Source organism: Ictidomys tridecemlineatus, chromosome 14 (assembly GCF_052094955.1).
Source record: "Ictidomys tridecemlineatus isolate mIctTri1 chromosome 14, mIctTri1.hap1, whole genome shotgun sequence".
Lineage (NCBI taxonomy): Eukaryota > Metazoa > Chordata > Mammalia > Rodentia > Sciuridae > Ictidomys > Ictidomys tridecemlineatus.
The window spans coordinates 24725172-24797260 of record NC_135490.1 but is presented as its reverse complement, the minus strand read 5'-3'; the positions used below and the strand labels follow the sequence as shown (position 1 = coordinate 24797260).

At 35.3% G+C, this 72089-nt stretch overlaps 1 long non-coding RNA gene across 1 annotated transcript; it reads right to left on the bottom strand.

Moving 5' to 3' along the window:
• Nucleotides 1-15458: 15458 nt before the first annotated feature.
• Nucleotides 15459-68367, bottom strand: LOC144370581 (uncharacterized). Its single transcript, XR_013430495.1, has 4 exons — nucleotides 68269-68367; nucleotides 54204-54318; nucleotides 18963-19046; nucleotides 15459-15535 (listed from the first exon to the last, which is right to left on the bottom strand). It is a non-coding gene; the product is annotated as an uncharacterized LOC144370581 (long non-coding RNA).
• Nucleotides 68368-72089: the final 3722 nt, after the last annotated feature.

Here is a 72089-nt window from a genome sequence, read left to right as displayed (position 1 = left end):
GAATCTTCACCTTATTTTTAGCAGCTTAGTCTGATTTTCCTTTGTCAGAAAATACCCTAGTTTTAAGATAAAGGCAATCAATCAGGATAAGTGTTAGTTACCTTAAAAGCTTCCCTTCGTCCTCTTTTTTATTTCCCTTCCACTGTGCTTTCTGAGGTCGAGAGAATATTGTATCTGGGTGCTCTGAGATCAGAAATACTTATTTTTGAACTGATGTCAAATTTCTCTTTTACACAAAATTCAGAAGGTGAATTTTTCTTCTAATTCTTAGTAATTTAATATCATCTCAATAATAAATAAACTTTCATCATAATAGAAAATCCACTGACGGCTTGCAGCAAAGGTGTTTCATCAAAAGAAAAAGTAAAGACTACATGGAAAACAACTTCTCTTTTATCCTCAGAGGCTGACAATAAGGTTTGTTTTAAAGTCATTTGTAAATGTAGTCTCATAGAATTCTCATAGCAGAAATTATGGTTTAAGAGGGTAATGTTTCTTCTTGAAACCAGATTTTAATAATAATGATGATGATGTTGATGATGATGATGATGATGATATCTGGCCTAATGAGAAAAGAAATATAATCTCTGGGAGAGCAAAGAGGTGGCCATGCTGGGGATTGTCTCAGCAACACCCAAAACCTGGCCCAGGAGCTAGAATGTCCCCACCTCCCCAGAAATTTAGATGCAACTCTGGGGAAGGGAGCAACTCTAAATTTACAAAAATTATATTTCCTCATCCTGACAGGGAGGAAGAAGTATATCAATAGAAGTGTATTTTTATTAGAGAAAAATAAAGTTATGATCCTTACTACCTGGGTGTGAAGACTAACATTAATAGCAACATGTTTGCTGGTTAAATTATAAACATATATGTATTGCATCAAAGAATACTTCTCCAGTATGCCCTTCTGACAATAAGGTTGATAGCTGCGAGTAGAGTGAACAGGATTCCTGTTCTGGAGGAACTAATGGCATATTTAACATTCTTTCAAAAGTTTAAAAATTGACAGGGATTGGCTGGTCAATAGAAGATGTGTCAAAACAATGCACAGGAAGACAGGAGCATGAAGGTGCCATGATGAGTAACTTGGGCTTTGTCCTCATCTTTCCTAATCTGTCTACTAAAGCAAAATACCTTAGACTGGGTAATTTTTCTAACAACAGAAATTTATTTCTTATAGTTCTAGAAATTGGAAGGTCCAAGATGGGGACATCAGCAGATTCAGTGTTGGTGAGGACCCATTCATCGAGATGGCACCTTCTCCCTCTGTCCTCACTTGGTGGAAAGAGTAAACAACTGTGGTATATATACACAATGGAATATTACTCAGCATTAAATGAGAATAAAATTATGGCATTTGCAGGTAATTGGATGGAGTTGGAGAATATCATGCTAAGCGAACTAAGCCAATTCCAAAAACCAAAGGTCAAAATGTTCTCTCTGATAAGTGATTGCTGATTCATAATGCAGGGAGGGGGCATGAAGGTAGAAAAGATAGTAGAATAAGAAGGACATCATTACCTTAGGTATATGTATGATTGGCACAAATGGTGTGACTCTACGTCATGTACAACCAGAGAGATGAAAAGTCATGCTCCATTTGTGTACAATGAAACAAAATGCGTTCTGCTGTCATAACTAATTAGAACAAATAAAATTTTAAAAATAAATTTAAAAAAAGAGTGAACATGCTCCCTCAAGCCTCTTTACAAGGGCACTAATCCCTGCATAAGAGCTTCACCATCATGAACTAATCACGTTCCCAAATACTATAACATACTATCAAATACCACTCTTAATTCTATCACATTGGGGTTTAGGTGCCAACTTGTGAATTTGGGAGGGACAAAAATATTTTCCCAAAATATAGGCTTCTTAAATTTTTCTTAAAAGACTCTCAAGAACTGGGGTCTTCAAATATTAATAGCATAAATTTTTGTGCAGATCAAAACAGAGTTGTTCTATGAAGTGGAGGTGCTTACATTCCCCCCAACTCTTCTGAGGTGCCTGGAGAGAGGTGCTGGGGCTCCACAGAGCACCACTGGGGAAACTCACTGATTTTGTCCATCTAACTCACTTTCTGTTGGAGAAAAGTGAGGCATAGAGATGAGAGATGATTTATCAAAGTCTTCCATCCTTAACTCAACCACATACGGGTCCTGTGCTTAGTGCTCACTGATATCCTCCATTAATTCTCTACTTCTCCTATAAAAAGATTGGGCATTTTCCCTTGCAGGAAAAATATCAAAAATACTGGGTGTTTTGGAAAGAGAAGAGAAACAAATCCCAGTCCTCCTTAGCTACTTAAATAAAAGCAGGGTTGGCAGGAAAATATATAAATGAAAAATGCCAAAACCCTAACTTCAAATTAAGCCTTTGGTTCCAAGAGGCCCTCAACCTGACTCTTAAAAAGAATTGCTAGTAAAACCACAAACTATGGTTCTATTTTGCCAGACCGGCGATTGCAGCAGTAGGAGCAATAAAATAGAGGTGGTACAAAGGAAAGGAGAATTAATATGAAAACCCAACAGCCTGGTTCTAGATAATTGGGAGTTGGCCATAAACACCTGAGCTGTCACACGGCAACTTTGGCCCTAGGATGAAAATATTATATTGGCAAATTGTTTCATTTTAGGAAAATTATATCTATTTTCAACAACTTGAGGTTTGTTTCCCCAAATGATTTTCAGGCTAGTAAAAGAATGTGAATAATGATAAGGCTCAGTACAGAGTACACAATTTCTACTTGGCACAGAACTTTGTACTCGTGGCATTGAATACATATTTTTTTTAAAGATTGAGTTATTCTTGTGAAAAACCTTGTACTACATCTCTTACCCCAATGAAATTCCATAGTACACATGTTTTCTTCCTTAAAATAAAACTGCTGTTAAAGGGCAGTCACATATTTAAACCACACTAAACTCTTTCCTAACATCGAGCTGTGAGCCCTTGACATTCACAAAGCCATGTTGCCAAACTCTTCTCTAATGCTCAAATTGTGGGGCACTATTTGATGGTAAAGCAAACTTAGATCTGGCTTGCAAATGTGTTTTGTTGAACCTTTAGAGAGCTGACATTAAAAGTGGGGGAAATTCGTGTAAATGTATTCATTTCTAGATTCTCTTGAAAATTAGAAGACATGGCATAACAGACCCCACATTCCTACCATCAGCTGAAGCTCTGTAAGGATCTATACTTAAATGGGCACAAGTTTGCCATGGTCTTCCATCAGATCACTCTGCTCTATGGCAGTTGCTCCCATGGACCAGCTAAGCATTTGAGTTTATGAGCCCAGCATCCGAATATATAATTATTCGCTTAAAATGTGTAATAGTTATGAATAGCAAAGATCCACTCACAGCTATTGACTACATACAAGTTCATGCACACACCTTGACTACATAAAGTGAAATTCAAATTTGTGTTTTGGAGAAATCATTTACAAGTTATTTTACATGGATGGCCCTCCTACATTCAAAACTGCACATCTTAAATTTGTGAATGGTAAGAATCTTCTGTATACTCTAAAATTTTCTTGAAGACAGATGGTTTTTAAAGATAGATTTTAGAAACGTATCTAATGAAAGTGAAAATTTTTATTAAATTCTATTAGAAACACCATGTTCTATGGTAGCAGGTCTCAAAGTCTGGCTTCCCCAGCAGCAGAAGCCTTACCTGAACATTTCTCAGAAATGCTAATTCTCAAGCAGCACCTTAGACCTGCTGTATCAGAAACTATTGATGGAACAATCAGTGTTTCAACAAGCCTTGCAGGTGATTCTGTTGAACACCAAAGCTTTAGTAACCCTGTTCTGGAGCTTTTCTGCTAGCACTCCCTATGTGGAGATAATGATCTCTCACCCTCAGGGTCAGGACAGAGCCTGGAACGTTCAAAGCCCCCAAGCCACAGTCTCCAGCTTCAAACCACCTCATCCCAGGTTGGTCCCTTCTGTGTTCCCAGCCTGTATCTAGTAGCAGCAAGCAGGATGAGTATTATCCAGTGCTTCCTATCCTTCCTCAAGGCTTAGGACTTGGCCAAATAGGTGTTCTGCTACCTGTCCATTCATTTCATAGCCAGCAACAATACAACCAGGGGCTAAGGGCTGCCAAAGAAGTTCATACCACACCAGCACAAGTACAATGGCACACTTAAACATTTATCACAGGTGAGAGCTGGAGAAGTTGGGTAAGGATGGCAAGGCAGGGGCTGCTGGTATGATCAAATACTGATAGAGGTCCCAACTCTTAAGCTACACATAGTTTGAATTTCTGTGCCCATAGGAAGCCGATGGTCCATTTAGTGTTGTGTCCAAGCTAGCTGCAAGAGGAATACTCCAACAGTGCATATGCATTCCCAAAGTTAGAGCTTAATTAATTTCAAATACCCGATATGAAAATATTCTATTAGGTTTGGAATATATGTAAATCAGCATAAGAAACTTTTAGTGAAAAGAAAATTATAAAATACTCTAAAATATCATTTCATAAAAATAAAATAAAATATCATTTCATGCAAATCAAAACTACATTGAGATTTCATCAGACTGGCAATTATCAAGAATACAAGTAATAGTAATAATAAATGCTGGTGAGGATATGGGGGAAAGTGTGCACTCATATATTGTTAGCTGGATTGAAAATGAGTTAAACCACTCTGGAGATTCCTAAAAAAAAAAAAAAAAAAAACACTAGGAATGAAATCATCAGACGACCCAGCTATTCCACTCCTCAGTATTTATCCAAAAGAATGAAAATAAGCATACTATGATGATATAGCTAAATCAATGCTTATAGCAGTGCAATGCACTATAGCCAAGTAACACAAGCAGTCCAGATGCTTGTCAGTAGCTGAATGGATTAAGAAAAGGTGGTATATATACATAGTAGAGTTTTACTCAGCCATAAAGAAGAATGAAACTATGGCATTTTCTGGCAAAAGGAGAACATCATGCTAAGTGAAATAAGCCAGACTCAGAAAATCAAGAATTGAATGTTTTCTCTTATAGGGAAAAGCTAGAGCAAAATAAAAGGGAAAGGGGCAATCAAATATCATAAAGATATAGGTTAAGATCAGTGGAGAAGAAGGAGATTGTGAGGGAGGGAGGAGAGACAAGAAAGGGGGAAAATGCAGAATAAATTTAACAAAGTCATGTTATGGGTCAAAACAAATTAATCGCAAAATTATTTTGAATCAAATTTTTCATCCATGAGAAATATTTAAAAATTGAAAATGTTTTTATCTATAAGTACTGGTCAAAATTTTCATGCAGTCATTTCATTAACTTTGATAAACTAAAGCAAATTCAACTTTCTCATTAAAACTTCTGAATATTTTTTACTTGAATGGGCTTTATAAATTCAGTATTTAATAATATCTTTCCTTAAATTATTTTTACTTTTCTTATAATTATGCAAAGAAAAATATTAACTTTTCACTGATATCCATATATATATATATACCCAAATTCCATGTGATATATCCAGAATGTCATGCAAATATTATTTCTGTGATATTTTGTGCTATGTCATGGAATTAGCACATTACTTGAAGTTTCAAATCAAATTGAAGATGCATCCATTGGCTCAAGGTATGTAGACTTATGGGTGAGTCTCTGACAAAGGATTGTGTTCCAAATAGAGCTGTGTTCTCTTTGGTCTTGAATCTGTGCTCCATAAATTTGAAGAACTGTTGAAATTCCCATAAATTAAACATTCCATAATACTGTTTCTTTTACTTTCAGATCACTTGCTGAAAAAAAATATATAGGAAATACCTCCTCCCAGACAATGTTATGCACACATTGGGATTGGGAGGATTGAGAAGCAGAGTAGAGATAGAGACCCACTATGCAGAAAATTGCACCTACATACTAGGATGAAATTTCAGGGGCTTCTTGGACTTACAGGACATCTGCACTCTGTCCACTTAGCCACACTGTCTCCTGACAGGTGAGTAGAGATAATCATAATATTTAACCCTTTCTTTTCCTCTCCCACTGTTTCTGAATAAAGTTTGGAGTGACAATACCTCACCCACGATAGGAGAGAACGCCTTTCACATGCAGTCTCTCTCATTTCTCACCATATCCTTGAGTGGGGTACAAAAGGTATCATTAACCCAGGTTATTTTACAGAATCCTGAACTCAAGAGTACAGCTATTATTCCTCTACTTTTTGAATACCAAAAAGTCAACTTCATAACAGACTTCTTTGCATTATCCCGCAAATACTCTGGGCTTTACATTTTAATTATATATTATTTTTACCTAGACCATGAATCTTTTATAACTTTCTGAACATTTTGATTTATTTATTCCAGAATGTAATTTAGGATTATTACTTGTTTATTTATTCTTACCTATCCTGTAGGATCTTAATTATATATTTTTTTCTTAACTGTAACTTGACAGAGTAATAGATACAACAGAAGAAAACAAATTCAACAGTTTGTTGGGTATTGTTCAAAATACAACATCAATCTCAGACATTAACAGCTTTCACTTTTGGCATATAATCACAACAACCACATTGGAAAGGGACGCTTGATTGTTTCAAAGACAATTTGTTTTATGACGTTCTCCCTCCTCGTCCATGGGGGAGACACACATTTTAAGGTAAGTAGTCTTTTTCTCTTTATCTGAGACACCATAGTTTCAAAAGGTCTGACAAAGCCAGGATTGATTAACTGTGTTTCTAAATAATTAGCTTTTCTTGAAATAACAATCAACCTTCTTTTTTAAAAAATCATTGCGATTAAAGTATCCATTCAGTAAGATGTGTATACATTGCTGATGGTAATTTTATGGAAATGATGGTAGCCTATGTCATCCGGCTACCACATATAAATGCAGAGATTTCTGGAAGCAGTAGTTTACTGATATTTTCTCAGGGAACCCCTTCTCCTTTCTGCTTCCTCAACCTTCCACACTCAGGAAACTTAGGATCACTTCAAGGGATTTAAATTGATCCTTCAAAAGGATATTTACATTTTGAGGGAATTATTTAACATTAAACACTCTTCAACATTCAGGGGAACAATAATTTAGTATTGGATTTCAGGCCCTGCCAGGCAGCTTTAGAGACCTTTATCAGACCATGTCTATGTTTCCTACTTATAGTTTCAAACTTCTTGGAATACATTCTGGGACCCTCCCAACATAAGTGACATAATGAAAGGAAAAGCACAGGATTTCACAAAGGAAAACCCTCTTCCCTTCCTTCCTTCAAACTATAAAATCCTCACCCTTGTGGGATCAATGCATTCCCAATGTTAGACTAGACAGCCCATTCAAAGTGTGATTTTTAGTTATTTCTCTCACCCTCATCTTTTTGGGCAACAAGGTGCCGTACCCAAAGTGACTTTCTATAATCCTTCTGAACACTCATGCTTCAGGGCTTATTTGCTTTGTGACTTAAACCCGTTTCTTCACATCTCTGTGCCTCAGTGTCTGAATCTGTAATTTGGTGATGATAGTAACTACCTCCTAGGCAGGGTAGAGGACTGAGTCCTCTCTGTTAATGGCCCTCAGCAGCTGTTATCTGGCTTTGTTTTAATAATCACCTGCTGTGTCTGCTGCTGCTGTCCTATCAACTGAACTTGGCAACAAACTCCCTGGAAGGAAGACCCTGAGGTCACCGTGGACAAGATCACACTGGCCTCTCCTTGATGGACCACGGTCCACAGCCACCGCCCTCAGGAAGGCTTGCCAGCTTTTCCTGCCACCTTCTCCAATACTATCCTGAGTGACACTCCACCATGGATGCCATGGCATTACCATCACAGCTGCCAGCTTCAGGGCTCTCTCCCAAAGAGGCAATGACCTCTGTCCCTGACTGCTTTGAAAAGAAAGGAAAAAATTTAAACCTGCATGCAGGACACACACCTGGATTCCATTATCTCTTACAGTTTTCCAGCCTGAGGAGCCAAGGAAGCCCAGAATCTCTGAGTCACAGCCTTTCCTCTTCATGGAAGAATCCAGAGAGGCGCTCTCCGCAGGAGAAGAGGCTAAGGCACTGAGGTCAACTCAGAAGCCCTGGGCAGCCTTGCCCGCACTTCCTGGGGCAGAGGGAATGCAACTGCACTATAGCACACCTGCAGGTACCTTTTCAATTTGCAAATGCGTGTCCATGCACCAGGCTCAGCCTTAGTACCACCTCAGCTGGGGCAGAATCCTCTTGGCGCCATTGTCAATCACAGATCATTTTAAAACCTTTCCTTGCTGTGAGCAGGTCCGGATTTCAAGCCTGGCAGGGATGCACAGGCAACCAACTCTGAATGTGCAAGTGGTACAGTCGAGTTTGAAATTGATTCTGTAATTTGCTTAGCAGATGTACCTTTTTTATTACAGTTTACCTTAGCTCACATTAAAAATAATTTGCTTGGCTTGAAACATGCTGAAAAGAGATATGAAATCTGGCATCATGGTCTCCCTTTTCCATCCTCAAACTTGACCTCAAACTTTTTGGTTCCTCAAACAAAACACATTTTCTCTAACCTCTGAGTCTTTGCAAATGCTGCTCCTTCTCTGGGAGAATCTTCTCAGCTTTCAGTCACCCTTGACAGATCCTATCTTCTTTGGATTTCAGATTAATTACCATCCACCATGCCCCCTCCTCATCTGCCTGAGTTTCTGGTCACGTGAAAGGGTTTACCATGGATGGTAATGAGGGTGGGCAATAGTGGAGGTGCAGGATGGAGACAGTGCCACTCTTATGCCTAGTGTTTACCATCACCTGCAAATAGTAAGCACTCAAAAAACATATTTGAGTAAATGAATCCATGCATGAATGAGAAGACACTTTTAAGATAATATTTACCTTATTTATTCATTTATTTTATTTACTTTTGCAGTGCTGGGGATCAGGGACATTTGCTTTGAAACGTACACAATGATACAATAATAGAAGGTAGATTATCTCTCCCCACAAGCTTTATTGTACATACTTATCTATACATTTGACACCAGTTACTGGGAACTAGAGTGCCCTGTGGCAATGTTGAAAATGTTTTTATTACCTAATAAAATCATTCACTAGCCTCATGGATATTGATAAATTTTTCTATAGCAACACAACTCAATTATCTTTGTTTAAATGGAGGCTTTACCTATTAAATGCTCTATAGAACTATAATGGGTAGATACCATATCTGTCCAGATTGGAGAGGGTCACCTTAATTTATAGGCAAGAGTTTCTCATGAAACTTCTTTCCCAGGGTACCATCAGTCTCAGAGAACAGCATATTTAATACATTTCACTGGGTGGCAGGGATAGAAAGGCATGACTGAAGTTTTATAAGAGCAAATTTTGGACTCAAAGACCTTCACCCAGAAAAGTAGACTTTCTCCTGTACTTCTGACTGATAGTACAATAATAGGCAAACAATAAGGCTTTTTTTTTTCTATTCCATATATGCTGACTGAATCCTGAGTCTGTGAAGAACTATGAAATGCCAACCAGAAAAACAACCCAAAATAAATTTAACAACAAGCATAGGTCTGCAGGGAAAGTCCTTTGTAATGTTTTCCAGGGCACTACACTTTTGAACATTACATACAGGAAAATATTATATGGAAGAAACCTCACTTTATGAGCCTTTAGATGAGGTCTTTTCTATTTTAACGAATGTCATATATGAGGAAATGTTCTACATAGCAAAGTTTCACTGAATGGTATTATTGGAATAAACTGCAGTTACTTTGGACTTTCAACTTTAATCTTGTGCAAAATATATTTCTAAAAACCTTTTGGCAAGACATTCAAGGTTTATTTCCTTCTTGGTGTGGATTTTAACTCAAAAGGCTCAGCAAGCTCACATTTGTTGTATTCTTCAGGTTAATTAAAGGTAAAGAAATTGGCAAAATATTAAATGAATGGTAAGGATATTTCCATTCAGTTTTTCTTAAGCACTGAAAAAGAGGGTGAGCATGAATTTGCTCAGTTTTAAATTATCCTGAGCATTTAAAAACCACCTGGATGGGTTCAAGAAGTAATGTGAGGCTGAGAAAAATATGAATTAATGAAGAACACATTTTGGTGATAGGCCTATAAATAAAGATCGGTTCTACTCTTAGAGTTGGCACCCACTGATTGAATCGTGCTAATGCAAGCAGACACAGATTTCTAAAGTCCTTTTATGTAAAATGTGGTTAGTTCCTGCCTTCTTTGCTATGCTAATGAATGCCAAGAAGAGTGTTAGCTGTATTTTAACTTTTTGTCTACAATACTGGATACATGCTGGGAAAGTTCCCATGGAATACCGCTTACTGCATGTACTGAAAAGTCCAAGTTCACACAATCTATCACATATTAAAAAAAAAATGATTTGGTTTCCCACACTCAAGCTAATAGGCCTTTGTTATTTTTTTACAACTTTGACATATGAAATATGTAATAACTGCTTAAATATAATAGCCTAGCCTTTGTTACAATCAATCGTTCAATTGAATAGGTCTGGATGGCTGATCCACCCTGGAAGGTAAAAAGTTTCTCCTCCCTGGAAGCGAAGGGGAAAAGCCAAACCCAAATTTCTTTTGGATTTTCAACAGGGTAAGCCCATGCACATGGGTCCATTTTAAAGCAAAATATTTTCAGTCAAGAAAATATTTTGACAGCAACAAATTAGGAAGAAGATACTAAGCATTTGGAGTGCAGACCAATATCCCCACTTCCTAGAATCAGCAACCAGAGACATATTTGAAATGCAGCATTAGGAAAGTAAAAACTAAACAGAAGACTGGCACATGGCTTCACCTATTGTCATTTTATCTCATCCCATCTCAACCCACAAAGAAGGGAGGCCAACCCCTCATACAAGATAGTCTGGAACAAGGTTACAAAAAGAAGCACCTGTGTCTAAATGGTGACATTTTACACTAGCCAACAGACTGAAATATTTAATGTACTCTATTCGCCTACCTTGACTAATGCATCAAACTTCAAAGTTTGTAAATATGTGGAAAGCTATGGTTAGTGTATAATTGAAGGTTGACAAAATATCAAAGAAAACTGAACTTCAACTTTTTTGTACATATCTGGGTGCTCTGTTGATGGTCCAGCAATGTATGAGTACTAAAACACAGAAATAATGTAATTGATTTAAAAATGTATGTTTATCTCATAAAATTTGCATGCACTGACTACTTATGCTGCTACAATCCAGGTTTCCATAGAGTTGTATTCCAGTGGCAGACAAATCAGATATTCTTTGAATATTTTCAAATATTTGAGTATTTTAAATTCAAAAATTTGAATATTGATGATCTTCAAGTTTTTAAATAGATTTTGGTTAATTTTAATTTGGAAAAACTTTGCTCTGTGCAGCAATAACAACTGTCAGTAATATTTTTAAACTGTCCATAACACTTTGAAGCAATATTTAGATTCCAAAATAAAATATGAAATTAAAAAACTACATTCAAATATTATATTGGGAATGCTAGTGATAAGTATTACCATCAAAGTATTATGGAACAGTTTAATTATAAGCTATAACTCTCTATCACTTTTATGGATTTTCAAAGTATCTTAAGCAATATCTGCAGCCAGCCACATGGTATCTCTTAGATTCCTTTTTTCTACAATTTTTAATATTACAAAGAAAACCAAAAACAAGAATATCTTGCTCAATTTGTTCTCATCTCTCTTCATTTGAACCGTAACTTGCTTTCCAATGGCTAGATAATAGTCATTCTTAATTAACTTTTGGAAATATTTGTGCATGAAGCTTTTTCCTGCATAGTCAAAATTTTTTTAATACTTAATTTCCTTTCATTTTAATGAAAGTCACATTTGTTACATATTTCACATGCAATTTCTTGCAACTTACAAAAATTATCTTAAGTTTATTTTTTTAATTATTTGAATCTTTTTAAAAATAAAGTAGCCAAAATTTATTTTTTTAAGGATGGTCATTATCCTCTGTTAGGACTTTATTGGTAGCAAGCAATATGAATAACACACACTCAAGATTAAATGCACAATTCATTTTCTATGAGTACTTCTCAATATGACTTTTCTAATCATTGAACTGAATATTTTTTAAATTGTGCTTTATGCCCCCATTTTATTATTGAATAAGTAATGATTAAATTTGAATTTTCCAAGAGAGAAGTCATATTTTTCACTATTTTTCAATCATGTTCAACCATTCTATTAAAAATTTGAAAATTGTTTTTGCTGTATCTACAAGCTTTTCATTTTTCTATAAATATTAGTGCACCAATAATCCTCACTGTGCTTTGCTAAATATGAAACACAAAATATCATCTTTCAATATTCTATATATAAAACAATATTTTATATTTTGTTATATATAACAATGTTTTATATTTTGTTCTGTATTTACTTGTTTGAAAAACATGAATTTTTTTGTCACTCGGTCTTTTTTTCTCAGTCCTAGTATTTGCTAATTTTTTGTGCATATGAGATTTTTTTGTTCTTTTAATCAAGAATGTGTTTCCAGTTAAAAATATCTTCATTTGCCAAAACTAATCACGAACATTGGTTGAGAAATATGTAACAACAGTAACAAGAAACTCTGTCTTTGAACTTAGAATGGAATAGCTTGTTTCACAATTTAAAAGAATTGAAGTTTAAAATAAAATATAAATTTTCTGCCATGTTTATCCAATGGAAAATTGTAATTGTTGATTTGAATGGAATTATGTTTTGCTAGAAATAGTCTCACTTATGTCAGGATATGACAGCCATTTTCCAGAATCATTATCCAATAAACAGAAGAAAGTTCCAGAAGTTTTGGCTTTCTGGTCCAATTTTCAGATTTTATGAATGTAGTTTTCTTCAACCTCTAATGAGGAGGCCAAAGTTATATCTGCTGTCTCTGAATTGATATGAATGATTTCCCCCTTTCATTTTCATTGTTCTAAACAGTGGTTACTGCTTCATTTGATGAAAAATTTGACATTGAGGATTTTGTCTGATCTGTTCTACTTGTGACTTTGATCAGAATAATTTCCTAGCTCCTTTTCATCAAATCTTTAAAAAAAAAAAGAATCTGTAAAATCCTGCTTGCAAGTTTTATATGGGTTGTTCTCTAAAAGTCTGTTTAGTTACCCAGCTTCTAGTTATTTAAATTTGAAGCACTAATTTGAACATTTCTTTTTGCTTCTTAGCTTTTACCACTTCCATATTTCATATTTTTATAATTATTTTAAATTGAATACCTTTTTAAAATTTATTTATTATTTTTTAATTTATTTTGTACTAGGAATTGAACTCAGAGGTGCTCAACCACTGAGCTACCTCCTCAATTCTTTTTTATTTTGAGATAGAGTCTCTCTAAGTTGCAGACTTGCAATCCTTCTGTCTCAGCTTTCCAAGTTGCTGGGATTACAGGTGTATGCTGCTGCACTCAGCTCAAATTAAACACATTCTTAATGATCTAAAGCAGGCTCAGTGAATTTGATCTATAAAAGGCCAGTAATTATTTTTAGCTTTGAGGGCAAACCAGTGTCTGGGGCAATTATCAACTCTGATGTTACATAAAGACAGTCATAGATAATTCATAAAAATATGAGCAGTCATATTTCCTGATAAAACTTTAAATAAACAAAGGGCAGAACAGGATTGACTAACAGAAAAATTTGCTGAGTCCTGTTCCAAAGAATTAAGAAATAAAACATTGGTTTCCAAGGGTAAAAAAAAAATTCTAAGTGTAAATATAAATTGAGCATCACAATCTGAAAATCTGAAACCCAAAATGCCCCAAAATCTGAAATGTCTTGAGTGCCAACATGGTACCTAAGTGGAAAATTCCACAATTGATATTATATATCACAGTGATCATGCAGGCACACTAAATATATTGTATAAAATTACTTGCAGACATGTATAAAGTGTATATGAAACGTAAATTTCTCACTTAAAGTTGGATTTCATTCCCAAGATATCTTATAATGCAAATGCAAATTTCCAAAACCTGAAAAAATCCCAAACCTGAAGCATTTCTGATATGAAGAATTTTAGAAAAAGAATGTTCAACTTGCAATTTAAAATTACTTTTCATGTTTGTTGTTCTTAAATATTCTAAAATATATTAAAATTTTAAAACCAAATAAAATAATCAATTTTAAATTTTATATGAAAATGTACAAACTGAAATTTAAATTTAAATTTTGAAAATAGAATACATCTCACTAAACATTTTTATAAAAATGAAACCCTTCACAATCAAGTATTTGATTTCCATCTAGCTCTAATGTAAAGGATTAATGTTATGTTTGATATGTTTCATCTATACCTACATATATGTAAATTTTAAAATAACATGAATTATTTAACAATGAAAATGCTATTCGACACCAAGTACAACTTTGGGCACATCTCATTAAATTACAACTCCAGAGCCAGAATGCAAGTCAGCTTGGGCTTCTCTAACGAAATACCAAAGGCTACAGAGCTTCTAGATGAAGATCCAAAGGGTTTGGCATCTTGTGAGGTTTCTCTTCCTGCCTTGCAGATGGCCACCTTCATAATATGTCCTCACATGGCTTTTCATCTGAGTGGAGAGAGAGAGAATGTAAGAATGTGTCCTCCAGTGTCTTTTTATAAGCATAATCCTATCAGATTAGAGTCTCAATATTATGACCTCATTTAACCTTAATGACTTTCTTATAAGCATTATCTCTAAATACAGTCACAATGGGAGATAGGGCTTCAACATATGAATTTGGGGAGATAAAATTTGGCTCATAACTAGGAGAAAAACCAAGAATGTAGACACATAGCACTACTGGTAAATAATATTTCAATATTTAAGAACCTATTGTATCCCTGATACCAAACAGAAAGAATTTGGTGGGCTAATTTATGTTTTCTCTCCTAAACATTTTTGTCCCACAGCTCCAAAGTACTGTCTCTGACATTGGTAATGGCATGATCTCCAAACTTCCATGGATATGGGGTAGAAATGTGGAGAAGCATTTCCCTTGAACTGAATGGAGGATCCTGTTTTTATGATATAAAGGATTCTCCAAACAGCAAGACCAGGTCAGAGACCCCTCTGGCCCTTTCCAAGGCAACTGTTTCTTAAAACATTGTACAGGTGAATGCAGAAAGGTCAAACAACCTGTTTAACCTTGAAAAATGTTTGAGCCAAGATATGGGCTGGGTTGCACTTTTCATAACACACTTGAATCTAATGTATGAAATATGATATGTCAAGAGCTTTGTAATGAACAACCAATTAAAAAACCATATTCAATGTTCATGACCGGATAACAGATCCTTATATAGATCAGTATTAAATTCACTTAAGGAAGGATAGAAGTTTTGAATTTCATTGTGAGGTAACTTAAATAGTGATACTCAACAGATTAAGGATTCAGTAATAATATATTGAAAGAATGCAGAAATTCATTTAACTATTTTTGAATTTATAAGTATAAAAAATTATATGGGCTGGGGCTGTAGCTCAGCGGTAGCGCACTTGCCTGGCATGTGTGGGGCACAGGGTTCGATCCTCAGCACCACATACAAATAAATAAAGACATTGTGTATCCATCTCCAACTGAAAAAAATTTTTTAGAAATAAAATAAATATAAAAAATTATAGAGTAGCCGCCACTTCATAATTGAGTAAACCAAAAAATAGGTCAATTATGGCCCAGTGTAGTACTTTATATTTATTGATTATATATATGACATAACAACTATTTCAATACAGTAGTAGCCTTTGGTTATTAGGCCTTAGATGTCAAAATTATTAATCTATGAAATACTGGTCTTTATAAGTGGGGCCATGAAGCCTCCTAGGAAAAACTTCACCTTGTCAGTTTCCCTGTCGAGTCTCTAAAATCACCATGGTCTTCAGAGGACAGAAGAATTCTGCTTGAGAGCTATGGAATACATCAAAGCTTTGGCTAAGACTCAGAAAATCAAGAGTTGAATGTTTCCCTCCTATGTGGAAGCTAGAGCAAAGGAACACAGGCAGGGGTCGGGTACCCTAAAGATACTGGTAGGATCAGCGGAGTATAAGGATAATGTGAGGGAAGAAGGAGAGATAAGAAAGGGAAGGAAATGAAGAACAAATTGAGAAAAATGACTCTATATGCTCATATAAACATATCACCATAAATTCCAGCTTTATGCATCTATATACAGCACCAATTAAAAACAAATAAATAAATGAGTGAAAGGAAGACCAGTAGGGGAAAGAGAACAGTGGGAGGCAGGAGGGGAAGAAAAGAGGAGGCACTGAGGACTAAAATGGAGTGAATTAAATTCCATGCATGCAAGATTTTGTCAAAATGAACTCAACTATTATGTATAACTATCATGCACTAATTAAAGCCAAAAAAACTACTTTTAAATGCATTGTAATATAACTTAACAGCTAATGCAACTGCTTAACAAAGTGAATAAGATAATTAAGTAGACTTGGCTCTTCTGAATATTCTCTGAAGAAAAATTATTTGGAAAAAAAAGAAAGATATATATTTGGAAAAATTTGGCTCCTTGATAGCTCCATATATCGAGTGGCTATCGCCATGGGGTTGCCAACAGCAGCAACACAATTTCTATAGAGAGGGTAGGATGGACAGGAGGGCAGGGGTGGAGGGTCATGGTACCATGAGCGATATCCTGACCTGTGAGCACCAGAAGCCATTTGAATGTCACATATTGAGCCTATTTTGTCACTTATATGATTTTATTATCATTAACAAGAAAGTTAATGATGCATCAATCATGAAATTGTCCTGGATCTCTGATGAGCTACCCATTTCCTTTTTGGAACCAAGAAAATATAAATTCATGTAAAGACAAATTCTTTTACTCACTTATCAGTATTGAAAAATAGTTAAAAAGTAAAGAATTTCAAGTAAGGCACAGCTTTAAAAGCTTAAATGCTTATAAAAGTAATAGAAAAAATTATAAGAGAGGAGTTGCTTTGTGGTACAAGTGTGAACAACAATTTAATGGGAAAGTATAGTCCTTGCAAAGCTGAGTCATAAGTAAAAATCAAGAGAAGAAAAGAGCCTTCCAAATCACCAAGCAAAAATTATTATCATTTGCAAAGAGAAAATCAAAGATGTTACCAATAATGAGCTGTTAAGATATTTGGTTTCTCCATACATCTCATCTATTCGGTTTCTCTATACATCTACATGAATCTACATGGATTATACCCTGAGACAGGTAACTGCAGCAACAAAAATTACAAATATCTTGGATTGTGGTTGAGATAGCTTGGGAGCTAATCATATTTCTTTTGCAATGGTTTGTTCTTTCAGGTTCAAAAAATTTAGGACAAACACAAGTCGATTCTCTATTTATGATGCAATTGAATTGGCCTTATAAATGAAAAGACTCATTTCACAAATTCTAGAGTTTTACTGTGTCTGCATTGCCATAGAAAACACATGTGTGCATGTGCACACACACACAAAGACACACACACACACACACACACACACACACAAAACATACTGAGGCAAGAAAGGAAAACATGTGTCTGTTTGACTTATTTGTCCATATTAGACTCTCAAAAGGATAAGTGTATCTAGATGCACTTAAAATTTATTAATATCTTAACTTGGGGTTTTGTGGTTATTATTATTGTTTAAAGACTTATTGGAGTAGTTTTAGGTTTAGAGAAAAATTGATAGGTCAATAAAGATTCCCTGCTCCCACACATGCTCAGCCTCCTCTATTGTCAACATCCCCACCTCCAGAGAATTGCATTTGTTACCACTAATGAACCTACATGGACACTTCAATCACTCAAATTCCATAGTTTACATTAGGTTTCACTTTGGTGCTGTACATTCTATGAATTTTGACAAAAGTATACTGATATGTATCCACAATAATGGTGTTATACAGAGTATTTATGCTATCCTAAAAATTCTCTGTGTACCACACTTCATCCCTCCTGTCTCCAACCCCTGGCAATTTCTGATTTTATGTTCTCTTTATGGTTTTTTTTTTCTTTTCCAGAAAGTCATATAGTTAGGATCACACAGTGTATGTAGCATTTTCAGATTGGTTTCCTTCACTTAGTAATATGCATTTAAGATTCCTCTATGTTTTTTCATGACTTAATAGTTTTTTTTCTTCTTAGCATAAAATAATTTATTGTCTGGATGTGCCACAGTTTATTTACCCATTCACCTGCTGAAGGACATCCTGGTTGCTTCTAGGCTTTGGCAGTTATGAATAAAACTACCATAAGCATGCATGGGCAAGTTTCTATGTGAACACACATTTTTAGTTCATTTGAATAAATATCAGAAAATTACTGGATTATATGGTAAACATATGTTTAGTTTTATTAAGAAAAAAATTGCCAATCAGTCTTCCAAAGTGACTGTAGGTAGCATTTTGCATTCCTACCAACAATGAATGAGAGTTCCTGTTGCTCCACATCCTTGCCAGCATTTGATGTTGTCAGTATCTAGACTGTGACCATTATAAAAGATGTGAGGCAGTATCTCACTGTTAAACTTGACATTTTTTCAATGCATTTGAGTTTTAAAACTATAATGTATGGCACTTAGATTATCATATACTGGGGAGAAATCTTTAAACAGGGTTTTGTCTAATGAAAAGGATATTATCCATTTTTAAATTATCTTTTAAATCCTCTAAAATATACTCTGAAAGTGTTTTGAATTGAGTCTGTTAAAACTTTTCTATCTTAGAAACAAAATTTGAATAGGATCTTGCTTTTTCTACTCAAATAACATGTGCAGGGGAAAAAACACTTTAGAAGAATACTATTTTTTAATTTTGAGGTTATAGTATAGCTTAGCACAAAAACTCTGAACTGTATAGAAATAGCTGGGTTCTAGTTATACTTTTCTATGTATGCATTTCCTCTTCTGGGAAATTAGGAAGTTCAATTTTTGGTACTAATATTCAGGAGTGTTTTAAGTAATCCAAGGAAGAATCTGAGATACTGTAAGGGAAAAGAGTATGAGGACTCTGATACCTACCTTCTTTCCACCAGAGCAACTTCAATTGGCTTTACATATTGGGTACCCACCTTCTTATCAAATGTTATTAGAAGAAATAACTCCCTGGAAAAAAAAAGACTTCAATTACTTGACTAGATGAACACTAAGATCCTCTAAAAGAGAGTGTTCTACTCTATAAGTGGCTAAATTGCTTTTTTAAGCTATAGACTTATGAATAAATCATCCAGATTCAAACCAGCTGTGAATCATTTAGGTTTCTCAGTTGCAGACCACAGAACCCACTCTGGCTAATTTAAATAGAAAAGAAATTGATTTTTTAAAAGTGGCTCACAAACTTTCTGGGAAAGGTAAAAAGTAAAACCTAAAGGCCATGAAGCCAGACACAAGCCCCCAACCCATGTAGAACTGTTCCACAGAAAATCCACTGCCAACCACACAAGGCACAAACACTCCACTGGAACTAGGCATGGCCACTGAGACATCTACTACCATGGCCTTTAACACACACACACACACACACACACACACACACACACACACACACACACACACGTTCCTCCTGGTACATGTTTCCAGAGACTATTGCCTTCTGAACAAGAGTATTTGTGAGTGCGTCTGATTGATGCCCTGGCTGTAAAGAAGGATTGGAAATAAAATATCAGTCACCTTTTTGAGGAGGCAAGAATCCCAAGGCAGAAAGTTGCCCCCCAAATGTAGGAAGCATATTCAAAAGTTACTAAGCAACAGAAGCAATTCTTTGTTTCTCTTTTTAGTCAAGAAATTTTTGTTAATGTCTACAATGTACCTGGTACTCTACTCTTCTACATGCTAAGACAAAATGATATATAAAACAATCCATGTCCCTCTTTCATAGATTTTTCCTTCTAAAGTGGCAGACAGGTGACAAGCAAGTGAATCAATAAAAGGTCAATATATCTGATGCTGTCGTTTAAAGTAAAATAAAAAAGCAGGGTGAAGAGGAAAGGGAGCCATGTAGACAGAGAAGACAGGGATGAACTACTAAGACTGTACTGCAGCAAAAGCCTCAGGTGGTGTGTGAAACAAGCCATGCAGATATTTCAGGAAAGAGAATTTCAAGCAGAGAGACCACCAAAGGCAATAACCAAAGATGGGGCACACATACTCCTTGATCATATAGTCACAGTTGCTTTGAGAGGATGAGCAAAATCTAGAGTCAAGCAATGTGTTTGTTCATATTTCCAAGAGATTAAATATTTTTCCAAAATTAGGATTCTCATGTTGTGACTGTACGAACACTCTGTCATTGTTCATACCAACTTGGTCTAAAGAGTTAACAAGATCAGCATTTGTACAAAGCATCAAATGACCTTCTACCTTCTGTGGAATATGTAGATATAAGTTCTACCTGGACTTACATGTTCTTATGTGGAGCTTCATGTGTTCAGTGTACATAACACTTCCACTACCTTATAAATGTTACCTGCTTACTCTACCAGATAGAATGTTCTATAGGAGTTTGTGAAAATTACCACCTGAAATTAGATGAAATCAGAGAAGGAAAGGATATTTAGTAAGAAAAATGTGGAACAAACACACCATGTACAGGGAAACAGTGACAAAGGAACTCAAATGTCTAAGGACTTACTCTCTCCCACATTCATCTCTTCTTTGCATCCATCCCCAGCCCCGCCTCTCTCTCACACACACACACTCTATATTGGCTTCAGTTTTTCTAGTGGAAAATGGCAGCCAACAGCCCTATGTCTCATATCTCATAGTACAGGAGTCTAAAAAGACAAAATTCTCATAATTTCAATATTCGAATTTCTAAAGATGTTCTCTGTTATATAAAGATGTATCTAAACTTTGTCCCCAGTTCCTAGTACAGAGCTTTAAAACCCTCAGAATTTCCTTGATGATAAGACTATCTTTGTTATGCTAACATGGTAGGTCCCTGGTTAGCTGCTGAATGGAAGATGATCACTAGAAAGACAAAGTATGTAACTAGGGGGATTGGAATTTTCAGCCACTGAATTTCCAAGGAGGGGATGTGGGCTGCAGATTGAATACAGTCAGGTGGCCAGTGATTTAGTCCATCATAGGTATATAATAGTATCCCAACAAAAACTTCCAACACCAGGGCTCAGAAGAATTTTCTGGTTGATGTAAAAGTTGATATGCATGCTGACTTTTGGGAGAGATTGGAAGCTTCAAACTAGAATACTCTAGACCTCGATAAATACAGTGAAATTTAAATTGTAAATTTTTAAAAAATTTTACTGCACTTTCCTAAGTTCTGTGTAATAAATTGATAAACTTGAGAGGGTTGTAGGAACCTCTAAATATCAATCAATCAGAAGCATAAGTGGCCCAGGTACCCACTTGCAATTGTTGTTTGAACTGAGAGCAATTTTGTGTGTGACTGAGCTCTTAAGCCTGAGGAAGCTGTTTATTCCAGTTAGTTAATATCAGAAATGAATTTCAGTCCATCCAGTTGGGATGGAGACAGAATAGACTATGACTAGCCTAATCTGATCAATGATAAGGCCAAATAGCGGGATAATAAGATGAGCCCCTCTTCCATCTTCTCCCCACCCTGAACCAGTCGAGTGTCACATTTTAAACATGGCTGTACCTATGGCAACCATGTGAATTTAGAGGGAAGAGAAGGCAGTTCCTAGAAGAGAGAAGTTGGGCAGACAATGTCCTGGTACTCTATTCTCACTACTCAAAACTTCACTGGCTGACCATGTATGTTATACATTTCACTCTTAAATCTAGACAGATCTACAGATGGCTCTGCTGATACCATAAATTCATGTTGTCGTTCAATCTATGTGGCTGGAAAGTACAAGTAAGGCTGAATTTTTAAATGTTAAAACATTTCAAAATGACAAAAATAGTTTTCAGTGGCTAAAACATATTAAAATTGAGAGTTTATAAATAGTAACTCCATCTTATAAACAACCGGCTCTGGATTCCACACATCTAGAAAATTATTCAGTGTTTTTCTCAAGTATATATTTTCTTTGGCACAATAGATAAGCACCCTCCTAAACACAGCCCTGAAAATAAATGTAAGGTCTATTCTGGCATACATGTGCAAAAGAGAGGAGTAGTTTTGCATGCGGTATAGTGGTAAGCTATAATATGGCTACGAAGAACTACAGCCTTGTAGAGCTAAAAGAGTAAAGGTGAACACAGTCTATTTTCACTAGCAAGCTTCACACAAGAAAGAGAGCTCTGTCATTCTGCTCTGTTTCTTACTGTCTGCTGAAGTTTCCTCAAGCCCTGTGAATGTGTTCTCTGTCTTGGAACACACCAATGCAGTACTTGATATGTCAGTTCTTGGCCTCTATATTATAGTTGCCTGGGAATTCATCTGTCTTCTCCTGCAGACTATATAAGAATTGAGAACACAGACTATCTCCTATTGTTTTTAGCCCTCCACACCAACACAGTGCCTAGAACCCAGCAAGAGCAAAAAAATGTCTGTTATATTTGCATTGCTTGATAGTCTTTAGTGAGTGGCCTGAACTCTCAGGGTTGGTTTGCTCATGAGTGAAACAAAAGTAATTATAATCCTTACTTCACTGGGTTGTTATGAGGATTAAATGCCCCATAAATGCTGCTGTTGATAACCGAGGCCCAGTCAACAATCATAATTCACTGATTAGAAGCCATCAGACCCAAAGCAAGTTATTTATAGGTGGAGAAATCACAGGAGAATATTTCACAAGAGGTACAAGTCACGGTTCTCAAAATAAGCAGCACATGAAGCTTCACTGTACAGAGAGCTACCCACTTTCCTGTCTTCTCCATAGCCCTTGCACCCTGGATATTATGAGGCTTTTGAATGCATATCAACTCATGTGGTATATTCACATTTTCACATTTGCTACTTGATATTTGTTTTTAACAATTCATCAACACAATTTATTAAGAGTCAAATAATGTAGCTTTTGCTTATTTTGTGCTATACATATTTAGTGACTGTATAATACTTTGTAATTCTGAAATAAAGAATCCTCATGGGATATATATGTAGAGATATATATGTATATATATCGATATTGATAGATATAGATATCCAGATATATACATAAATATGTGTATATATAAATATTTTATCAAACCACTTTTCTCTTTAGTTTGATATCAGACACATTTAAATGTGTAACATGCAAACTCTATACTATTTCATTTCTTCTATACTGAGATGTTAGGCAATAAAATAAACCTATCATGAGAAAAAAACCATTAACAAATAATTCTTTTGTCCTAGAAGTGACTGTTTTCTTATTTTTTATTTTTTATTCAACTAAATCATTTTTAACCAACATAAAATCATAAAAATTATACATATTAATGAGGTAACATGATGCTTCAATATATGAACACACTGTATAATGTTTTAATCAGGAAAAAATCATTTAAAAAATTTTTTTAGTTATTGTTGGAACTTTATTTTATTCATTTATTTATTTGAGGTCTACCCTTAAATCAAGAACCACAGTATCCCACCCATACCATAATTTGAGGAAATAATTTGACCTTACAATTTAAAACACACACACACACACACACACACACACACACACACACACACACTCTCACTCACTCACCTGCAGTGAAGAGCAAGCATACATACAGTTGCAGCAGGCAAATAAAATCTCTTTTTAACCAAAAGAAAATAAATACTTCAGAATGAACCCTTGAGCTACCAGCATAAGAGTTCTGGGAACATTCCTACTAATGAGGGTGACAAGTGGGGCGCAGTGGCAAGTGCCTCTACTCCCAGCTTCTCAGATGATGAGGTGGGAAGACCACGGAGCTCAGGAATTCTCAGTCTAGCCTGAGCAGCGTACCAAGACCTGAGCTCAAAAATAATAATAATTAATTTAATTTTTAAAAGAGAATGGCAGTTATAAAACAAGTATTTATACTTTAAAAAAACTGAATAAAGGAAATACCAAAATATTCTCTAAAGTCACACTCACCTAAAATATATATCTTTAGTTAGCAAAGGTAATACCATTCTTTTGAAATTTTTTGGTGGAGAAGGAGAGAAAAGCTCGCTAGCATTTCAATAAAGGTTAAATAGAGGTCTTAAAATACAGGTTTTTAACCCTTGCCAACTGCCAAATTAATTTTACATAGAAATTGAATTTATTTGAACTATTAATTCCATAATTAGAACTTATATTGGTTTGAAACCATTTTTAGAAGCTTATTAATTCAAGATGATTTTTTCCAAAAAGCCTTCAATCAAAAATACTATTCCAAATTGCCCAGAGTGTGTTTAAAAAGTGGACTTACTTCTTTGCTACCAGGAAAGCAACAAAAGCAGGTTTTTTTTGAAACATGTTGGTTATACTTTTATGCTTTAACACACACAAAAGTGAGTTTGTTACCTAAATCACACATTCCATCCTTAATTGAGATTAGAATCCTAAATCTTTACTCCAAACAAGTTCTTAGAATATCATAAACAAGAATCTACTTATTTCTGACACAAAGTAAAATGTCACAATTTACTGCTGGTGATCCCAACTCTGGCATCTCACTAGTGGTATGCTAAGCATGTCGCTTCTTGAATTATTGCCAGCTAACATTAACTTTGTGATATATGAATATCGCCAGGGAAATTCAGAACCCTTCAGCCACTTATGCATCACGTTAATATTCCCAAGTGGTTTTATTAAAGGCGCCAGCATTACTCCCCATTAAGAGTTGTCATGCAATGTTTTATTTTGATATTTTACTTCACTGATTTTCATCATAGTTTCCTACCTAGGTTCCAGACACCATGACTACATTCATAAACTTGCATATAATATGCATGTGAAATCATATTTCCTTCTTGGACGCATTAGCAAAATTCCATCTGTCTGTTCCTTTTTAAACTGTTAAGTTTTCCACATTGAACATAGAATTGGGTTACAATTACCTACCATGGCCGTTCATCAAAATAATATTTTAGGTTGTATATAATATTGTTCCATATTATCCTTTGCCTAAGGAGCGTAAAATACTTCACACACCCAGATATTTTACAATAAACTTAAAAGTGTATTAGAGCATTTTAAAGTTGTAAGGAGTTTGGGGAGAATTTTGTAGTCGAACTTCTTCATTTTTTCAAAGAAAGCACAGTTCAAAAAGTCTAGAGGAGCAGAAGGGCATGATGGGTAAGAATGTGCCCTCTGGGGCAGATTGCTGGGGTGCAAAGCTGCTTCTGCTACGTGCTTATTGTGGGATTTTGGATGTTGTCCTTCACACTTCTCTGTGTCTCTGTCTCTAACCTGTTAAACTATGTAAGACTTGCTCTGTAGGGTTGCTGTGAGACTTAATACATTTGTTACTACAGCAAATAGTTCTTGCCCACATCTGTGGTGTCCATGAAAGCAAATTGCCTTAAATACCCCTAACTAGCGACTTTGAAAGAGGAGGTGGAGGATAGCCCAGTGCCCTTTGCTCCCTTCCTCCTTGGAACCACTGGTCACAGAATGTTCTTCCTCTCCTCTCTTCTGTTCCACTTAGGCTGGCCTTCATTTGTAAAACCATACAGTTGACCTGCGTGGTTTGAACCTGTGTGCAAAAATCTAATTCTGAAGCTCAGTATTTGGAAGACTATGATTGCCACATGGTCTGATATTAGCTTCGGTCATATATATAATATGGAACAATATTATATACATCATTAAAACGATATTTGGTTCTCTCTTTGGCCAAATTTGTTTTCTCGCTCCTTTAGTTTACAACTCTGACAAGTAAATATTATGGAATCAACCTAAGTGTCTAACAATAGATAAGTGTGTACAGAAAATGTGGTGTATATGCACAAAGGAATACTAATCAGTCTTAAAAAAAGAAAGAAAACATTCTTTCATTTGTGACAACATGGGTGAACCTAGAGAATCTTTTTTAAGTTGAAAAAAGCCAGGCACAGTAAGACAAATACTGCATATTCTCACTTACATATAGAATCCAAAGCAATCAAACTCAAATAATCAGAGTAGAATGGTGGTTACCAGCGACTAGAAAGTGAGGTGAATGGGGAGATGTTGCTCAAAGGGTAAACAATGGCAGTTAGAAAGGAGAAATAAATGATAAGCTTTTAATGTGATGACTATGTTAATTAGCTTGATTCAATCATTTCATACAGTACACATACACATATATCATAACATCACTTTGTATCCCATAAATACATATGATAACTTGTCAACAAAAAACAGTAACAAAAGAACTCTGATAAGGAAAACTACTCATGAAGGCTTTACAATACCAACAGAGCACACAATCACACAGGGCCTAGCACTCAACGAACATTAGCTGTTATGTTCCATCATTGTTTCATCATATACCATCATTGTTTCGTCTTGTTCCAGGTGCCTATCCTTTTAGCATCAAAATTAATTTTACAGCCCAGAGTCCTTAACTCTAGCACTAAGATCTCATCAGTGCATAGAAATGGCAGAGGGGGGAAGGAGCTTTGATGATTTCATACCTTAACATCATATGTTTCTGTCTCACAGATCTCCAGATCCTCCAATCCCTGCCCTGATGTGAGGAAAACGTCTACTGTAAATGTTTCTTAAGTTGTCTGGGACCTACAATTAAAGCAGTGGTAATTTATATTCTGATATAGAGAATTTAAATCATGTCTTTAGGATCTGTAATATAAAAATATAGATTTGAAAAATAAAAATAGCTATAGCTTTTATTTCTCTAATGAACAATGACACTCTTTGTTCAGTTTGTAAATGCTGTATTTCCCATCTTGATAAACCACAATGTTTATGATGTTCCATTTAAAATTGTTATATCATTCCCACAATTACTCACATACATATGCACCCTACATAGTCCATACATTTGCCTGATTTTTAAAAAGTCTAGCAAATTTCTTTTATAAATTTTTATAGTCTAATATTCATTTGTCTATAAATGTTTAGTTATAGAACTTTCAGGTTTCTTTAGTGATGTTTCAGGATGTTTTTCATTTGTCTTATTTCTCATATATCAGACCATATCATCACCTACTTAAACCACCTCCCCCAATGTCTTCTAATTGCACATAGAAATAAATCTGTTAAATTCTTCCACAGGTTGGTTCTGCCTATCTCTCTGACCTCATTTCCAGGAAGCTCTCCCTGTCACGCAAGGCTCATGGCCACACAGTTTACCTTCTTGCTGTGCCAAGAACACGCCAAGAGCACCCCAGTCTTGAGCTTCTGGACACATTCTTCCCTCTCCCAGGAACTCTGTATCTTTCCCTTGCTTCAGTGGGGTCTCTCTCAAATGCCATCTCCCTAGAGACCTTTCCTAATGTAGTGCTATCTTTCTAAAATATTACTACATTCATATTCTATTAATCCCTATAGCTTTGCTATTTTTATCATACATGCATACATGCATATCATGTTTATATATGTACATAGCTACATACATGTAGACAGTGTCTGCATACAAATGCATATATATGTATGTGTGTGTGCGCGCGCGTGCGCGCGTGTGCTATTTATTCTCCATATAAGAATACAAATTACTGCTACTTGAATCATAAGTCCCAAACAATACTTAAGAAACATTTACACTAGTTGCATCAGGGCAAGGATTGGGTTTGATAAGAGGGTCTGGAGGGCTATAAGATAGAAACATATGATGCTAAGGTATAAAAAAAATGTTTATATGCACATATATGTGTTGGTTATTTATTTCTTTATTATTTATCCCCTTCTAAAATGTTAGGTTCATGAAACCAGAAATCTAAGTCATTTTATAACTGTTTCTAAGCATCTGGCCAATGGTAGGCACTCCAAAATGGGCTGAGTTAATAAATAGCAAATAAATTATTGCATGGCAGTACTTAACACAGTCCCTGGCTTATAGTGAACAATGAGTAAGTGATAGCTGTGTGAATAAAGCATTTTATTTATTAAACAAAATTTATACCTAATCAAATGAGAAAGAGGATCAAATTAAACATTATCAATAAATAAAAATGGCAGAAATTAATAAATATCTCTCTAAAATAACATGGAATGTATATGGTTTCAACTCTCCAGTATAAAGACACAGACTAGCAGAAAGGATTAAAAATCAGAACCCAACTATATGTTGTTTGCAAGAGACTTGCCTTCCAGGCAAAGAGCCACAGACTGAAAGTGAAAGGATGGAAATTGATATATCATGCAAATGGAGCCTGAAAACAAGTAGGACTAGCTACTCTTGTGCTTGACCAATCAAACTTCAAACCAAAATTAGTCAGGAGAGACAAAATGGTTACTTCATTTGGGAGAGAGAACAATTCAACAAGATACAATAAGAATAAACATTTATTCCCCAAATGTGAGTGCAATGAATTATATATATTTTAAAAAAGCATACTACTCAAATTGAAACCTCAGATATATCCTAGAACAACAATACTGGGTGATTTTAACACACCTCTCTCACCATGGGATAGGTCACCAGATATAAACTCAGGAAAGATTCTTTGGATCTGAAAGATATTATATATCAAAAGCATTTAACAGACACCTATAGAAATAAATCCAAAAACACTTGAATACACTTCCTTCTCAGAAGTTCAAGGAACCTTCTCCAAAATATACCATATTCTAGGACAAAAAGCAACTCCTAGAAAATACAAAACAAAATTGACATAATTCCTTGAATCTATCAGATCATAATGAAATGAAATTAGAAATCAACAAAAGCCTACAGAAATTATATAAATACATGAAGATTAAACAACATGCTTCTTTTCCACATTTTTTAGTGTATAGTTGTACATATTGATGTGGTTTGCTGTAACTTATTCATACATGCACACATGTAACAATATGATTTAGCCAACATCACTCCCCAGCACTTCATTCCTCCCTCTCCACCTTCCACTCCTTGGTCCCTTTCCTCCATTGATCTCCGTTTGATTTCTAGGAAGTCCACTGTCACTTTTGTTTTCATTTTTTCCTCTCTAGCTTCTATATTTGAGAGAAAACTTATGACCCTTAACCCTCATAGTTTGACTTATGTTGCTTAACATGATGGCCTCCAGTTCTATCCATTTTCCTGCAAATGATATAATTTCATTTTTTTTATGGCTGAACAAAAGTCCATTGTGTATAGGTACCACATTTTCTTTATTCACTCATCCATTGATGGACACTTAAGCTGGCTTCATAGCATGGCTATTGGGAATTGTGCTGCTACAAACATGGGTATCACTGTAGTATAATAACTCTAATTCTTTAGGATAAATACTAAGAAGTGGTATAACTAGATCATATGGTGGTTCCATGCCTAGTCTTTTGAGGAAACTCCATACTGATTTATATAGTGGTTGTAGAACAATACACTTTTGAATGATGAATGTGTGATAGAAATCAGAAAGAAATTTTAAAATTCTTAAACTTAAACAAGAATAATGGTACAACATACCAGAACCTCTGAAGGCAGTTTTAAAAGCCAAGTTTACAGCTATGACTGCTTACATAAAAAAACAATTAGAAAGATTCCAAATAAACAATCTAATTATGCATATCAAGACCATTGAAAAATAACAAACCAATTCCAAAACCAGTAGAAGAGAGGAAATAATCAAGATCAAGCTTAAATCAATAAAATTAAGAATAAAAAATACAAGAATCAATGAAATGAAGAGTTGATTCTTTGAAAATATAATCAACATTGATAAACCCTTAGCCAAACCAACTAAAAGAAGAAGAAAATAATCACAAATTGATAAATTAGAGATGAAAAAGGAGAAATCACCAAAGATATCACAGAAATCCAGCAGATCATTGGGAACTAGTTTGAAAATTTATACTTCAATAAATTGGAAAACCTAGAAGAAATTGCTACATTTCTGGGCACTTACAACCTGAAAATTGTATCAAGAAAAATGAATCAAGAAGAAATAGAAAACTCAAACAGACCAATAACTTAAAATGAGATAGAAGTGGTAACAAAAAGCATTCCAACAAAGAAAAGCCCAGGACCAAATGGATTCCTAGCTGAATTCTACCAAACCTTTAAAGAAGAACTAATCTCAATACTCCTTAAGTTAGTCCATGAAATAGAAATAGAAATAGACAGAACATTTCCAAATTCATTCTATGAAGCCAGTATCACACTCATGCCAAAACCAATAAGGACACATCAAGGAGAGAAAACTATATAAAACAAAATGCTTGATGAACTTAGATGCAGAAATTTTTAATAAAATATCAGCAAATCATGTTCAACAACATATTAAGAAGATTGTACCTCATGACCAAGTTGGTTTTATCCCAGAGATTCAAGGATGGTTTAATATATGAAAATTAATAAATTTAATTTACCACATAAACAGAAATAATAGTTAATGGATGCTGAAAAATTACTTAGTAATCTCAATAAATATAGAGAAGGCCTTCGACAAAATTCAGCGTCCATTAACTATAAAAACATTGAACACTAATTACAACAAATTAAAAAATAAAAATGATTTTTAAAAATACTGAATAAAATAGGGTTAGAAGGAACCTACCTCAACATCATAAAGGCTATATATATGTAAAAAAACCCAAAATCAACCTAAGAATAAATGGGGAAAAACTGAAAGCATTTCCTTTTAAATATGGGACAAGATAAGGATGACCATTGTCATACTGATATTTAATATACTACTAGAAATGCTAGCCAGAAACTCAGAGAGGAAATTTTTTAAAAGCATAGAAAGGAAACATTTTCTGTCTCTGCTTGAGCAGGATTATCTATCTTTTCCAGTTCTTGGACATCAGAGTCCTGATTTGGAGGTTTTCAAACTGGCACTGGCACCTACACCATCGGGTCTCCCAGTTCTTATGCCTTTAAGCTTACACTGGAACAATACCATGGGCTCCACTGGGCCTCAAGTTCACAGAGGAAACTTATGGAACTTCTCAATCCCTGTATTGCATGAACAAATTCCTCATAATAAGTTTCATTCTACATATCTACATATATCCAGTTGTTTCTGTTTCTCTAGAGAAACATGATACAGAAAAAGAGAAGTTAGAAAATCACAAGTCAGAAGAAAAATCCATCCAGCCTAGGATAGCATTGTGTTTTCTTAACAATGTGTTTTTTAAAGACAGTTTTCCAATTTAGTTGACATTAAATTCTATATCCATGGCAATGTTTGAGGTTCTCATAATTAGACATTTAGAATTATAAAATAAAAATTAATAGAATTATCATAATCCATCTCTATTTAATCAAATTAACTTAATCAAATTTAGTATAGATATTAGTGAATCATTTTTCTTGGATGATTTAAATGCTTTCTAGAAGAAAAATCTTTACTATATAGAAGATACAGAGAAGGCACTGGAAAATCTTAACAGTGTGGCTATATCCATAAAATGCTTTTTATTATTGTAAGTTATTGAAGTTATTTTCAAACATAATCTTTGTCTTAGATTTCCCTGGTACTTGAATATTAAATGGCTTAAAATGTATTTTAACTTGCTTATATATCCATGCAGTAAAGTTGCTTATCAAAGAATGTTACCCCAATGACATGAAAGAATTAGTGCAAGTTCCAAAATTTCAATAGGCTAGACTGTAGTAAAAGGGTTCAAGACAGTATCTAATTTGAAACCATTCATACCTCACAAGCCATACCCTCCTGTTGAATTTTGGTGCTGTTTGACATTATTTACCAAGTTAGAACCAACACATTGGCAGAAAGCAGCACACCTTCCGGCTACCAGTATTCTGAAGAGGGCAAAAATAAGAGAAGGGGCATTTGAACAATGACTCAAATAAAACATAATTTTATTCCCAAATACAGTTACTTATTCATTGGATACAGTTATAGTCAAAACTCACTCAAAAGCTACCTGATTATCCCAACACTCAAATTTTCTGAGAACAATAAGGGGCATAGATAGATTCTCCTTTGAATCTTCTTGGAAACTTCTGTGATTTTGTTTTAGAATGGAATTCAACTTCTGTCACCTCTGCCACTTCTCAGCCATAGAATCCTGGCAGGTTAGTTGGCTTCTAAGGCTCAATTCTTATGTGAAAAGGGAATTAATCAGGACTGCCTTGCCCACCTCATAGGGCCACTGTAAGAATTAACTGAGATTCTCATGTTTGAGGAAAATTTGATGACTAAATAATTGCTACACATACATACCCTTATTATGAACAAAACTGTTAAGCAGAGACACTGGCCAATGAGTGTCCCCTTGGTATCTCATCTCACTCCTCTTGTAGCCAATGAATTCCCTATAAAACCACAGAGCTCTAGACTTGCAGGTGACCATAGGCATGGGTGCTCATGAACTAATTGGTAACGAAGAGCAAGTTATGCCTTATAGATTTTCAGTGCTATCTTTTTCCTATAGGACCTGAAATTAAGATAAAAAGGGGGAATTAGGTCCATGTGGAACATACAGCCATTTCTTCCTCTGACACAGAAATCCCACTGCTCAAATGTCTGCTGGGATTACCAACCCACTTCAATTTCTGCCTCTCTTCATTTCCACATCCCCAGCCTTGCTGAGGAAAAATATTACAAAACTGCTCTAATAAGGAGCAAAACAATCGTCAAAAGAAAATGTGGTGTTGTAATAACAAGCACATGTGCCTGGGAACTCTCGCAGCAAGTTGCTCAGTTGTGAGATATTTCTGGCCAACTGCACCCACCATGACACTACTGTCACAAGATGATTCCAATAGTATTACGATAGGGGAAAGCACAGCCAGGGGGAAAGAAGTCTGAATCACCAACTAGCAGAAGCCCTAGAAGAAAGGCTAGGACAGTATCTCAGCAGCAGTATTTCTGACTCTGATCTACCATACCATAATCAGAGATGAATGACAAACAGCAAATCTTCACAAATCTTTCCACAGCTTATGACTGATTCGAGTCCCCTTCCACTGGGTCTTGCTTATAGTAAGTGCTTTGTGTAGACTGTCTATAAGGAGTATCTTCTCTGTCCCCCAGAATCCGCGCTCCTGGACCCTGAGGCCTACACTGAGAGACAGACCTGCATGGAACATGACATTCTTTAGCGTCCAGTTGGATACAGCCAATGAGGAGTCCCAATAAGAGAGAAGGAGGAGAGGGAGAGATCTGAGGCTGTATTGCCTGACTCTTACATTGGGGGGGTCACCTCAGGCCATTGTTTCCCTCAGACAAGGTCACTGCCCCTCTCAAGGAAATTGCCTCTCTCTCTCTCTCTCTTAATCTCTCTCTCTCCACTTTCTTTTACCAAATTTTGGGAACTCTATCCTTCCCTCCACCTCATTTCTTTTGACCTAGGGATTAGGACAACTCTGCTATTTCTGGCCCTGGGAGTGTTGTACTATCCCTGTGGTTTGCCTACACTTTGTCCCTCCTTTGTAAATAGATTCCTATTAAAGTCCTCAAGTTCTCCATTTTGCAGGCAGCACCTGCTTTCTGCCAGCCCCTGACTGACGCACTTGCTGAGGGAAAGAGCATGCCCTAAATATTTCTTTATTTCTGTATCAGACTCTATAGATTCAGCTGCCACTCGGAAACTTCACTGCCAAGGTGATTACTTCTCCATCTTAAAGTTTTGTCATTTCTCCTCTTGCCTTCAGCCAGGGAATTACAGGTGCTGCTTTTAGATAAATCCAGTCTCCAATATATCAGAGAGGAAAAACAGCATAAAATTTTGGGCTCAGTGTGGTTCAAATAAAGTTTTCAATTATCTAATTAACCCAATGTCACATATTTTGTATTGACTTTTGGGAAATGGTCTTTTATTTCCATATCTTTTAACCTTCACTGAAAAAAAAATATAAGCAATTCACAATATTTTAATAGTGAAGCTGATTTTGGTTAATGAGAATGTGTGAAATAAAATACCTAACCTGAAGATACCCTTATAAAATAGAAAATTTAAATGTTGGGGAAAATGTATTGAGAAGTTGATTGCATTCCTTTGTATTTTATCTTCTTTTTGTTCCCCCAAAACGTGCACCATTGGAAGAGAAATTGATTCTACTTTCAGTATGATCTAGCTCCTTTGAGAAATTTCTAGGTAGACCTAACTGGTTGTAAACATAGCTTTGGATTCATCTGGGCTGATTTGCAGCATCTACAAAAATCTTTTGGGAGACTAGGATTGTAAATCAGTGGTAGAGTGCTTACCTAGAATGTATAAGGCCCTGGGTTCAATTTCAGCACAGAGAGAGAGAAAAAAAGGGAGAGAGAAAGAGGGAGGGAAGAGAAGGAAAGGAAGGAAGGGAGGGAAGGAAGGAGGAAGGGACAGAAGGAGGGAGAGAGGGAGGGAAGTTTTTTCACTTCTTGCATATTTACCAAAGTTAGATGCTATTTAAATATGCCTAGGAGTGAATTATTTCTTACCCCAAATCAGACAGTCCTAGGCATATAATCCAAAAACAAAAAAGTAAAATTGTCCAACCTAGAAAGATGGCTCTACACATCTTTTCATTTTCTAAAAACAAAATGTTTTCAGAAATGTCTTTAAACATGATGACAAAGAATACAGCAGGCTTTCCCATAGCAAGGCTGTTTCAAATTTGACATGTATGAACTCTCAACACTCTTGGTGAACTTCCGGAAAGCTCCACCAGTCATGATTAACCACTAATGAAATTTTACTGGGAAAAAAAAAATTACAAGGAATATTCGAATCTCTTTAAGTCTGAGGGAGCAAATTCCATGAGAATGATTGCCTTTCTATATAAGAGACGGCCACAGAAAGACTCAGAAACAAATCTGTCCCCAACAGCTAATAATTCACCTATTATCAAACCCTCCAGAATCATAATACCTCAGTCCCAACTGTGAGCCTGCAAATATGTGACAAAACAATTGATGGATGACAGTGGCCAGCCGAATTGGTAATGTGCCTTGGGATTCGGGAACTCCACCCGCCTTATGTGCGAGAAGAATTTATGAAGATAACATGACATGCTAATATATTTTTACAGCTTAAACAAGATATTCCGTGCCATTTCCGAGCACCACACATAGTTTGTCAATATAACTCCTGAGACCTTTATCCCCTTTTGTGTCTTTGCTGTTGCACATAATATAATTATCAAAAAAGTTAAGACTAACTGATGAGTGGAAGCACTTGAACTCTGGACAGAAGCTCTTTGCCCTTTCTTTCTCAGCTTTTGCTCTGGTCATTGGTTCATTTTGATTTTTGTTATTTTTGTTGCGCTACCTAAATACAATTTTCAGCCATAGCAAAAGCATGAAAAGAACTTTGAATGACAAGGTATGATCGAGGAAAAACCTTGTTCTCCTATCTCTTTTTTAGATGAGTCAAATCCTAAAGCAGCATTGGCTAGAATTTAGGTATCTTTCAGAGAGAAACCATAGTCATCACCTTTGAAGAAGAGAGCTGTGAGTTCCTAGGCAGAAACAGACAAACGTGTTGTCCTCTCCCCTAGCTGTTGGGGAATGGCAGATCTACTCCTAAAAACTTCTCATTCTCTAATACAGTTTGTACAGTGGATCATAGAAAAGTATTTCAGGCTTCTTCTATTTAACATAAAAAATGTACTGGGCTATATTGAGTAGATGAGAAAATTTCTGCAAACTGACACCACCAGTATATATGAGGCCTGTCACTGCTGATGATAGAAACACTGAGCAGCTGACATTTAGTGAGCCCTTTGTATCTGCCTCGCACAGTGTGCTTGTCCTGAATTAGCTCACTCAGTCCTTAAACAACCCTAAGAGATAGGGACTGTTATGATGCTTATTTTCTAAATGGGGAAACAGACTTCTGAAGTTTAAACAATTTTCCCAAGATCAGAAAACAAGAAAAGCTAGAACTTGAACTTGTGGCCATCCACCTCAAACACCAGTGCTTTTGAGAGTGAGGCTTAAATGTCTGCATTCATACACATTTGAAGTTTCTCAAATATCAAGCATCCACTAGGATAAGATTTAACCATATCATAAACCCTTTAGGACAAAACAAGGTCACACATGTTAGTTACATGTAAGAACTCAACAAACTGGAGCACTTTCCCCTTAATCCATTTAGAGATTTTCAACATTTAAAATAATTATTGTTTTTAAAAAATATGCCTTACACATATTTTCCCTCTTAATACCTTGAATGTAGCGGGCAATTTCACAAATATCTATTAAAGGAAATGGAATATTTCTAGCAAGTCTTAGTAGTAAAATAATACCTGATTGAAACTTAAGTAATAACTTCCTTGTATCATGCTTTGTCCACCAGAAATGTGTAAGTAGAAAGACACTAAACTCAGATGAAATTTTTCTTTTAAGTGAGAACATGTCACGTTCTGAAACTGAAATTTTTAAAACAGTAACTGACATATAACAGATGAATTCAGTCATCTGCAAAACCATTCACCTTAGAAAAGGTTTGTGCATCCTTTGCTGATGGGTGAAAGTCTCTCTTAAATCCTCCACAGTAGGTATAGAACTGTGCCATCCAGGACAGTAGCCACTCAAAGCATTGACCACTGAACATTTGGAAAGGGGCTAATCCAAAATGAGGTGTACTCCAAGAGTAGAATGAACACTGGATTCTGAAGATGATATGAAAAAAAGACAGTAAAATTTCTCATTAGTAATTTTATATAGAATACAGGTTTAAATAATTATATTTTGGATATATTGTTATATATAATATTATATGTTATATAACATATTAGCCTATATTCATATGTTATTGATATTAACTTCATTTATTTTTTTTGAGGTAGTGTCGTATTATTTTTGCAGGCTGGCCTGGAACTTGTGATCCTCCTGCCTCTGCCTCATGAGTCAATTGGCTGTACCGGTATAAAGGAAGGTCCATTAAGAACACTGGTTCTTTGTTCTGATTTTAGAACCTTTGAATTTATTAATGGACCTCTGAAGTAATTCTGCATAGCTAAATGGAACAACTTCTACAAATGATCAATATTTGTAATCCTTTATACATCCATTCATTTTTATAAAAATAGTTTGAAATTCCATTTTGTAAATTAAATCAATCTCCTATTTGTCGTCTTGTTGTTTGTTTTTAATTTTGAGACAAGTTCTTGCTATATTGCTCAGGGCCTCTCTAAGTAGCTGAGGCTGGCTTTGAACTTGAAATCCTCTTGCCTCAGCCTCAAAAGCCACTGGGATTGCAGAAGTGTGCCACCCTGCACAGCTTGTTAGTCTCTTTCATATGAATCTCTTTCCCAGGGCGTAGCCCCCATGAAGAGAAATACTTTTCTCTCAGTACACAATGGAGTCACTTGGGGCATCATTGTACAGTAATGTGAAAGACAGAGCTACTCATGTAAACTTTGAGCTTTGAAATGTTTCATAGCAAAGTTCATTGGTGACTTATTGGAGGTATTTCTAAATAGCTGGTCAGGTTGATGTAGCATAAGAGTTAAATTCAAAAAGACCTCAAAATGACACAGACCTGAATTCAAATCCCTATTATGGGGGCTGTGTGTGTAGCTCAGTGATAAAACATGCACCTAGCATGAGAAAGGTTTAATTCCCAGGGCCAAAAATAAATAAAAATAAAAATAGCCCTTCTCTGCGTGTTCCCAACTATGTAATCCAGGAAATTTTGTCTAAACCTGTGATGTAAGGAAAACAAGGGTGACTTTAATCACAGGGCTGAGATGAGAATGAAATACCTTGACCTTATTCCCTTCCTACTTCAACAACTTGAAAAACTGGTCTCCTTCATATGTGTCTAGCTCACCTCCTAACACTGAAAGAGTCAAAGATGTCAAGCCCAGGGACTCAGCAGCTTGCTTTAGGGACTCTATACCCAGACACTGTGTTTGATTGATAGCTCAGTGGCCTACATGTATTTAGAAAAAAAAGGAATTAAAACTGGAAGGAAAGTATAAAAAAAGTACTATTGGGGGGGAAAGAGGTCTTTGAAAATGGCACAATCATGCATTAGAGAACACATCTCTATATGTGTAATATGCATTGTAATGCATTCTGCTGTCATATATAACAAAATAGAATTTTTAAAAATTATATTTATATGAGAGAGCACAAGAAGGTTCATCAGTTGGTATATTAAGTACAGGTAAAGGAGGGGAATGAAAGATAAAGGGGATTTTTTTAGAAATTTCTGATCAGCAACATCTGAGTTAAAAACTTGGTTTTGATCCAAACGTAAACCCAAGAGAAGATATAGGAGACTCTGACCTTAAAATAATTCACTTAGGCAACTGAGGTGAGTCCAGCTTTCCTGGCACATGAGAAAATGAGTGCAAATTAAATATTACAAAGGGAAAGAAAATTATCTAACTTAATGTTGGGAAATAATAGGCTTTATGCTTCCAATCTCCTTTTTGTACTCCTTTGGATTCAAGAGGAACTTGGAAAAATCATGTTAACAAGAAACCAGGAACAAATGTAATCCTCTAGACATATATTCCTCTTTATAGAAGTAATTTTAAATTATTTCTGAATCAAAAATGAAAAAAATTATTTCTGACAAATCTTTCAAAAAGATTACAGAAACATCTGGCTAAAATCGTTTACTTATTTTAATCTTTCTTGAGAAGTCTTTAACTCAGAAAAAGGAAAGATTAAATTGCTTTAAAAATCAAAAACATTAAGTGATATATAATTATTTTACTTTGCGGCATTTTATAAAAATATACCCCACCATGTTAATGTTGATTTTTAAATTAATGGTGAAAATGACTGACATTCTCTAAATTTACATTTCTTTTCCATGAGATTTCCTGTTTTGCGCTGCTTCTAAGTTTAAAGTCATTTAAGCTGCATTTGGTGAAATTTTCAAAAACCTGAGAATGATGTTCTGACCCAGATTTCAAAGAAACAATCTATCTTATTTTGTCACATACAACACTGTATCATCACCTAGCCTAAGATAAAAATCTTGTAATTACTACAGAAAAAATAACATGTTAGGCCTCTGACCTCATTAGGATTTTAAAATCTGTGTTCAAAATAAGAATTTAAGCTGCCTAGGATGTGTCTCTCGGTGAAGGCCAAGGAATGCAGACACAATGCATACTTAACATCCTTAATGTGTTGGGTGGAATTTTATGACTATTTATGAGATATACAGGGAACCAGATATTTTATTAGCATCGAGATTATAATTAACACTATTTGATTACACAAATTAATGGGTTTCACTGTGGCATTTCCATTTATGCATGTATCAAGCGTTGATTATGCCCCCTCTCCTTCCTCCTGTCCTCCCTCACCCCCACTTGACCCCCTCCTCTAACCCCCTTTCCAGACTCTAATAGTTCCTCTTCTGCTTTCACAGACCAGATACTTTAGCCTTCTTTGAAAGATAAATAGGTAAAGAGATGATGTATAAATACAGAGATGGTAGATGGAGAGATAGATAATGAGCTCTTAGTAGATATTATAAATAAGGAAAGACTTTATCAGACACAAGAAAGGTGGAGATGAAAATAGAACAGAGAAACTTGTCAACTCTGACCCAGTTCCCAACCAAATAGTCTAACATGTTGTGGCATTTTCTTGTGCACCCCAAAAGAACTACCTATTTCAATTCCCAGGACACAAATATTCATGTTATTAAAATTACTTCTTCACCATTTTTAATGAAAATTATTTCTCCATCTTGGGTAAGACAAATGACTCCCCCAGACTGGTTGATTTTCTCAAACAGTACTTGAGCTGTTGGAGCAATTAATTATCCAATGATTTAGACTGATACAGAGTCAATCAAGATTAAAGAACACAATGATAAAAATGAGTTAGGGATTCATCAACCTTCCTCTTTTGTTAGGTAGATATGGCCTTTGAATCAATGAGTGTATTGTTTTCAGAAGAGTTCTCAATAAACATCTACATGTCTGAAAGGATCTTTGGTCTCTAACAGGGTCCATACAATGTGCAGAGATATTCCACTTCCCTTGAAATCATTCTTTCTTCATCAGATTGTATTCATCACCATCAGAATTGGCATTCATCAGCAAGGTTCATAAGCAATATTTCAAAGGTGTGCATCTTCAGGAAATAAAACATATGTGTCAGAACTTAGAAAATGGATGAATCTGTGCATATTGTTTCCCAGTTGTAGGCTTAACATGAATAATAACAAAACATTGTCCCAAATGCTACAATTAAGGAAGGATGCATTTTATAATCAATTAATTACAAATCTGGCACCAAGAAGAAATATTGTTTCAACTTTGGTCAAACCTTTGGGCCAATCAGCAGTCTCCTAATTAGCCTGCTCCTTTTTCCTTTACTACAAAAAGCTTTGTTATTTGCTATTTAGTTTTAAGATTCCTTAAACTCAGTTTTCAAACTTCATCTTTATCATCTTTATCTTACCATCTTCTTAGCATAGAAAACATGTCATTTAGATGGAACTTTCTTCAAGTCCTATTTTCCTTTGTAAGTATAGATAATGTCTGTGCGACTCTGTCACATGAATGACTGTTACCCACGAGAGAGAATTTTTTAATATTTATTTTTGTTTTCGGTGGACACAACATCTTTATTTTATTTTTATGTGGTGCTGAGGATCGAATCCAGGACCCTGCACATGCCAGGTGAGTGTGTTACCTCTAGAGCCACATCCCCAGCCCTACTCAGGGTTCTTGCTTTCTCCTCTTTCCTTTGTTTAGTATTTTATCTTTTCCATATAATACATTCAAGCCTCTACCATGTGAAAAAGGGAAGCCCCTCCACAACCCTGCACCTCTCTTGAGCAAACTCTCCAGCTTCCTCTGACCTTCACATTCAAATTCTTAAGAGTTGGCATTGCCTCCTACTTTCTTCTTCACTTGCTGAAATTTGTTTCCCTCTCTGACACTCTACAAAAACTGTTCACAATGAGATTTCATCTCACACCCATCAGGATGGCAGTCATTAAGATTAAAAACAATAATAAATGCTGAAGAGGATTCGGAGAACAAGGAACACTTTTACACTGTTGTGAGACTGTTAATTAGTGCAACCACTATGGAAATCTGTATAAAGTTTCCTCAGAAGATTAGGGATGGAATCACCAAATGACTCAGATTTATCTCTCCTCAGTATTTACCCTAAAGAACTGAAGTCATCATACTACAGTTTACATGCATATCCAATGTTTATAGCAGCACAATCCACAATAGCCAAACTATGGAACCAGAGGAATGAAAAAATTGGGCTTTATATGTGTACTATGAATTGAAATGCATTCTGCTGTCATGTATAACAAGTTAGAATAAATAAATAAATTTAAAATTAAAAAAAAGAAATAAGCCAAGGACAGAAGACAAATACTGTATGATCTCACATATACAAAGAAAGTTAAAAAGTTCATATCATAGAAGTAGAAAGCAGAAACATAGTTTCCAGATTCTGGGGTAGATAAGGGGTGGGAAGATAAGGAAAGGTTGATCAAGGAATAGATAATTACTGTTGGATAGGAGGAATAAATTCCAAGAGCTCTATTGTATAGCAAGGTGACTATAACTAATCAAGACATATTCTTGAAAAATGTAAAGAGTAAATGTTATGTAATTTCACTACAAAAATGATAACTATGTGAGGTAACATATTTGTTAGTTGCTACATTTAAGCATTCCACGATGTTATATGCTTCAAAACATGCCATACATGATAAAAATTCAATGTGAATATTTTAAACTAAAAATAAATAACAAATGCAAACTATATAGTATTATCTATATAAGATCTGACCTAGGTATTTTCAAAATGATAAGTCCAGACTTGGGATCTGGAATAAACACAGTATAGATGATTATTTTGGTGCCCTTTTAACAGGCACAATGCTTTTATTAACTGGTGTGGGCCTTTTAAAATTCATTGTTCAAATCATCCCATCTTTGCTATCTGAAACCAACCATAAGGTAAGTTTTCTGTCTGCATACAGTTTGCCCCATCAGTCACTTATTTTTTCTACTTTTTTTTTAATCGGTGCATACAGTTGTTCATAATGATATCTCTTGTTGTCACCTAATTGTACATGCACGAAATCCAGCAATACTATCACTCCCCAGCACTTCCCCTGCCCTCCTCACCTCCCACCCCTTGGTCCCTTTTCTGTACTGATCTCCCTTTGATTTCCGTGAAGTCCACCCCTGTCTTTTTTCTTTTTCCTCTCTAGCTTCTACATATGAGAGAAAACATACACTCCTTGACCATCTGAGTTTGACTTATTTTGCTTAACATGATGGTCTCTAGTTCCATCCATTTTCCTGCAAATGACATAATTTCATTTTATTCATTATGGCTGAATAAAACTCCATTGTGTATATATACCACATTTTCTTCATCCATTCATTCATCGATGGACACCTTGGCTGGTTCCATAGTTTGGCTATTGTGAATTGTGCTGCTATAAACATTGGATATGCATATATCACTGTAGCATGACGACTTCAGTTCTTTAGGATAGATAATGAGGAGTGATACATCCGAGTCACGTGGTGATTGCATTCCGAGTCTTCTGGGGTAACTTTATACAGATTTCCATACTGGTTGCACTGATTAACAGTCTCACAACAGTGTAAGTGTTCCTTTTCTCCACATCCTCTCTAGCATTTTTTACTGTTTGTAATCCTAACGACTGCCATTCTGATTGGTATGCGATGAAAGTTCAGTGTAGTTTTGATTTTCATTTTCCTCATTGCTAATGATATTGAACATTTCCTTCATATATTTGTTGGCCAATTTGTATTTCTTCTTTTGAGAAGTGTCTGTTTAATTTATTTCATTAATTTGGGTTCATTGGGTGGAGTTTTTGATGTAAAGTTTTGAGTTTTTGTTTATTCTAAAAAATTAATCCTCTGTCAGAAGAGGAGCTAGCAAAGATTATCTCCCATTCTGTAGGTTCTTTCTTCATATTTCTAATTGTTTCCTTTGCTGTGCAGAAGCTTTTTAATTTGATGCCATCCCATTTGTTAACCATTGGCATTATTTCATTTTCCCATCTATTAATTGTGTTATTTGGTTTTCGGTCTTAAGTTTTTTTGAGTTCTTTATATATTCTGGATATTAATCCTCTGTCAGAAGAGTAGCTGGCAAAGATTTTCTCCTATTCTGTAGGTTCTCTCTTCACACTCTTAATTGTTTCCTTTACTGTGCAGAAGCTTTTTTAATTTGATGCCATCTCTTTTGTTAACTTTTGCAATTATTTCCTGAGCTTTAGGGGTCTTATTGAGAAAATCATTGCCTGTGACTATATACTAAGGGTTGACCCTATATTTTCTGGTCTAACTCCTAAGTCATTGTTCCATTTTGAGTTGACCTTTGTGCAGCGTGAGATATAAGGGTCTAGTAAGTATCATTCTTCTACATATGGATAACCAGTTTTCCCAGCACTATTTGTTTGAAAGGCTGTATTTTCTCCAATGTATGTTTTTGGTTCCTTTGTCAAGGATCAGATGGCTGTATCTGGGTCAGTTTGTCTCTGTGTCTTCTATTCTCAACCATTGGTCTATAGGTCTGTGTTCATGCTAATACCATACAGTTTTTGTTACTATAGCTCTGAAAATAATTTGAAGTCGGGGATGTTGACACTTCCAGGATTGCTTTCTTTTTGGCTTAGAATTATTTGCTATTATGGGTCTTTCACTCTTTCAAATACATTTTGACTATTTTTTTCTGATTCTGTGAAGAATGTAATTGGTATTTTGGTAGGAATTACATTGAATCTGTATATTGCTTTTGGTAATATGGCCATTTTAACAATATTAATTCTGCCTATCCGTGAACATGGTCAGTCTTTGCATCTTCTAAGGTCTTCAATTTCTTTCTTCAATGTTGTACAGTTTTCATTATAGAGGTCTTTCACCTCCTTGGTTAGATTTATTCCTAGATATTTTGTGTATTTGGGTTTTTTTAATGATTTTATTTATTTATTTATTTTGCATTACAATTCTTTATATACCATTATACAATAATTTATCATATCTCTGATTATATATAAGATATGTTGACACTAAATTCACATCTTCATACATGTATTTTGTATAATGATGAGCGTCTCCTTTCACTACCCATGCTATTACCCTTCTCCCTCCCTTTCCCTGCCACCCCTATTCCCTATTAGATAATCTTCCTCCCTTTCTCTCCCTCCCATCCCCATTTTGAGTCACCCCCCTTATATCAGAGAAGACATTCAGCATTTGTTTTTTGGGGATTGGCTAACTTCACTTAGCATAATCTTCTCTAATGCCATCCATTTCCCTGCAAATGCCATGACCTCATTCTTTTTTATTGCTGAGTAATATTCCATTGTGTATAAATGCCACATTTTTTTTATTCATTCATCCACTGAAGGACATCTAGTTGGCTCCACAGTTTAGCTATTGTGAATTGTGCTGCTATAAACATTAATGTGGCTGTGTGCCTGTAATATGCTGTTTTTAAGTCCTTTGGGTATAGTCCGAGAAGAAGAATAGCTGGGTCAAGTGGTGGTTCCATTCCCAGTTTTCCAACGAATCTCCATACTGCTTTCCAAATTGGCTGCACCAATTTGCAGTCCCACCAGCAATGTATGAATGTACCTTTTTCCCCTGCATCCTCTCCAGCACTTGTTTTTTGTCTTCATAATGGCTGCCACTCTTACTAGAGTGAGATGGTATCTGAGAGTACTCTGATTGCTAGAGATGATGAGCATTTTTTTGTATATTTGTTGATTGATTGTATATCCTCTTTTGAGAAGTGTCTGTTCAGGTCGTTGGCCCATTTATTGATTGGATTATTTGTTTTGGGTTTTTTTTGTGTGCTTATCTTGTTCAGCTCTTTATATACCCTAGAGATTAGAGCTCTATCTGATGTGTGAGGGGTAAAAATTTGTTCCCAGGATGTAGGCTCCCTATTCACCTATTATTTCTTTTGCTGAGAAAAAACTTTTGTTTGAATCTGTCCCATGTGTTGATTCTTGGTTTTAATTCTTGTGCTATAGGCATCTTATTAAGGAAGTTTCAGCCTAGCCCCACATGATGGAGATTATGGCCTACTTTTTCTTCTATTAGACACAGAGTCTCTGGTTTACTCCCTAGATCCTTGATCCATTTTGAGTTAACTTTTGTGCATGGTGACAGATGGGGATTCAATTTCATTTTGTTGCATATGGATCTCCAGTTTTCCCAGCACCATTTGTTGAAGATGCTATCCTTTCTCCAGTGCATGCTTTTAGCACCTTTGTCTAATATAAAGTAGTTGTAATTTTGTAGGTTAGTCTCTGTGTCCTCTATTCTGTACCACTGGTCCACTAGCCTGTTGTGTATTTGTTTTTTGAGGCTATTGTGAATGAATTTTTTCTGATTTCTTTCTCAGCAGATTCATTGTTGATATATAGGAAAGATATTAATCTTTGTTGATTTTGTAAACTGCTACTTTGCAAAATTTGTTAGTTAGCTCTAGCAGTCTTTTCGTGAAGTTTTTGGACCTCCTAGGTAAAGGATCATATTATCTGCAAACTGTGATGATTTGATTTCTTCCATTTCTTCCTTTCCTATTCTATCCCTTTTATTTCCTTCTTTTGCCCAATTTATCTGGCTATAATTTCCAGCACCATATGAAATAATAAGGTAAGAATGCATATCCTTGACCCATATTTTTTTAAATCCTTTTAGTTTTTTCCCATTTACTAAGGTTGGCTTTGGATTTTTCATATATGGCCTGTATGATGTTGAGGTAGGTTCCTTCTACTAGTTTCTTCAGTGTTTTTACAATGAATTAGTGCTGAATTTCTTCAATGGCCCTCTCTGAATCTATTGAGCTGACTAAATAATTTTTGTCCTTAAGCCTATTTATATGATGAGTTGCGTTTATTGATTTGCACATGTTAAACCATTCTTATATCTCTGAAATAAAATCAACTTGGTCATAGTGTAAAATCTTCCTACTGTGGTTGAACATGATTTGCTAATATTTTATTTAGTATTTTTGCATTTAGATGCACTCCCAGTCACTTACTTATAAATGTCAATGTCACACTACGTATCTCTTGAAAAATCCATACAGTTAGTTCTGAGTCTGAGAAGATAAGTCTAAGAATACTTATATAGAGAGTTGATAATATAGCATCATATCATCTTATCCTATAAACTTTAACATTAGTTTTCTTGGATTTCAAAAATTAAATTTAAAAGATCAGTTTCTGAAATCAGTCAAAACTCATCAATCTATTTGTGTTTTGGCTTTAATGCCTTAAGTTACAAACCATCAGATGAAATGCCAAAGGTCATAAAAGTGCAAACCAGTTACAATTTTAGGCATTTATTAAAGTAAATGAAATGTACTGTCTTGTTTTTTAAAATTTTTTTCTCTGTAAATTTTTATGGAGTTTTGTAAAGGACAGGCTTTCTCTTCATTGTCTAAATAAACAAAGTCTTAAATTCCACAGACTGAAGAGCAAGATAAAAACAAAATAAAGATTGACCACACACACCTATCTGTCATGATTTAGTACCTTGACGATAATGAAAGATCTCTGGAGGGCTTAGTGAAGGCTAGCAATCCTAAATTTGCTGGAGCTTGATTTTTTTAAGCTGAAATAATATTCTAAATAATAAATACTATCCCAAATAACAATAAAAGTATCTTAGATAAGCATTTCCTCCGCTTTAATAGTATAAATTTGAGTCAACACTAATTAAATAATGTTAGTCATAGCAACCAATGGTACCACATGTCTATGAATACACCTTTACAGGATTGTTAAAATGAGATAACCAGGAGATTCTTTCACTTTGTATCTTGAAATTGCTGTCTTCTACATACCCTGTAAAACCACACTGAAACTCAATAGCAGACAGAAAGCATCACAGTAACATTTTTGTGGCTGTTGAACTTTAAAAATGTACAACCTTTGATACAAGTAGGCAGGGAGTAATGGCAAAGCTACTTGGGCAATTTGAGATCATATCATCAAAGGATGGAAAATTACATATAGTAGTAGATGAGAATCTAAATGACCATGAATAAAAATATTACATTTGCTATGACCACTTCCATACGCAGAGGCCTACATTGTGGCAAATTTGCATTAGAAAACTTGAAGAAATAATTCACTCATAAAATTCTACTTAAGATAACAGTAATCCATATAACAATAGTGCTTTTAATTTTATATATAAAATTTCTTTCAGATCATCCTAGTTGTCACAAACATGCAATCTGGATTGGTCAATCAAAATAAAAGAAAGGACTTAGCTGTTTAGGGTAAAGAAGATAAGAAAAAAAAATGCCATTCACCACTTTGAAATGTGTTCAAACTAACAACCCACTGAAGCTAACACCACCAAGAGCTACATGGACCAACTCATGATGCTGCCATCTCAACAGGATATTCAGGAGATATCTTGACTCCTTTTTAGTCTAATGTAAGACAGGGGCCTAGTCATAAGCTGCCTGCTCAGGTTTGTAGAATCAATATAGAGTAGAATAATGTCTATCAACTCTATAGCACTGTATAATACTTTCTGGACCACATCTTACCATATAAATTGCTCCTTTTTGATAATGAACAACTGGGCAGTCCTTATTTTGATGAACTAAGAACTATTCTAGATATCAGTAGTTTGATGAATTTGTATTTGACTTGGAAATAATGAATGAGTGGACAGCAGCGACAGACTCTGTACCAGAACTGAAAGCTCACAAAGAATACAAGAAGTGATGAAGTGTGAGATGGAGTGACCACAGCAGGCTCAAAGGCGATGATGTATGATGAAGTGCAGCTGAGAATCCCAAGAAATGATGAAGTGAGATAGGCAGCGATCGTGTGGTGGTGGACATCCATCCATAATGTAAAAGACTTTATCTGAGGAATTATTCAAAGGACCAGAAGAAAATCTGGAAATTCACGGGGCTGAATTTTGATATATAGAAGATGTCCTGTCTTCATATAACGGTTGTGATATGCTGTCAGCAAGCGATCCTCAAAGACTGTAACCTGCCATGATTTCACTTCCAAATACAGTTTGTTTTGAGACTCAATAATGCCATCGTTCAATCTTAACAAATCCTGGATTGCTAGGATTTTTAAATGTGTGCTTAAATCTATGTTGTTTTGTCTTTAAGATAAGATAGTAAGCTCCATGAGGGGATCTGAAACAGTGAACACAGTATCTAGCACAAGGTATGTGACCAAAAACATATTGAGTGAATGAGTGAGTGATGAGTGAATAAGGGAATGAATGGATAAGTCAATATAAATCTGTGACCTGGGCAAAGTCAAGATCACCCCATAGGTTTTCCACGTTGCAATAGAAGGCCAGAATCCATCAACATAAAGTGATGGACTCTCTTTACAGATTTTGATGCTATTTGTGAAGTCAGTAGACAATAGGCTCCTTAAGCCAGAGACTACAACCTACTCGTTGGGGTACCTTTAGCCTCCTACACAGGGTCTACATACAAAATGAACTTGGAAAATCCATTAATCTATCCAAATTCATAACTATGATAATACTAAATGAGAGGATTTCATCTAATACCTTTCATCAATTGTTGGACTATTTTTAACTGGGCTTTTCCTTCCGGAAGTATCTAGATCAACTGCTGGACAAAACTGGCCTCATTAATTCTGTGTAAGTTCAAAGTCAAGTTATAAAACTATGTGACTGCATCTATTTCATTTTGAAGTAGGTAAATATAGCCTATAAAAGTGCAATTTCTGGACCATCTCAGGTCTTCCTGGTTCTTACCTTGGCCTTTCACATCACTGTCTAGGCCAAACTACCTATACACAACGTGCTCCATCCAAGTAAATGTTGATTAAACATTTCATGGAGATTGGGAGTTAATGTGGTGATAATGATATACTCATATCTGCATTCCTTAAAAATCTGGCAATTCCATTTGAAGACATAGAAGCTCTTCTAAGAAATATACAAACTTTTGGATGATATACAAATTTACTCTTTTGTCAGTCTGGCATCCTGTATGTATAGCCTTCTCTCTGATCAACTCAGCATCCTCCAGTCTCAGGTGTCTTGTTCCACCATTACGGCCACCCCTTTTGCGGCTATAAAAAGGATTATAGTGTTTCTCCTTTGCTTTTATTCATCTTAAATAAAATTTTATCCTAAAAAGGCTTCCAGTCACTCCTATTCCATTTCCAGTTACATTACAAGCAGTGAAGGGGTTGGACTTTTCAAAAACAGGAGCCCATGGGAAAATATGAGAAAATATGCCTAAACTTCCAGCTAATGAGAGGATGTAGGGATTAAGTGTAACCAAGGAAAAACTTAACTGATTTCTAAGACTGTTCCCCCAAAAAATGGGTGTGTGTCTTTGTTTTCTGGAATAACTTTATTCTGGACCATAAAACACAAGTGACTTGGGAAAAAAGTGAACAGATAGACCAGAGTAAAAGGGACCATAAGAAAATCTACAGCACACTAGATGCACAGTGAAATTTGTCAAAGATTTGGTTGTCAGAGACCACATTAGGCAGGCACTGTGGCACACATCTATAATCCCATTGGCTGGGGAGGCTGAGGCAGGAGCCAGCTTCAGCAACTTAGTGAGGCCCTGAACTCAGTAAGACCCTGTCTCTAAATAAAATATAAAAATATCTGGGGATGTGGCTCATTGGTTAAGCACTCTGGGTTCAATCCCTGATACCAAAAGGCAGGTGGGGGGGGGGCGTGGAAAGGAGGAGGAGGAGGAAAAGGAGGAGGAGAAAGAGGAAGAGGAGGAAGAGGAGAAGAAGAAGATATAATATTTTAATGCATTCAAATTCTATACTTCTCAATGGAAAAGGAAAAGTGAGTTGTCTTGAAGATATGCATAAAGTATATATAAATATACCACAGTAAATTTCACCTTTATGTGTATATGTATGAAACACCAATTAAAATGTATAAATGAGTGGACAACAGACCAGTAGAAAGAAGAAGGAGAATAGGGAGAAGGAGGAGGGGGGAAAAAGTGGGCGCTGGGGACTGAAATGGAATAAATTAAATTCCATGCATACTTAATTACGTCAAAATGAACCCAACAATTATGGACAACTACAATGCACCAATAAAAGCAGAAAACAAAAAGGTATCCTTTGACAGGTTCACAGGATGGACATAGAGTGGAAATAGAGCAGAATGACCCTGTGGAATTATTTTCTTGTGTTGAGTGTCATGCTGTGTAGGGCCCAGCAATAGTATTATGACCTAGATGGAGAGATCGCACCCCTTTCTGGAATGCTCCTTGGTCACAATCATGCAGTGCCAAGAGCTGTAAAACCTTACTTTTATCTGGAAAAAAAAATAGGAAGAAAAAAAAAATCCTCCTGTACTCAAAGGAGAGGTGGCAAACGCTACCTAATATAAAAAGAGAAATCCAGGATCTAAAGCTTACAACTTAAGCAGCAGCCTTCGTTATTTACAACAGGCTCATTTTGCATTAACGAATATGAAATTTTTTGAGATCTAGCCATCAAGTGTTAGCGTAGGAAGGAAGCACCCGCAGCAAAGCAAGGAAGGGAAGCAGAAGCAAAGGCCATTAAAGCGTACATTGCAGGGTAGGTTATAGCTGTGGGTAACTGGAGTCCCAGTCTCACTACGTATTCACAGTGTAGAATATGCCTCAGAGATATCCCAACCCAGAGATAGTTACCCTCCAGTCCTATCAGTCATTGACCAAGGGCTGCTTCTAAAAGACCTTAATGCCACAGTACCTCCAGCATGCACTACCCACAGGTTAAAAGCACTCCAATGGACAAAGAAAACCCTCTGCAGAGTCTCACACGTCTGATTCAGGAAGCAGGAGAGTGCACGCAGACATGGGCAGAACAGAGACGGTGTTTACTGCACCTGATTCTCATAAGATTGGAAACCAAATGCAGATAGAGTTATGATCTGACCAAAACATGACAGAAGGAAAAGAAACCCCAATTATATGTGGGCTGCATGAGAAAAAGAAAAGAGAGGATAACATTGTTTTCAAAATAAAACTACTTTAAATTTTTGGACCTTTTAGAAACTAATATATTAGTTTTAGAGCAGAGCTTAGCAACCTGCAGCCCTCAGATCTAATCCATCCTGCCAACTGCTTTCATACCGCCCCAAGCCAAGAATGGTGTTTACATTTTTAAATGGTTGGGGAGAAAAAAATCAAAAGAAGACTATTTCATGACACATGAAATTTATATGACATTCAAATTTCATTGTCCATAAATTTATGGGAACACAGCCACATTCATTCGTTTACACAATGCAGATGACTCTGTTGTCGATGACAGAGTTGAGTAACCATGACAGAGACCATCTGGACCTCAAGACCTGAAAGTTTTTTTTTTTATCTGGCCCTTTATAGACCCATAATTTAGAGGCAGCTTCATTATCTTCATGATGGGAAAGCCTCCCTAGGGTGTGGGAAAGGTGGGATGGTCTCACCCCTTCCTTCCAGGAAAATCGACCCCCTCCCATTTGGTTCCATCAAGAATATCTGGGCTTGGGACTGGAATTGTGGCTCAGTGGTAGAGCACTTGCCTCACATGCGTGGGGCACTGGGTTCAAGCCTCAGCACCACATAAGTAAATAAAATAAAGGTATTGTATCCACCTACAACTAAATATTTTTTTAAAAAAAGAATCTCTAGGCTTATTGGGTAAGCATGACTTTTAATCTTCCCTCCCTTTAGTCCATCAGAGCAGAAAAAAGTATTGATAGTCCCTCAACTCTAGTTTCTTGCTGGTAAAGTATGTGCTAAGGAATCAGATTCTTATTGGTGAAGAAAATAGAACAAACTTTTAAAATTTATGATTCCTGTTTTCTCCAATACAAAAAAAAAATAACACTTTTGCAAACACCTGCTCTATTTCGAGTTTTTCCAGACATAAATTCACACGGGAAACTAATGTTTCAGCTCTTGAAAACGGAGCTAATTTTTGAGAAGACAGATCCAAATATGCCACACCAGGAGATAACGCTGGAAGAAAAGAGAAGTGAAAGGCCGAAGAATAGTAAGAGCTTAATGAACAATATGTAATCCTCAAATATGAAGGCAATCAACAGCTGAAAGAATATGAATGTGTGCAACCCGCTGGACATAGAGCCCAAGAATTAAAACTGGTAACTTTAATAAGATCCCAAAGGAAGTGTTTGTGCCAAGTTTAATCCAGCTCCTCAGCACGTGGCTGCTTGTCCAGTGGTGGAAGAAGAGACTAGATACGTAAACCAGGTCTTTTCCAAGGAGTGCTCCAGTGATCTACGGGTGTGCTTATACATCAGCATTTCATTCCTCACGATGCCAAAATCCATTCCCAGGGCCTTGTTTACAGGAGAACATCAGTATTCTCTGGGCACACACGTCAGTGGGAAGGGAACTTTAAATAGCCCAAGAGAAAAGTGTTCTTGGTAGTAACACAGCCTATGATAAACTTTGAAGTACAAATGAGAAGTGGAAGTGAATGTTAAACGTATGCCTTGTCCTGAAACTTCATGAAAAATGAAATGTACAAGAAAAGTTGGATCCCTGCCATGACACCCATTACAGTGTAGACGAAGGCTCTGACCTCTCATGTTATACTTACTGTGTTTTTGACACATTTAGTCAATTAAAACTGGTGAAGTGTAATTTGTTTTTCTTAAGTTTAATACAGCATGTCAATAGAAGTTAACCAAAATTTATAGTTGGAACACTAAAGCTGCCACATGCACTTAAACAAATGAACACAATTTATCATAGTTGAAATAAAGAGAACATCACGGGCATTTGACTTTATACTTCACATAAGCGCGTTGCCAAATATAGGAAAGCAAGCTCCTTCTCACACTTCCAATGGAAAAGACGTTTCGGTTCACATTAAATATTGGTGTGAAAAATCTGGCAGGTATCCAGTCCTAAGGAGTGTTAACGTTGGCACTTCCACTGTGTACTTTTACTATAAATTGTTGTAGCGTTTATTTGACATGGAATACCCAAAGGATTGATGAGCCAAGAAAGGAAGATTTTTTTATTGTGCCATATTACCTTTTTCAGACATCTATACTAAGCTTTTACATCTTCAAAGTCTAAACAAGTAGCCACCTGTATTCAATCGGTCCAAGATATTTTTCATGAAACTATAGTTTGCCTTTTTATAAACCTATAAAAGCACACATTTTCCATTTTATTAGTCAGCAAAGCAGTGGTGGATTTAATCATAAAACTTATAAAACACAGTTTCTTTATAGACAGGTTAGCTTTTTTTTTTTTTTTTTGCTTGTTTAAAATGCCACAAGGACAACCAAGGACCAGTTTCTGTCTCTATCACACAGAAACCAGTGGCTACAATTTTCTATGTCTTTACCTTTTAAAAAATTCACCTTACCCTCCTCAGACAATTTATATAGCAGCCTACAGACCCCCTAAGGATTTAAGAGCAACTAGAGAGGAAATTATTTACCATTATCAGATACATGCATTGGAATTAGGCATCCATAATATGTATGTCAATTATTTATAGCTACAGTAATCATGCACTTTGAATTTCTAAGAGAAATTTAAGATGTTCTTGGCCTTTTTTATGCTAAAGAAAATGTTTCCAATTGTCACTACAAAATAAATATGTAATTAGTGCCTATGTGGGATAGAAGTAGGACATTCAAATAGATTTTAAAAGTTGGGATGGATATAAGTGAATCAAACTGTATCATTGTGGAAATAACACGATGACATAAAAGTAGCAGCTCTGTAAGATTTCAGATTTTAAATAAATATACATATAACATGTACGTTTATAATCTTACCTGAAAAAAATAACTGCTCTGACCCTACATCCTCTCTAGCCCAAGATTTTATATTTAGAAATGCTGGTTTTCATGCTTAACAGTCAATTATGTTAACATAATCAGTGGATTCAATGTTTCACCTAATTTAAGGTGAAGTTTTTATACTGAGACTATCATTAATCTAAATTAAATTATGATAAATTTATCGCTGTTCATCCTTAGGTAAGTTTACTCATTTTAAATGAGTGAACTGAACCAGAGCCTCCTGAATAGACCCATGTACTGATGGAAGAGTTTGTAATCAACCTTTTTCTAACTTGACTACCAAAACAATTAAGATTAAAAATACCCCAAGAATTGTTAAACATTGCAGAAATAGTCATCTGCTGGTTTAAATATTTTTTTAAAAAATAGGCAGTTAATTAGGCTATTTAAATTATGCAATTGCTTCTGAAAGTAAAAGGGGAAGTTAGATGATTATATTATACCACACACACACATGCATATACAAACACATACACATACTGTATTAGTCAGCTTTCCATTACTGTAACAAAATACGTGAAATGATCGACTTAAAAAGAGGAAAGGTTTATAATGACTCACAGTTTTAGAGTTTTCAGTCTGTGGTTGGTTGGCCCTATCTTGCTTTTGGGCCCATAGGGAAACAGTATTTCATGGCAGAAGCACTTGGCAGAAAAAGCTTCTCATGTCATGGTTGCTGGAAAGAAAAAAAAAAAAAAGGACTAGAGACGTTGCTCTCACTGATAAAATACTTGCCCAATACATAAAAGGACCTGGGTTTGATCACCAGTATTGTCAATAAATATATATTTATATTATAAATATATGTGTAATGAGAGAGTGAGCAGAAATACCAAAGTCCCACAATCCCCTTCAGAGGGCAACCCCAATGACTTAATACCCCTACTGGGCACCACCTGTTAAAGGTTCCACCACCTCCCAGGTGCACCAAGGGAACAAGCCTTTCACACATGCCTTTTGAGATCCATACCATAGCATTCATAGAATTCTTGGTTTACAAATAACTGATATGGCCTTTTGAAAATACATTTCTAATGTACTATATATTAATGAAATATAAAAATGCCATGGTTTGATGCTATTTTTAAATAGTCTGAAATACTAATTTTTTATACTTAGTGATTATAAATATCAATGATTATATACATAATCAGTGATTATAGAATGAAAAATTAAAAGTAGCAATGAGATATTACTACACTTATGATACTGGTAGAAATTAAAATGGAGATAAAACCTACTGCTGATGGAGATATGGGAAAGTACATATATTCACATATTGCTAGAAAAAGTAAGAATTATTGCTTTGAGGAAAACAATCTGGCAATATCTATTAAAATTTAAAATATGCACATTCTTCAAAACAGCACCCTTATTACTGGAAATTGATTACATGAAAATATAGCACTTAGGCATAAGAAGAGTTAATGCAGATTCTTTTTTAGGGCCAGAGCAAAAAATAGGGTAAAGTGATTGTTCATTAATGGGTAACACTTTGCATAAGTTGCGGTAAAACTACCAAGAAATAATACACAAAAATTACAAATAATAATTTTAACCTATCAGTGATTAAAAGGATCTCACTATTAAGAAAAGTAAGACCCAGAAAACATATGTGTGTGTGTAAATATATATGAATATAATTATATGACCATGAATTTGAGTAATCCAAGATAGACACCTAACAGTCCTATTGATACATAGGGTTAGTCAGTTGCAAAGAAGAGACAATGAGCAAAACAGAAAAAAAAATGCATTTTTTAGAAGTTTGCACAATAAAAACAATAATGAATGATCATCATTAGATAAAAATCTTCACTAAAAGAAATTTATGGGTATGTTTCTAAAAATATAAATGGAAAATAGTCATCAGAAGGTCAATGATTCTTTTTTTAATACGCATAAATTTTTAATGCTATTTCCTTTCTCTTTTACTGGCTGATTTTAAAACAATGACCATTATAATATAAAAAATATATACAATGAAGGGGCTATTTTCTTTGGTGGAAGATTAAAAATTATAGAAATAATATACTAGCTTAAATTTCTCTCAATATGAATTCTTATTTGGTGGAAATTTTGGAGCATTTAGGTCAAAAGAAATATCCTTTTTTAAATGTTTTTCCTTTGGTGCTGGAATTCCAACCCAGGTACTTGTACAAGCCAGGCAAGCACTCTACTACTGAGCTACACCCCATCCAATCCTATTTTAAAAGAAAAGAAAATGGGGGAAAAAAATCATGAGAACAAGGATGTGGCAGAAACCAATAGTTGGCCTCACCATCCATTCTCTTCTTCTAATATAACATTATGTTTGAGTTTTATCTGGACAAATGGGAACAGAGAACAAATAGTACATCCTCCCATCTCCCTTACAGATAGGAATGCAGGAATGTAGGACGTGCTCAGGTCTGCCCTGTTGGGTGTGAGCAGAGGTGATATACTAGACTGTCAGGCCTGGAGCATAATAATGGCATGAGCCACATGCAACCACACAGACCAGAACAACTCCCAGGAACCAACACAGAGCAAGAAAAACAGAGCTACCATTTATACCCCTGGTCTGTTTATGGATTATTATTACATGAGAAACAAATGCACTTTTGCCTTTTTAAAGTGATTGTTATTTTCTTCTTCATTTGGTTAACAGATGACATACTCTATAAACACAGAGTCTATTACCTAGAAATTGGGCTACCTTAAGAAAACTTAAAATAGGAGATATTAGTATAGTGGTCAGATACATTAAGGAAACAGCTACTACTCACTGAAAAATTGGTGATATGCCATAGGATAGTTTTCATTAACTGCAGATCATAATACCTTATGTAGATACAGCTGGAGTGAGATTAATTGGGTGCAAAAACAATCAGAACATCAGAATGGACTTTTCCTCGCCCAATTTAGCAGTCCTGCACAGATAATTTTAAGGTATTTCTTTAAAGCAGATTTATCAAGAGACAAGACTGGCCCATGTCTTCTCAAAAGCTAATAGAGATAATGAGGGCCAGTCTAATAGCAAAAATCAGATAAAGATGTAGCCTTTTGGGCTGGGGCTGTAGCTCAGTGGCAAAGCATTTGTCTAGCATGCGTGAAGCACTGGGTTCAATCCTCAGCACCATGTATAAATAAACAAATAAAATAAAGGCATTCTGTCCATCTACAACTATAAAAAAAATATTTTAAAAAAAAGATGTAGCCTTTTGCCTTTTCTGCTATTTCAGATGACCTGAAGCCACAAACAAAACATTAGACAGCTTAACTGAAGAAAAAGAAAGTACTGGGCTGGGGATGTGGCTCAAGCGGTAGCATGCTCGCCTGGCAGGCCTGGGGCGCTGGGTTCAATCCTCAGCACCACATAATAAAATAAAGATGTTGTGTCCACCAAAAACTGAAAAATAAATATTAAAAAAATTCTCTCTCTTAAAAAAAAAGAAAGTACTAATATACACATAATAAATGGCAAAGAAGAAATAGCCACTTGAAGAGATAAAACTTCGAAAACCATAAGATTATCAAAGAGAATTTACCAACTCCTAAAACAATTTCCTAGGAAATACAGCTATCAAATTGCACCCTGTCTGTCCAGATAAATATCAGTTTTCCACTGTTACCATTAAAAGTCACCTCAAACCTAGTGTCCTAAAGCAATAGAAAAGTATCATTTTATAGCTTCTCTATAGATTAGAAATCCTAAAAAGGTCTCACTGAACCAAAGTCATGGAGACATGGAGGATGCTTCCCTTTCTGGAGTATCTGCTCATTGTATTTTTGGCAGAATTTGTTTCCTTCTGACTGTTCCTGTGTTCTTCTGGGCTGTTGGCGGAGTCCTGTGCCAGTCTCTAGTAGCCACTCATATTCCTTGGCTCTTCCTCCATCTTCAAAGCCAGTCTCTGAGGGAGCCTGTTGAGTTCCTCTCACATGGCATCTCTGCCCAACAAGGAAAAGGTTTCCACTTTCAACCCCTCGTGTAATCATAGTCCAGGATAACCTACCTATCTCAAGGTCCTTACCCTGAGTCCTATCTGCAAAGTCCCTTTTGCCAAGTAATCTAATGTATTTACAGGTTTTGAAGATCACAATATGGACGTGGGAGTCATTATTTCCCTACCACAGACCCCACTACAGATTCCTCAAAACAACAACAACAAAAAAATCTTGACGAAAATTATATTAATTTTCATAACAGAACTTAGCCCTCAAAAATTACCCCTACAGATGTTTCCATGGGGTATTCATCCAAACCTTCAAAGATTAAATAATTTGATGCCATTTAAAATTTTTCCAAGCATAAAAACAGACATTTCTAAAAATTTCATTATGAAGAAAATGTAGTATTGATACATAAATGTAATAAAATGCCACAGAGAAAAAAAAACAGAGCAATTTCTTTTCAGAATATTGAGGCAAAAAAAATCTTAAATAACATATTAGGAAATAAAATCCAACAGCATGTTAAAAAATTAATATATCATAACCAAGCAGGCTTTATTACAAGAATGCAAGAGTGATTCAATATTAGGAAATCCCTTAGTATAAGCACCATTTAAAAAGATCTAAAGAAAAACTTGACTTGCCATAAACACTAAAATACACTTCAACAAAATTCAAAGCCCATTTCTGATAAAAAAGTACTTTGTAAAATTGAAAAGTAGGGATTTTTCTTTAAATTGATAAAATACGTTTATTGCAACCCTAAAGCCAGCATATTACTTTGTGGTGATCACAAAAGGTATTTCCAGAGCAAGGCAAGGATGTCTGCTACCCTCCCTTTATTATTTAACATAAAAATTAAACTTTATATTAATGTAGTAAAATAAGAAAAAAGAATTTCAAAAGAATTGAAAAGACTTGATAATGCATCTCAGAAATAAAGCACCTGAGTTGGATCCCCAGGACCACAAAAAAAAGAAAAGAAAGACAGGGGGTAGAGGGAGGGAGAAAGAAAGAAGGAAGGAAGAAAGAGAAAATAGAATTGGAAAAGAAAAATTTTCTCTATCTGTATATTGTATGATACTTGGAATATCTGAATCAATGATAAAACTATCATAAATAAAGCAATTTGGTAGTGTTTTAGTCAACTTTTTTGCTGCTGTGACTAAAAGATCTGACCAGAACAATTTTAAGGAAAAAAGTGTATTTGAGGGCTCACAGTTTCAGAGATCTTAGTCCATAGAAGGCTGGCTCCAATCCTTAGGGCTTGAGGTGAGGCAGAACATCATGGTAGAAGAGTGTGGCAGAGGGACGCTGTTCACATGATGAACAGGAAACAGAGAGAAACCCCACTCACCTGTTACAAAATATATACCCCATAGCCACGCCCCCAATGAGCCACTTCCTCCAGCCACACCCCACCTGCCTCCAGTTACCACTCAGTTAATCCCATGAGGGATTAATTCACCAATTAGGTTAAGGCTATGGCCCAATCATTTCTCCTCCAAACCTTCGTGCATTGTCTGACACGTGAGCTTTTGGGGGACACCTCACATCCAAACCATCACAGATAGGATACAAAATTGTGCAAACACCTACCCATTAAAAAATCATTTATAACATCAGTAAGAAAAATAAAAATAAGTAAAATAAACCTAGTAATATACAAAATCTTTACAAGGAACATTTTAAACACTCCTGAAGACAAAAGCAGAGTTGAGCAAATGGAAAGACAGACCTTATTTTTCAGTCAGATGATGAAATAAAAAAAGATATCAGACCTTTTACTGCTTGGTATAAATATAATTTGATTCCCAAAAAAATATACATCCAGGAGATTTTTTGTGTTGCTAGATAAGCTCTAAAATCTGTATAGAAAAATATGTAAATTAACTGATTAGCCACTTAAAAAGAAGAGCTAAGAGGGAAATGATTAGGTGTTCCATCTATCAAAACATGACATATGTAAAAGCAACCACACCAATAAAACAAATAGAAGATAAATCAAACCAGAGGTAAATTTAGAATGTGATTGAGGTAACATCTCACTTCTGTGAAGACAAGATAAACTACTTAATCAATAGTACTATGACAAGAGGAAAGTCACTTAGAGAAAGATAAAACTGGAGCCCACACCTTACACCAAATACCAAAATAAACCCTGAATGGGTCAGAAATCCAAATACAAAAACTACAATACAAAGTATAGGAAAAGTGTAATTCTACATTCGGAGAATAAAACATTCATTGTTTCCTTTAAAACCTGGATATCAGAAGACCTTTCTAACTAAACCTCAAAAAACAAGGCAAATAATAAAAATTGGAAAAAATAAGTTTTCATAGGTTAAAAACATAGGGTGAAAAATAAATATCAATTGTAGAAGAAAACTTTTGCAACATTTATCCAAATATGCAAAGAACTCTGGGGACAAAGACAAGCATTTACTTCTGCGAATATTTATGGAGAATCTACTCAATGTAAAGCTCTGCACTGAACTTGTGACATGGGATGGTTGGTAGGCAAGCATATCTCTGTTCAAAGGAAGAAAATCTAAGGCTTTTGCACCTCGGTAGAAGCCTCTTTGGCAGTCAAGGGCAACTACTATACTAATTTCCCGCATATGTTTTTCATTTTACTATTTGCCTTCTTGAAGATCCCAGAATGCAAAATAACCCTTGAAAAGGACTATAAAAATCCTTTGATATTCTAAGATAAGAAAAATATCCCTATTCATCATAATATTTATTTGAAATCTTTTAAAATGTAGTTACTTAAGATACTTTTATTAGACTATAAGGTTCTAATTTTAAAAGCAAGTTTTAGTATTATCTTTTGTTTGTAGCCATTAAAGTAGTTATTATGTGTTTACTTAACCCTCATTTTAATTTGAAATATCTAATATGACAGTAATCGCAATGTTCTCAGGCAGTATTTGGCTCTACACTTTGTTTCACTCTAGTTCTAACTACAACCACCTAAGAATTCTAGGCTTGCTGTTTTCCATTATTTCTTACTCAAACATAACAGAGATCGAGTTTGTTTAATATTTTGTTTAATAATTTTTGTTTAAATAAGACTATTTATTTGCAGTGGTAGCAAAGTTCTTGTGTGTTTTTTTTCCCTTAATATGTTATTCTTACTGTCTTAAAGGAGGTCCAGAGAACAAGGACAATGTATGTTTCCCATCTGACAAGAGAACTATACCCACTTTTGTATTATTTACGCAATAATGATCAAGGCCTAGGGCATTTCCTGGGGATTAATGGCTGCCTGGGAGATTGACTGAAGGCCATTAACCTCAAGCAGTCATTAATTTTCTCAGAAAACCTGGTTGAAGTCATTATTTCTATTATAAGATCAATAGCATACATACCTTACCACTACTAAGAAAAAAAATTTAACATTGAAAGTAATTATTTTCTAGAATTTTTCTTAAGTATCTTCAATCTGTAGGTTAGATTTGGAGAGAAATGCCAATGAGATCCTGAACAATTTAGTAACATGACAAATTTCCTCACATAGTCATCAATGTCATGAACATTTGTGATTGTTTCCTTTCTCCCTGACTTAGGAGTCAACTAAAAATAAAATCGCTCTTGTCTCCTCCTTCTCCTCCTCCTCTTCCTCCTCCTTCTCCTCCTCAACTCCTTCCCCCTCCCTCTTTCCTAAGGGCTTCAGTTCTGCAAGTTTCCACCAAAGGTGTAAATCTGCTAAAGCAGCATGTGGTAGGTCAGGCCATATAGGAATTATTGAAGAGCAGGTAAAGCTCTGAATCTTCAGTGTTTTCATTAGTAGCATTTTCTCAGAAATGAATATCGGAAAGAAATTAGAAATTCCTTCTAAGCAACTAAACTGAAATTGATCTATGAAAATTAGAATATGCATGATTATACAGTAGATCCATTCCTTGGAGATGAATGAAATAGCCTTATGCATTTGTCACAGCTCTGAAGCACCAAACATTGAGACTGGCCAAGAGGAGGAGGGTGACCCAAACCATCTTCCAGGAAGGGAAGCAAAGGGTTCAAAAGAGCAACAACTATTGATTGACCATCAGCATTGTCAATCAGGGACCACGCTGATAAGAAATACAAATATAAATTTAAAATATTCCCTATTCTAAGAAGGTTACATCTACTAAGGGAAATAAAACAAGGATAAAAATTATTATATCCAACTTTTAGAGTCCTGAAAAAAGTAAGAGATCATGCAAAAGAAATGTTAAAGAACCTCAGAAAAGTTTCAGTTTGTGAAAGTGCATGGGTAGGACAGTGCTCAGCAAATAGAGGAGAGTTTCTACGATGGATGCTCCAGTTCAAGCATTTTCATCAATCCAACTCCTTATGTTTAAAGTAGATATTAAGTGAATTACAATATAACCTGCCAATCAAGGACAAGATTTATGTGATGAAGTATGTACCAGAAACAGCATGTAAGGAATAAAATTTAATTGGATTCCCTACACACCTTCTTTTCATTGGTCAAATTCCATCCCTTGAAATAAGGAGATTGGTTTTAACATATTCTCACCCATCAATGTGCTTAATTTCTTGTAGATCCATTCCTTGGAGATGATTGGCATAGCCTTATGCATTGGGTACTTCCTTTGTGCCCTTTCCTTATTTGTACTCCTCCCGTCCCTGCTAAGCCACATTCATCATCCCTATATTCATGGATGAGAAACCATGTGTCACAAAATGTTAAAGGAGAAAAATTTTGAGAAGGAAGGGCAGAAGTGATTAGTCCATGCTGAAGAAGCCCTGTGGAAAATGGCATCCATACCTCTCGAATAAGGGAAAACCAAAGGCGGTGACCACACTGATGAGAAATACAAAAATAATTTAAAATATTCCCTATTCTAAGAAGGTTACATCTACTAAGGGAAATAAAACAAGAATACAAATTATTATAGCATGTGTTAATAGATGATAAGAACTTCATGTTAGTGTTACTAATGTTTTAGTCAGTTTTTCGCTACTGTGACTAAAAGTCCTGACCAGCACAACTATAGAGGAAAAAAGGTGTATCCAGGTGCTCATGGTTCCAGAGGTCCAGAGAAGTTTGGCTCCATTACTCAAGGTGAGGCAGAATGTCATGGTGGGAGAGTGTGGTAGAGGGAAGCAGCTCAAATGGTGATCAGAAAGCAGGGAGAATCTCCACTATCCAGATACAAAATATATACCCCAAAGCCATACCCCCAATGAACAATTTCCTCCAGCCATACCCCACCTGCCTCCAGTTACCATTCAGTTAATACCTGATGGAATTAATACACTGATTAGGTTAAGGCTATGACCCAATTATTTCTCACTCAAACCTTGCATTGTCTCACACATGAGCTTTTGGGGGACACCACATCTAAACCATACGACTAACATGGGTGATTCACATATGACATCAGGTTGGAAAATTAAGAAAAACATAAAGGAGATGGCCTAGAATAATGAGAGATTAGAAGAAAATAAATAAGAGCTTGAAGTGCTAAGGACAAAAATATGGGGGCTACTGTAAGAAGCAATAGCACCTTGGTTTGTCTGGAGTATGTGGAGTATGAGAAACTGTGAAATATAATTGGGAAATGGGCTGAGGTGAAAGCAGAACTCTCTTAAGGTCAACTGGGAGATAACAAAAGAAAGAATGAAGGATTCTGAACAAAATGCTGTTGCTGCTGCTGCTGATGATGATGATGATGATGACAATGAAGAACAAGAGCTGTACTTGAATACTGTCAATCTGTCAGTGATGGTTAGAATGAATCGAAGAAATGAACAATGAATAGAAGCCAACTCTGAGTCAATTTAAACAGTCCAAAGGCAGGATAAGCAGGCTTTAACTAGCTTAATAGTGATGGGAATTGAAAGAAGATTGATCAAACAGCTATCGAGTAGATAAAAATCATTTTCAATGTCTCAACTCTCCCTCAAACCCATTGGTAGTCCATTTTTATTTTATTTTATTTTATCCTACTGTAATAAGAGTAAAAAGAGAGCCTCTTAAAATGTTTTAAATCTACGCTAAAATTTGTTGTTGTACCTACAGGCTGACTATAGGCTCTACAGAAGTATTTATCTAGTTTGATTAAAACTTAAAGCATACTACAGGGACACAACCACATCAATGTTTACAGCAGCACAATTCACAATAGCTAAACTGTGGAACCAACCTAGATGCCCTTCAATAGATGAATGGATAAAAAAAAATGTGGCATATATACACAATGGAATATTACTCAGCAATAAAAGAGAATAAAATCATGGCATTTGCAGGTACATGGATGGAGTTAGAGAAGATAATGCTAAGTGAAGTTAGCCAGTCCCAAAAAACCAAATGCTGAATGTTTTCTCTGATATAAGGAGAAACACAGTGGGGTAGGGAGGGGGAGTGTGGGAGGAATAGACGAACTCTAGATAGGGCAGAGGGGTGGGAGGGGAAGGGAGGGGACATGTGGTTAAAAATAATGGTGGATGTGATGGTCATTATTATCTAAAGTACATATATGAAGACACGAATTGATGTGAATATACTTTGTATAGAACCAGAGATATGAAAAATTGTGTTCTATATGTGTAATAAGAATTATAATAAGAACTGTAAAGCATTCAGTTGTCATATATAAATTAAAAAAAGAAAAAAAAGAAATAATCTAATACAAAAAAAAAAAAACTTTAAGCCCAAACCAAATGCTAAATATTTTTTCTGCTATAAGGAGGCATATTCATAATGGGGTTGGTAGGGGTGGGGGAGCATAAGAGGATTAGATGAACACTAGACAGGGCAAAGGAGTAGGAGGGGAAGGGAAGAGGCATGAGGGTGGGAAAGATGGTGGAATGAGATGGACATCATTACCTTAAGTACACGTATGAAGACACAAATGGTATGATTCTACTTTGTGTACAACCAGAGGTATGAAAAATTGTGCTCTATATGTGTAATGGGAGTTGTGATGCATTCAGCTGTCATATATAACAAATCAGGATTTAAAAACTTAATTTCTAGGAAAAAAAAAACTTTAAGGCCATTGATTAACCCTCCATTTCCATCTCTCCCTGCCCCTCACAACCACCATTTCACTCTTTGCTTCAGTGAATTTAGATTCAAATCTATGACTATTTTTGTCACCTCATGTAAGTGGAATCATGTAGTATTTGTCTGTGACTTGACTGAAGTGTTCTCAGAATTCATCCATGCTGTCCCATATGGTGATTTCTTTTCTAAGGTGGCATGGTATTCTATTGTATGTATATACCACAGTTTCTTTTCCCTTCATCTGTTATTGACATCTAATTCATCTCCAGATCTTGGCTATTGTGAATACTACTGCAATTAATAAAGGAATATTGGTATCTCTTTAAGACTCTCATGGTATTGGATTAATACCCAGAAGTGAGATTGCTAGTTCATATAGTAATGTTTTTACTTTTTTTGAGGAATCTCCCACCAATAGTTCACGAGGGTTCCCATTTCTCCACATCTTTGCAAATGCTTCCTTTTTGTTTTCTGTTTGTTGTTTGGGTTTTTCTCTCTCTCTCTCTCTTTCCCCTTATTTGTTATTAGTGCATGATGATTGTACATAATAGTGGGATTTGTTGTTACACATTTGTACATACACACTACTTAACAATAGAATTTGCCCAATATCATTCCCCAGTATTTCCCCTTTCCCTTCTCTCCTTCCCCCTGGTTTATTTCCTCTACTCTACTGATCTCTTTTCAATATTCATGAGATTGGGCTCTTTTTTAAAAATAAAAATAATAAGTTCTTGACAAGTGTGAAGTGATATCTGATGTGGTTTTGATTCACATTTTCCTGATGATTAATGATGTGGAGCATTTTTTCACAGGCCTTTGGATATTGTATGTCTTCTCTGGAAAAAAATGTCTATTCAAGTCCTATTCCATTTTTAATTGAATTGATTGATTTAAGTTTTAAGTTGTTTGAATTCCTTGTATATTTTGGAAATTATCACCTATTTTAGGCTTAAATAAGTGGTGTCCCCCAAAAGCTTATGTGTGAGATGTGCAAGAAAGTTTAGAAGTGCAACGATTGGGTCATGAGAGTCTTACCTAATCAGTGTATTAACCTCTGTATAGGAATTAACTGGGCGGTAACTGTAGGCAGGTAGGGTGTGACTGGAGGAGTGGAGGAGGTGAGTCTCTGGAAGCAGGCTTTTGGGGTTTACATTTTGTCCTTTGTGAGGAGGGCTCTCTTTCTCTCTGTGCTTCCTGATTGTCATGTCCTGAACTGCTTTCCTCCCTCACACCAATCGTAGACTAAGACCTCTGAAACCATGATCCCCAAAATAAACTTTTCCTCCTCTAAAATTGTGCTCAGCAAAACACTGACTAAAACACCACCTTTCCAGAATATGGTATGCAGGGAGTGATACTGGCCAAATTATATTCTTGTATTGTGTGCATGTATGAATATGTAACAACAAATCCATCAGTATGTACAACTATAATGCACCCATTTAAAAACGTGGGGGAAAAAGCCTGCCACAGATAATGTGTAAGCAAATGGACATTGACTGTGTGCTAATAAAACTTTATTTACAAAAAAATATATGTAAACAGTGTCTCACTTCCACAAGTTCTTTTTTTTTTCTGATTGTTTCCTTTGCTATGCAGAAGCTTTTTAGTTTGATGTAACCCCTCTGGTTTAGTTTTTGGTTTTGTTGTCTGTGCTTTTGGTGTCCTATTGATGAAACTATTGCCAAAACCAATGTCACAAAGCTTTTCTCTTCAGTTTTCTTCTGCAAGATTTACAATTTCAGGTCTTATGTTTAAGGTTTTGTTGTATCGTTTGTTTTTTTTTTCATTTTGAGTTTCTTTTTTGTGTATGGTATAGAATAGAGGTCCTATTTCATTCTTTTGCATATGGATATAAAATTTTCCCAACACCAATTGTTGAAGGTACTATGCTTTCCCCATTGTGTATTCTTGGTACTTTGATAGCTGATCAATTGACTGAACAGGTATGGCCTTACTTCTTGTTCCATTGGCCTATACATCCATCTTTATGCAAATGTCATGATGTTTTGATTACTGTATCTTTGTCATATAGTTTGAAAGCTAGAAGTGTGATAACTCAGGGCTGGGGATGCAGAGTGTTTGCCTACTATGCAGGAGGCATGGGTTCAAGTACTAGAAAAATGAAAAAAAAGGAACAGAAAAGAAATATGATGCCTTCAGCTCAGCTTTTTTTTCTCAGAGTCAAATTGACTATTCATGGTCTTTTATTATTTATTCTATTTATTATCATTATCATACTGCATTATTGTTATAATATTGCAACAGAAAATTAAACAAATAAATAAAAGAGAAACCATTGATAAATATGTCATGAGCCAAAGATTTTGGTTAACATAATTTGGTGTCCCTGAGATTCAAAAAAATTTTATTTTTATAAAGGATCTTCAGAAGATAAACTCCATAGAGAGTGGCAGAACCCAACCCAGAATCCTTTGAGAGAGATAATTATAAAGTGGGGAAAACAAATGGGCCCGTGATTCAAATAAGCCTGGCCCTGAGTTCTAGCTCTTCGGCTTGCAAACTCAGTGACACAGAGTCACCCATTTAACTTCACTGAGCTCTTATTTTCTCATCTGACAAATGGGAATAATGTTGTTTACCTTGCAGGATACTGTGAGACTTAGATGATAAAAAGATTTTAGGAAATAAAGAAGAGATAAATTTAAAATCCTAATCAGAGATTTCAACAATCATTTCTCAGTAATTTATGAAATCAGTAAACAGGAAATCAGTGAGGATGTAGAAGAGACTGAATAATATTATAAACCAATTTGACCTAGTGGATATTTACAAAGAATACCCGTGACAGATACACATTCTTTCCAAATGTACATGGAGCACTTTTCAAGACAGACCATATTCTGGACCACAAAACATGTCTCCAAAAATGTAAGAGAATTCAAACCATATAGAGTAAATACTCTAAATATAATGAAATTAGGTTAAAAATCAATAAAAGGAAGATATCTGGAAAACCCTCAAATATATTGAAATTCAACAATGTACTTTTAAATAATCCACAATAAAAGGCTAAAGGAAATTGGCAATTATATTGGACTGAAAAAAAAACAGAAAACACATTATAAATTCTTTGAGATTCAATGAAAGCAATGTATAGAGGTAAATCCACAACACTAAATACCTGTATCAGACAAATAAAAGTTCCCAAGTCAGTGACTCCAACTTCTATCTTAAGAAACTAAATACAGGGGCTGGGGATGTGGCTCAAGCGGTAGCGCGCTCGCCTAGCATGCGTGCGGCCCGGGTTGGATCCTCAGCAGCACCACATACCAACAAAGATGTTGTGTCCGCCGAGAACTAAGAAAAAATAAATAAATGTTAAAATTCTCTCTCTCTCTCTCTCTGTCCCCCTCTCTCTCTCACTCTCTCTTTAAAAAAAAAAAAAAAGAAACTAAATACAAAGGAATCAATTGACATCAGGTAAAAGAAAAGTAATAATAAAAATCAGAATAGAGATCAATGAAATAATCTGGAGAAAAAAATTATAAACTCCAAAGCAGCTTCTTTTTTTTTTTTTTTTTTTTTTTGGTACCAGGGATTGAACTCAGGGACACAAATCACTGGGGATGAGCCACATCCCCAGCCCTATTTCCTATTTTATTTAGAGACAGGGTCTCCCTGAGTTGCTTAGTAACTTACTTTTGCTGAGTCTGGCTTTGAACTCTCCATCTTCTGGCCTCCGACTCCCGAGTCACTGGGATTACAGGGGTACGCCACCATGCCCCGCTTTAAAGCAGCTTCTTTAAGAAGATGAATAAAGTTATAGATCAGCCATACTAATCAGGGAAGAAAAATGAGAAAACACCAAATTTCCAATATTGTGAAATGATAGAAGTTGACATCACTACATACTCTTCAAATATAAAAGGAAAATAATAAATATTATAAAGAACATTATGGCATTAAGTTTGACAATTTAGATAAAAGACAATTTGTGTGTGTGTGTGTGTGTGTGTGTGGCAGACAGAAGTCAACAAATTTCTCAAATGACACAAACTATCTGATTCACACAAGTACAATGATATAATTTATATGAAATCTAATGAAACCCTAAATAGTCAAAATGACCTGAAAGGGGGAATATAGCAGAAGGTCTCACATTTCCTGGTTTTTATACTTCCTACAATGCTACAGTAATTTTAAAAAAAAAGTGTGCTATTTAGGAAAAAATAGATAGTCTGTTAAATAAATTGAATTTGTAATTGAAAGCTTCTCACAAAAGAAAAAAAAGATCTCCAGGTACAGTTTGCTTCATGGAGAATTCCACCAAATATTTAAGGAAAACAATTATGGCAAACTCCACCAGAGAATTGAAGAGGAACTCCAATTCATTCCATGAGGCCAGTAAGCATAGGCTTACATTATAGGAAAACAAAATCCTCCACGTTCATTGATACAAAAATTCTGCACAATCTTTTAGCAAATCAAATCCAGAAACATATAAAAATGAATATGCAATATGAACAAACAGGATCCAATCAAGAAAAGCAAAAATGGTTTAACATTCAAAACTTTGTCAATGCAAATCACCCTATTAACAAACCAAAAAGAAAAATCACATGATCATCTCAACGAGCCTAGAAAAAGTACTTGACAAAAATTCAAAAAATATTTCTGCTAAAAACTCTTAGTGAAATAAGAATAGAACTTCCTCAATTTCAGGGAGGATAACAAAAGCTTACCACTAGTATCATACTTAATGGAGAAAAACTGACTGCTTTCCCCCAAGACCAGAAAAAAAGGCAATGATATCCCCCACTCACTGCATTTATTCGCATTGGAGGGGAAGTTCTAGCCAGCTCCCAAGGCAAGGAAAAGAAATAAAAGCCATCCAAACTTAAAGGGGAAAAAAGGCCTCCATTTAGTGACAAAATCATCATCCATGGAGAAAGTCCTTCAGAAATTACACAAACAAATTATGAGAATTAATCAGACAGTTTAGCAAGATGTCAGAATATAAGATCAATATACAAAAATCAATTTTATTTATATATACTAGTAATAAATAATTAGAAATTGGAATACAAATAACAATATACAAAAAAGAACTTTGACCCACACTAAATGCAAACACAGAAATTAATTTAAAGTGGATTATATTTCCATATGTAAAACTTAAAACTATAAAACCCCTTAAAAAAATCTTCATGATCTTGTATTAAGAGAGAATATTTCTTATAAATGGATACCAAAAGCACAATCCATTAAAAAGATGTTAATAAATTATATTTCATCAAAATTAAGAATTTTCATTTTTAAAAAAAGACTCTTAAGATTAAAAAAAAAGCTAGACTATGAAGAAATGTTTGCAAATTGCATATGAAAAAAAGATTATTATCTAGAATGTAGAAATAACTTTCAAAATTCAATATTAAGAAACCAAGCAACCCAAACCAAGCAATGGGGAAAATGAGGGGAGCAAAAGATCCAAACAAAAGCTCTTGTGAAGAAGACATATACCCAGGCTCCTATAATCCCAACAGCTCTGGAGGCTGAGGCAGGAGGATCATCAGTTCAAAGCTAGCCCCAGTAAAACTGGGTGCTAAGCAACTCAGTGAGACCCTGTCCCTAAATAAAATACAAAATAGGGCCAGGAATGTGACCTCCATGGTCAAGTGCCCCTGAGTTCAATGCCTGGTACCCACTCTGCCAAAAAAAAGAAGATATACAGAGGGGAAAAAACACATGAAAAGATGTTCAAATTATTGTTCATTATGATAATGAAAATTAAAACCATAATGAACACCACTATATGCACACCTATTAGAATATCTAAAATTAAAACCACTGACCAAGTGGAGCATCAAGGATGTGGAGCATCTGGTACTCTGATACAGTTGTGGTATGTAAAATGGTACAACCATTTTAGAAGACTGTTTGACGATCTTTTTTTAAAGTTGGACATCTATCCATTCCACTTGTAAACACTTTTTCAAGATAAATAAGGGCATATGTCTTATAATATGGAAATTCATAGATTTATTTATAATAAACAAAAAATTGGAAACAACAAACTTTTTTTCCATATTTTTATTGGTGCATTATAGTTGTACATAATGGTGATATTTGCTGTTACATATTGGAAATAACAAATGTATTAATGTTTAATAGTTTTTTTTAATGGTTATGGATACTGAATGTTTGTATATCCCCAAATTCACATGCTGGCTCCATAACCCACAGCGAGATGATGTTCAGAGACGGGGCCTTTGAGAGGTGACTAAGCTCATCAGTAGGGCTCGATGGGATGGGTGGCCTGTAAGGGGAAGAAACTCTCTGAACATGCACAGAGAAAAAGCCATGAGGTCTTGGTGTGAAGGAGGCTGCAAACCAAGAATACAGAGCTCACTAGAGGTCTTTCATCATAATGGCACCCTGATCTTGGACTTCCCAGTCTCCAGAATGGTGAGAAATAAATTTCTGTTGGTTAAGCCATGTAAGCTACTGGAATTTTATTATGGTAGCCCAAGAAGACTAATATATTCATACAATAGAATTTTAGCTAAAAAAAAAAAAAAAAAGGAATGAGTTGCTGATAGATGCAACAAGAAGAAAAAAATCTGAAAAAAATTACATTGAGTGAAAGAAGTTGGGAGGGAAAAAAGGACAAATACATGAATCCATTCCTAAATTTCTAGGAAATGCCAACTAATCTCTTAGGAATAGAGGCGATTGGGAGCAGCAGGAAGGAGAGACTTCAAAGAGCCACAATGAAACTTTTGGTGATCATAAATATGTTCATTAAATTGACTATGTATATACCTATGCCAAAATTAATCAAATTGTTCAATTTAAACAGTCTATCATATGTCAATTACCACAATGAAGGTTCTAAAAATAAAAAAAGAATAATCAGGAAAAATCTGACAAAGAAGAATGAGCAATTTCATCTTGCCATATATTACACAAAACTAAAAATATTTTTTAAATTGTGATAAGACATTACATGAATTAATAGATCTATGAAATAGAACAGAAAGTTTATGGCTAGAATTGTTTATATATGAGAATTTAGTGTATAACAAAGGTGAAATTCATATTAATGGGAAGAAGTTGGATTATAAAATATGGAAGGTTGAAATGTAAAGTCAGTGGTATTTTCAAAGAGTAGATTGAGTCCTAATCTTACCTCCTTACTGCCAAATAAAGCCAAATGGGCAAAAGATTCAAGTGGGGAAAGTGAAACCATAAAATTAACAAGAAAATTAGAATTTTCAAAATAATCTTGCAGAAAGGAATCTCTAACTATACCAAAAGCCAGAGCTAAAAGGTAAAAATACAACATATTTAACCAAATAAAATGTAATACGTGAAAATGCTATAAATGAAATCAAAAACCAAATTAAGATAAAGTGTTTTCAACTCCTATCACAAAGGGATAATATTTTAACATATTAACAGACTTCCACTGAGAGAAGCTGCAGGACAGGATGACGGCTTCTGGATTTTTCCACATGAGA